Source organism: Netta rufina (assembly GCF_964035555.1).
Source record: "Netta rufina genome assembly, chromosome: 6".
NCBI classification, from domain to species: Eukaryota; Metazoa; Chordata; class Aves; order Anseriformes; family Anatidae; genus Netta; species Netta rufina.
In genome coordinates this window covers 38,325,745-38,396,395 of record NC_140129.1, presented here as the reverse complement: position 1 = coordinate 38,396,395, position 70,651 = coordinate 38,325,745, and the positions used below count along the sequence as shown (strand labels likewise).

At 50.0% G+C, this 70,651-nt stretch overlaps 1 protein-coding gene across 1 annotated transcript; it reads left to right on the top strand.

Annotated features, from left to right (window-relative positions):
- Positions 1-24,174: 24,174 nt before the first annotated feature.
- On the top strand, positions 24,175-37,608 carry RND3 (Rho family GTPase 3). The gene is made up of 5 exons (XM_084289540.1): positions 24,175-24,348; positions 24,454-24,541; positions 31,197-31,306; positions 32,831-32,965; positions 35,521-37,608. Exons 1-5 carry the CDS (start codon positions 24,196-24,198, stop codon positions 35,770-35,772), a joined length of 738 nt encoding a protein of 245 aa, XP_084145666.1. The 5' UTR covers positions 24,175-24,195; the 3' UTR covers positions 35,773-37,608.
- The last annotated feature ends 33,043 nt before the right edge of the window (positions 37,609-70,651 follow it).

Genomic DNA, 70,651 nt, shown 5'->3' with positions numbered 1-70,651 from the left:
ATGCTCCTCCGCCTCAAAACCTTTTCATTTCCCAGCTGCTGCCAGTGGTCTCCAGGCCAGTTGGAGTGGAGTTAAAGGGGAAAAAAAAAAAAAAAAAAACCAACCCACGTCTGCGTCTGGGCCATTTAATGTTTGTTTTACTTCTTTTGAAGGCGGCAGCGCTGGGGTCAGCTCCGTGCAGCCCCGAGCTTGCTGCTGGCTCTGCCTCCCGCAGCATTTAGGGGGCTGGAAGCGCCCTTGTTTGCGGTCACAGCATTGCCTGGTGGCGGCGGGGCTCTGAAGCCAGGATGCTGGAGACAGAGCAGGCCCACTGCCATGGAAGGGGCCCCCTGTCATACTGCTTAATGACTGGCTTTCTTTCCTTTGAGACATATTCCACCCTCCTGCCGCAAGATCACTCACCACATCCCTACCAGTTCACCACCACAGCCGCCCCCGTGCATATTTTCTCCCGGCCAGGTCATTGCCACCATCAAAGAAGCAGCACGGCAGTGTCTGTGGCAGGAGGGGTGCTCATTCAGAACAAAAAAAAATCTGGGAAAATATCGGTTGGGGTAAAACGAAGTGCAAAGATTTGGAGGAGGAGCCCACGTCCTCCTGCTACAAAGCGGTTTCCAGCTGCACACCTCGAGCTGCAATGCTTTTTGCTCCTTTTAACTCCTTCCTGAGTTTTGTAAGAGCAGGAATCAGCATCCAGCGATACACGTGGGAGGCGTTTTGACCGGGAGAGCTTTTCCTTGCTGCCTCCCAAGTGCCAGCAATTGCTGTATCAACAGCAGAAATGCGCTACCCCGGAGCAATCTGAATCACCCCCGGGCATCTCATTGCTCTGCTTTTGGGCTCGGGGCTGTCTCCTACCACCAGCTACTCCTGCAGCTCCTGCCGGGGCTGAAAAGAGCCCCATGCCCTCTGCCACCCGTCTGGGAAGGGGCTGGCAGCACCCCCGGCCACCTCCCCATGGGTGGTCCTGTGCTTGGACTCAGCGCCCGCCTCGCCAGAAGGCTGTTCTCCGCATCAGGCTTTGGCACTGGCTTTTCTCACTCATCTTTTCCCGACCAGCTTTCAAAAAGATCTCTTGAAATAATCCCGGAGAGCCTTCGCAGGGTCCTGAGAAGTTTTCTGCATTATTCATCTGTGTGCCTTTGAGCTACCTAGCTCGGGGAGGCTTCATTTATAAAGCAGCTGGCAAAACAAAGCCGAGGGAGCTACTTCCCTCGTGTGAGCAGCTCGTAACAAACCCGGCGGAGCACAGCTTGCCCTGTAACAATTATCAGCATCGCCTCCCGAAGACAACGCTCGCTGTGTCCTCGGCTCCCCTTCTTTTCAAGCACCCAATATTTAAAGTGTGAAGACTTCGTTTTTGCTCCTTCCTCCTTCGGCTAATGAGGTCTTCACACTTGAAAGAGGGCTGGGAGGAGGGACAGGTCCCGGGCGGGCGGTGCGGGAGGAAGGGCAGCTTGCCCTGACTCATAAATCTGCTTGGCTCGCTGTGCGAGGTCTCCGGGTAATAAGAGCACAGGAAATGGTTGCTTTTACTGTTCTCTTGAAAAATGTAAACTTCTTGTCTGCTGTTGGGCAATAGGGAAAGTAGACGGTGTTTCTTGGGGAGGCGGTTGTAGAAAAAAAGGAGCAAAAGGCAAAGAAAAATGGTGCCGTGGCTCCGCTTCCCAGCCTTGCACGGAGAATAAGGCTGCCTGGGACATTCGCTGCACTTTTATCATCCAGTTTTCCAGCTCTTATATCCACCCAAAGCAGATTTGCAAGACAGGCACCGTAAGGTCTCCCCCATAGAGACTCATAGATCCCCTCTCAATCTTCTCCAGGATGAACAGCCCCAGGTCTCTCAGCCTTTCTTCATAGGGAAGATGCTCCAGGCCCTGTATCATCTTTGTGGCCCTCCGCTGGACTCCTCTCCAGCAGGTCATCCCCCAGCCTGTACTGATACTTCGGGTTGTTCCTTCCCAGGTGCAGGACTCTACACTTGCTCTTATTAAATCTCATTTGGTTTCTTCCTGCCCATCTCTCCAGCCGGTCCAGGTCTCGCTGGATGGCAGCACAGCCTTCTGGCGTCTCAGCCACTCCTCCCAGCTTTGTGTCATCGGCGTACTTGCTGAGGGCAGACACTATTCCCTCATCAAGGTCGTCGATGAAGATGTTTAACAAGACCGGACCATACTTGAAAAAACCCTTCTTATTATCCTTTATCTCTTTCGCAAGCCTCATCTCTAGGTGGGCTTTAGCCTTCCTCGTTGCATCCCTGCAGTCCCTGAAAACTCATCTACATGTATACTCCTCCTAAGAGGACAGGCCCTTTTTCCACATTTCACAAACCATCCTCTTCCTTTTGATCTTATCGATGAGCTCCTTGCTCATCCACGCGGGTTTCCTGCCCCCCTTCCCTGATTCCCTATTCTTCAGGGTGCACCGATCCTGAGCATGGAAGAAGTGCTGCTCTCACAAGCACCCTTGCCTTCTAGCAACCTATCCCAAGAGATACTCCCAAGCAGGTCCTGGAAGAGGTCGAAGTTGGCTCTTCGAAAGTCCAGGGTAGCAATCCTGCTTTTAGCCTTCCTTCCTTCCCCAGCCTGTCTTTCCTAAAGAGGACAGAGCCCTCCATGACAGCGTTCCAGTCATGCGAGCTGTCCCACCGCGTCTCAGTGATCACACCGAGATCATGGCCTCGCTACCGAACACAGATCTTGAGCTCATCCTGTTTGTTTCCCATGCTCCGTGCATTGGTGTACAGGCACTTTAGGGAAGCAGCAGGTGCAGTTACCCCTGGGGGGATGCAAGAAGAAGATACAGTGACAGCAGTGACGACTTCCCCCCGCCCTTCTCTGTCACCTTTAGCTCCCCTCCCTTCCCCTGTCAAACCCAGTTTAAAGCCCTGGTAATCAGCCCAGAGGGCTTGGTCCCCAACACGTTTGCACCCCACTTGCTCAGTTGGTGTCTGTCTGTAGCCCACATACCTGGTCCCCAGTCCTGGTCCCCGTGTCCCTACAGGAGAGGCTGGGCTGACTGCGGAGGGGCACGAGGGACACGTGTCGGACCCAGTGTCCTCACAGACCCTCGCCACTGCCACATCTCAGCAGACAACTTCAGCTTTCCACCTTCTCTTTACTTTCTCTTCTTCAGGTCAAGCAAACCCAGGTCCCCGTGTCTGCTCCAGCTCCCACGAGTGTTAGAGCTGTACAAGTTCTGTCACAACGGCTGGGTTCTCATGTTTTACGTCAGGTGAACTAGGAATCAGGAACAAAAAATAAAATAGAATTAAGCACTGAAACGCACAACAGAAGTGGAGACATCCAGTAGAGTATATCCATGGATGTTCTTGAATCATTCTTGAATAAGAAAGTTATCTCTGGAAGTCCAAGTTTTTTTCTGAGGGTAAGATGGGCAGAAAAATAAGAAGCATTTGTGCATGAAAATTAAACCCAAATAAACACAGCATTTTCTTCTAAAAACTGAGTGGCATACAGGTGCAACAAGGTCTTATCACTGACGCTGAGCTGTGGACAAGGCCATGGAGATAACAACACCTCTGTTCCCCGGAGCACAAACCATAAAAAATGTGCTTGGGAAAATTGCAGGGACTTTGCCGTTTGGCTCCAAGGCTGCAGCTCAGTTGGCCTCAGTAAACTTTGACCGAAACTCAACACTTGACACTGCTCTTTTTATTCTTAATGGGTCTAACTACAACAACTACAGATTAAACACTTTTAATCTGTAAAAGTATTTAATTCGGCCTGCTGATTTCTCCGGCCCATGGCTTCTGGGGGCAGCCTGGCCTCTGGCGGTGTCTTGAGCAGAGCTGAGGCCTATGCCCTGAGCTGGCCATACTGCGGGCAGGCCGGAGCACTGCATGAAGAGGGAGCTGCCATGGGGCTGGGCTGCTTGAGGCTCTGGTAGTCCTGTTGCCAGCCCCGATAGTGGCCTTCAGCTCATGGCTGGCTAAAAACTCATAGTGAGCAGCAAACAAAGCCGCCCTCCCCGCCGACTCCGTGCAGGAGCGGGCGCTGCCTCAGAGCGCGCCCCAGGGACTCCTCTCCCGGCTCCGAAACACAATCCCTCACCAGGGCAACATCTGCAATTCATAACCCTGTCAAGCAAGCCTCCAGCTGTGGGATGTTTGTCCGACCTGCCAGTTGCATGATTATAATGACTTCCTATAAAAAAAAAAAAAAAAAAAAAAATGTTAGTTAAGGTCAACGCCAAGCTTTATTTTCTTCCTTTCAACCTTTATTTTCTGCAGGAGACAAAGCTATGCAGGGACGCAGTGAGCATCCCAAGACAGCAGCCAGGACACCGGTCCTATTTTTACTGAGTGCTGAGCCTCCAGATTGCAACACCAAGAGGAAGAGAGCCGCCTGCGCAATGTTTTCCTTGCAAACTTTGGAAATGCTCTAAATAAGAGCTGGTGTTAAGCTAAAAAAAAATAAATACTGGGAAAAAGGCATGTGGTAACACATGGGGGAAGCAAAGAGAGGATACTACAATGAATGGAATCCAAAATCAGGTAGGAGAGCTAGCCAAGTGAAGGTGTAGAAAAAGCTGATTAAACACCAGGATTTTAGGGAAAAGATGTTACTGCCAGGCCAGTGGAGGGGTCTGGATGCTGTGAGTGACAAGTGCAGGGAAAGGGCATCAGGAACCAGCTCCAGAGGACATGGCCACAGCACCTGGGCAGCTCTGGGTCTCCCACTCACCATCTCCCTAAGTGCCTGGCATACCTAACAGGGGGATGAGCTGTTTCCATTTTATCTTTTGATTCCAGAAATTCAAGCCTGAAGTTGCTCAGGAATGTTTGCTCAGCCGAGACAAACTCGCAGAAGAGCTACATCGATTCGCCCCCCTGGGCATGCAAGACTGCATCCGCAAACCGCTTATGTAAATTAACATTTCATTGGGTTATAAATTGCAAAAAGTTTTCCTAAATATCCCACATCTGCTTTCTGCCATGGCATCCGTTTACATACCACGTTTCCAGTCACCAGGCATCTGCTGTATTCATTGACTGAAAAATGGTCCCCGCTCCTCTTGTAGCTGCTTTCTAACATGTGTTTCGGGCAGCACAGGCAGCACGTCCCATTGCATCGGCATTAAACGTATTGTCTGCTGCAATTCAACACTGTAAAACTAATGGTTGCTATCAGCAAGGTCATTTAGGAACGCGGGAAGATATAAATCATCTCTGGGCCGCCTCCACGCGCGGCCCAGAGCGGCACCTCATGTTTGACTTCCCCACGTGCCCTGCATCTGCCTCCTCGCGCTCTCCTCTCACAGCACATGTACTGCTGTGGAGGGGTGTAAAAATGTACACTGTTATGTGAAAGCATTTAGCACACGCAAACCAGGCATCAGTTTTTCAACACTGTTGGTGATGTGAACAGTTAGAGGCAGAGCTGACAGCACACACAGCCACAGAGAGTTCAAGAGCATAGAACAAGGGGGCAATGAGGGATAATAGGACTTCCTTGAGTAAGACTTGAAGTGTCCCCCCCAGCTCCTTCCTAGAAAATATACTGGTGAGCTTTGCTCACTGTGGAAATAGATTTGGGTTCAGCCTTTGTGGGAATTTTGGTGTGAATTCAACATCACACCGACTGACAATGATGGATTTAATTGAATCCATTGCACGGCCCCTACTGACCCAACCATGGCGGGTAGGATAAAAAGCACGGGGCTCCAGGGCAATGCTCTGTTTTCCATGAAAGGAAAAACCCAAGTAATTCAAGGAATGACCCAAACCTGCCGATTTACGTCATCTTAATAGCACGGTGGGTATGGGATGTTAACTCTCCTGCTTCTCAGCATCCATGCCTATTAAGTACAGGAAAATCTCTCAATGGTCCTGTCCTGACATCACACAGGAATCCTTCTTGGAAAAACCCCAAATACTACACATCCACCCTTATAAAAATACTGCGAAATGAATGAATTAAATCACTCATCATGTTCAGCACTCAATCTAGAGTAACACAGTCTGGAAAGAGAAAAGAACACGTAATTTAGGCTGTGTAGTGGATAATTAAAGAGCAGCTGAAGTTAACGCAGGCTGTATCTGTTTCCCCTGCCTCTCATCAGTACCATCAAGCCGTATATTATCAAACACATCATGCTTTAGGAAAGCTAAGCATCTCCACCTACTACCCAAGCGCTTGCCAGCTCTCTGTAGGCATCCACAGGATCTGATGTCAGCAGTGTCCTTACGGCCTTTAAAAGGTGAATTCTATAAAATATCCTCAGTGATTAACTTCCATTTATGCCTTGGAAGCTGAAATCCAACAGCTGTTGTGTGGTTTCCACTGCTCTGGGAAGCGCACCGATGCACTCCCTGCTGATAAGAGGCCGCAGCCATCAAGCAGGCCCAAGAAGAGGCTAAGCAGCAGCCTTCCCCAAATCATCCAGCGGAGAGCTAAGCCCTGCTTCCACTGAACCGTCATCAGAAACAGCTGATGTCAATTAGACAGATGTTAATTAGATATGTTGGTTGGGGTGGGAGAGACAGGGATAGCATCACCCTGAGGGTGAGGTTATGCATGGATATCCACTGTGATAAGCAGAAGTTATTCTCTGTTATTTCCCTGAGGCTCTATCTTTTTACTCCCTGATCAGTTTGTATTTTTCTTTTTATTATTATTACGATTTTATTATTTAATTTTATTTTTTCCCACCTTCTCACTCCCTTCTCCCACCCCTCAGCCCCTTCTGTTCTGGGAGCAGCACAGAGGACAGCCCATTCTTCCACCCCGTGGAGCAGTCCTCATCCTCATCTGTGGTCTTACAGCTCTGAATTTAACGGGCTGGCTTTAAGCCTTGTAATTATAAACACGCTGCTGAGGCAAAAAGCAAATAGACACCCCAAAATCCTCTTTAGACACACTGGTGGTGGTGTCAATCTGGAGAGCCCTGCCTGCAGGAATGCTTGGTGCTGGGGACCTGTAGATGAAGCTCATGACCATGGTGCTCATCTCTCACCTTCTCAGGGGCATCCTGGAAAATAAGGATGGATTCCATGCATTTCACACCCCTCCTGCTGGTACAAACCCAAGGCATTGCTTACACCCAGTCCTTTGCAGAAGTCCTTTGCTTTCACCGGGGGAGAAGAGGACTTACCCCATCCAGAGCTTTTCCTACCCCTCAGGTGCTGCATGCGAGTTGCCAGGAGGTTTGCAGCGGGTGTTATCCTGGTGAGGTCAGGTTTGCCCCACTTCGGGGGGAAAAATGGAAAAAACAGCACTTCCCTTGGGTTGTGCAACATTCCTGTCCTCACAGCCTGAGGGCATCTTTTACAAGAAATAAAACACATGAGACCATGCAATAAGAAAAAAAAAAGAAGAAGAAGAAGAATTAAAATAAAGCCCAAAGCCCAAGACAACCAAGACAAAGCACGGATTTCTCATGCCAACTGCAGGGAGACATTCAGCCGGGAATAATGTGTATTTCTGACAGCATTATTCACTCACCCTCGAGTAAATACCCCTTAATCCCTATCCTAGCAGAAATTTATGGGAAAGATTAGCCGGGCAGCTTGCTCTGAAGTGTCACAAAGCCCGCGGCTGCCCGGCAGAGAGAGGTGGGAGCGGGACCACCAAGCACCCCCCACATGTGGCTCTGGACCAGCCTGGCACTGCGCCGCTCCCGGCTGCCTTCTTCAGCGACAAAAGCCTGGTGTCTGCCTAAGATCATGCAGACTTTTTTTTTTTTTTTATCCCCCAAACGCCTTTAATGAGCTGTTTCACAACTAGCGAAGGGCAGAAATAAGGCTGAGCAGAGATGGTGGGAGGCGAGAAGCCCCAGCCTGCAGAAAGCCAGGAATTTCCCCTGGGGCTCTGATTCAGACGAGGAAATAGCTTCGGGTTTCTCCAAGCTGAAATTCTCAGAGAACTCTGGCTTTGGCAAAAGTATTACAGGGATTTAATACCCTGTCTATTATTTTATGTATTCTTGTATGCTATTAGAGGGCAGTCATCATGCGATCATTTTCTCAGAGACCTCGCGTGGAAATTTTGAGTCGCTCAACTCTGCGAAAAGGAAGGGGGCATTTTTCAGTTAACAACTTGCAAAGAAAGCCTCCCGACTGACCTAAATCCAGCAGTTTGCAGCACTTCCCAAGGCCAGGCATTAGCAGGAACAGGAGATGGCTACAGCCTGCTGCTGGGGGAGGCGAGGGCTCACCTCCTAGCTCAGGAGCCCGGCGCTGCGCTCATGGCAGAAGAAGTGATGTGCAGAAATGCAAACCTTCCCCAAGGTCCAGCTCCCTCCACTCAAGGGCTTGACCGAAGCCTCATTTAAAGCCATGAAAGCTTTTCCATCGACCTCTGTGGGCTGACCGCTCAGGAAATGAGGCCGGGCCATCTGCTTGAAAGGCCGGTGTCCGTGTCAGAGTGCTTCTGATCAATAGCAGGCAATAAGCACGGCGCGCTCCCGGATGCGCTGGAGCTTCCCTTCGCCTGCTGCACCAGGCACCCAGCCCTGAGATGTCCGGGGCACTCTTTTAGCATTGCTTTGGGAGAAAAAAAAAAGCAGGAGCACCCATCTGTGGCTCCGATGTGCTCAGGCAGAGCACAACCGGGCACGCAATGAGGCCACGTCCCGTGTGGGAGAGCTTTTCCCTCGTACCCAGTTTCCACCAGCCTCAGCACAGAGGATGCTTCTGCTCTGTCCCACCAGCCACACTCCATTTTCCAGGGTTTTTCCCCCAAAAAGGAGTACAAAGTGCAAACACAACCGTTAGTGTGCCGCATTATCTGACCCTTACCTGTGAGCTCCAGGTGGTGGGTGGCACCCTGACACCTCCTGCTGGCACACATCGCCCCACGGCTCTTTCCCCATCCCTGAGCAGCCAGGGATGCCCACCTGGACCTCGGACTCACAGCAAAATGTTTAATTACTCCGGTCTGTCTTTTCCTTCATACCCGAGGCTGTGATGAGAAGCTTGCGTTAATTGGCAAGAAATTAAACCAGCTCTCTGGCTGGAGACTGTTTTGCCACAAAAAGTCATCTTTTGCTCTGCTCTTGTTCCCATTTAATGAAAGGCAAATATTTAACACCATGGCCAAGGGCAGCGCTTCTATATTTGTGCAGAAAAATGTCACAACCGGACCAGTTACGCTCAGCTTTGCCAATACGTAGAGATAATATAACCAGACGCATGACCTGATTACATTACCTCCTTCCTTTCTGCTTTTCCTTCTCTCTTTCTTCTTCTCCATGAAGTCAGCAAAATGTGGGCAAAACCGGCCCAAAGTGAGCTGCCCAAGGGGTGGGATGAAGTCCCTGGCAGGACCAGGGGTCCCTGAGCTTGCCTGCTCCCCAGGCACAGATGTGTTTCCTCCCCACATCCCATCCCTGCGATGCCATCCCCAAGCTCCCAGCTCAGTGTGTCTCTTCTCTCGTCCTTCAATTATTATTTGGATAAAGGATTTCTGATCGGTAAACCCATACTTTCATAATCCCCTGCCTTTTCCCCGGTAACGGGGAGCCTGGGTAACCAGAGGCAATTATTTCCTCCTCTCTGGCACCCTCCTTCATTCGCACGCAGGGTCCCCTCGCCGTCCCTGCTAGCACCCTGGCCCTTTGGGATGGCAATGGGGGCAGGCAGAGGTTTTCCTTCTTTAGTTCCCTTTTTCAGGGCATCCTCCCTGGCTCTGTGGGCTGTAGGGTACCACCAGCTCCAGGCAGCAGAGCTTGGGGATGCCCTGCTTCCCCCACCATTGAGCACGGCTTCTCAAACCTCCACCCCACTCCATGTGTGGTTTCTTATGCTGCAGGGAAGATCTCCAGGCTTCATTCTGCTTGACTCTTCCTCGTTTCCCCAACCTTACAATAAAATGTTTCTCATTATTTACTTCGATCTCCAAGCACACGCGGAGGAGGCAGTGTTGGGTTATCTGCAGCCACGGGGAGGTTCAAGGGGAAAGAGCCAGGAAGGGTAATATTCCTATTTGCTCCGGCCAGGAAAGTATTTGCAGTTTCCTGAAGTAATAAGAAAAGCATTAACAACCTCTCTGGCACGAAGGGGCTCCCTTATTAAAGCCTGCAGAAAAACCACCCCACGCCTCGCTTCTCCCGGCCACGTCCCGTCCTACAGATATCTCGGCTGGGCTGAGGGACACAGGGCGAGGATCACGCACGGAGAGAGGGCTCCAGCCAAATTACCACGGGTTCGTGTGGGCTGCCAGATGTTTTGTGTATCACCTACACCATGGGCACGGGGTGACGAGTGCCTGTGCTCCGGGGTCTGGTGCCTTGGCTCATCGCGAGTGCCTCGCTATTAGCCGACGAGTCCCAGGCGCGCCGCTCGTCACGTTCATCTCACGGCAAGCTGTCAGCCCGAATAGGTCACATAATGCAAAGCTCCTAATATTTTGACTTGGCTCCTCACCACGCTCTCCCAAATGTGTGCGACAGCACGGAGGGGATTTTTTTTTTTTTTTTTTCTTTTTTCGCACTTGCAAGACAGCGTCACTGCAGTCTAACATTGCAAAAAACATTTTCTCACCAAGAGCTGGAGCATCGGGCTGGGACTGCAAGAACTTCCCAGGGATATTTCTTCCAAGGCTCCTGACACAGCCCTGGAGGGAGTTTTTTTCCCAACATTTTTCATCCTTAACCAGAGCGGTTGTGGCTCTGGGCACGGGCAGGACGTCTCCACCCGCCCACCGCGCAGTTAATGCCTTCATTATACCTTTCACTTCCTATGTCAATAATGGAATAATATTTCAATAATAATCCAATCTAATAGCCTCTAATCTAATAGCCTGCATCTCCAAACCTCGTTTAGGGCCGTTTGCCCTGATTACATCAGCTGGAGCGGAGGAGAGCAAACATACAATTGGAGGCTGGACGCCGTCCCGGCTACGTCTGCGGCGCCCATCGGGGTGCGTGGGGCTGGAGGCAGGAGGAACCAGCCGTGGCCATAGCCCTGCAGCCCTGAAGGGTCTGGGGAAATTCCTCCTTGCCTAAAGAAATTTATTCTCCTTTCCATTTGCAGTTCTCAGAGAAACACCCTTTCAGTGGGCTTGAAAGGACCACTTTGAGTCCCGTGGCAAGAAGTGATAATGCAAGAAAAAATGGGATATTGGGAAAATATAAAAAACTTCCCACACCATTCTGCCTCAGACACCTCTGCAAAATAGCAGATCCAGAGGTAAACATGCTGAAAATGCCTGGAAATCACCCAAATAGTGCAGTTAGCCCAGCACGGCCGGGGTCAGCCCCCAGCACCGCCCCGGGAGGCATGAGTGGTGCCGGGATGCTCGTGGTGCTTTGTGCTGGTGACACACGCCTGGTGCATACAGCTGGAGGGGCAGTGCCTGTGGGCACACAGCAGTGCACGTCTGCACTGTTTGCATTATCTGCACGATTTGCATTGTTTGCCAGAGGTGACACCAGGTTTCTTTCGGTGCAGGTGCCTTCCTGGGCACCCCACCTACGGAGCGTGCAATGCCGCGAACCCAAGCTGCGTTCAAGGCGCCGTTTTTAAATGCAACCTACAGACAATACTCAAGGGGGCTTTTAAGAAAGCTCTACAACTTCAGCTTGCTTAGGCATAAAGGAAACAGGCTGATTTCCCTTTGGCACTCTGCAGGTCGTGCCTTCAAAGCCACTCATTACCCAAGGGCTTCCTTTAACGCCTGGCCTTGTGCCCAGGTCCGCAGTTGCGCCCTGAGAGGGAAGCACAGCCTACAGCTGGGCAAATCCAGCTGGGTGCTTGCGCTGGAAGCCTGGCCCAGCGGTGCCTCGTGCATCCCAGAAAATCCCATTTTTGTCCCCATCTGTGATAGCTTCTGGTGGCTGTGCCTGGGTGCGAGCCAACACACGCAGCTACCGACCTGGTTGCAGCGCGGCGCATCGCTTGGCGCTGCAACCAGCATGTCCCTGGTGGGCTGGGCACCTCCAGCACAAAATCCTGGGCAGCTTCTGGCTTTGTGAGCCTTGGGCATTGCTGACTCCCGCTGCAGGATGAGCTCCTGCAGCAGCACACGGCAGTGCAGGCGATTTTTTGCCCAGCACCACGGCTGCTCCTCAGCATCCCTTCCTCACGGAGGCCTGCCGGCAGCCCTGTGCTGGGGTTAGCTCCTTATTCCAAATTAAAGGGCGCTCCCTGCACTCTGTTAATCAAGCGTGACAGTGCATGTATCTTAATTTAAAATCATTGATATGGTTATTATTCCAGGCTGCACTGCGTGAGGAAGATGAATAACGCTTCGGGGAATAGCGAGGACGTTTCTGCTGGGGAGAATCATTGCGTCCAGGTGGTTTTATTCAATTTATTTTAGGTTTAAGATATACGCAGGAATCCACTCCTTGGGCATGTGTGTGTCTGCCTGTGCGGGATCAGACGGTGGTGGTGCAAATGTGACCTTGCAGCCAGGAAGGCTGCAGACCCTGGTGTGTCCCCGTGCTCCCGTCCCCACCTGTGGCCGCAGGAGGACACCCCGGGCACCGCACAGCCAGCGCAAAGTCTCCTCCTGCCTTGGAAAAAAGATTCAAGATTTGTTTTGCTCCTTTAGCAGGAGCATCACAGAGAGCACGGGAGGGATTTTCCCAGCAGCAAAACCTTGTTCTCCCTCCTGCCCTTGGGAATCCGCTCTCCGCGGGAGCCAAAGGCTCGCCTGATGCTCTGCCCACCATTGTCACGGGCTGAATCAAAGGGCTCGCAGCTCCGGGATTATTATTGTGGCTTGAAAGCCACAGACTTAAAAATTGAAAGATGCAATTCAGCTGTTGGTATATAAATATGCAGAAATTATAGCTCATTCCTAAACTTAATTGAGCGCCATATGATCTGCATTCACTGCAGTCAATTTGGAAACATTAAAAGCTGTTTTGATGGCTGTTTTTACAGTTACTGATTTGTTAATGTGTGTTTTGCAAATGCCGTTTTGATTGGCTCATCTTAATTTGCCAAATGGAAGGCGCTCCTAATAGAGCTAGAAGGAGCAGAGGCTTTCATTTGCCTTTGCATTGTACCACGTTGGCTGCTGTTTATTTTTCCACTCCAGCCCGCGCGGGGAGGGAAGGGGGTTGCGGTGAAACACACGCCCAGCCATTAAACACTTTGATGTATTTGAGGGAAGACGTGGTTTTACTGGTGCGGTTGTCTGAAAAAAAAAGATGTCTGATGAAAAAGAGCAAGTGATCGCTAGTTGTTCTGTCACCAATACGTTTTTTTATTCCTTCCCAATCAAAAAAATAAGCGATTTTTGATACCCGCAGCACCTGGCGATGCTGCTGAAGGAGGAGGAGGAAGGCTGAGTCCCCTAGGGGATGCTGAGCAAGACGGGGGTTGGCATTGCCCCGTGGCGACCCCGTCCCCATCCGGCTGCCCGTGGGAACAAAGAAAATCCCCGAGAGCATGGGGGCGGTGCGCGCACTCCCCCTCCTTCTCACGTCCTTTATCGCAGGCACCCATCGGCTCAGCCCTCAGCCGGGAGGGTGGGCGGCAGGATCGCAGGTTTTTCTGGTCGGACCTGAAGGAGCCGCAGGTTTATCGCCCAGTCCTCTGCTCCCAAGGGCACCACATCAAATAGCCGCCTTCTCCACCCCGGAGAGGGGCCCGACGCTGCCTCCTGAGCTTTCACAGCCACAGCCGGCCACCAAGGCGGTGTTTTGGGCTGCCAAACCTTGTGTTGAAATGGCTTTATGCCGGATCTTGCAGGGTTGCTCCAGTTCCCGTCGTGTCCAGGGCTTGAAAAATTACCTGCCTCTGCCTGGTTGGCCCTTAAATGTGTTTGTAGGCAGCAGTCAGAGGGTCTCCTGCCTTGCCGTGCTGAGATTTTGGTGAATTTAATGCACCAAGTTCTTGCAGTTTGGCTTTTCTTGAGCTTTCCCGATCCGAGCTGTGTCCACCATCACATGGTGATGGCTCCTGTGGCTGTCCCCTGCCCTCGCCCAGGTTCTTGCCTCTCTCCCAAATCCTCCCCCGGTCCCACCTCCTCCCTGGGACACCGCTGAAACCCTCTTCCTGAAGTCCAGGCAGATGCAATCTCCTTCGTTCCCTTTGTCTCCGAAATCCATTATCAGAGCTAAGTCAGGCGCAATTAACCTTTGTTTCACCTTTGCTCCAGTTTTATATCATTTTCCATTTACCTCCGTAGCCATAATGGCTCCTTCCTTCATACATTTTTTTAAATAAAGTCAGATTAGTCGGCCTTTAATTACCCAATCACCATTTTTCTCAGGTGTCACCATCACATATGCTGGTCTCCCATAAACCGCAGGAGCCGTCCTTGGGGCAGGGACCCAGCCCCGCAGTTCCTCCCTCCCCAGGGGGATCCCAAATCACTAAGATAAACCACAAAGGACCACGCTCCAGCGTTTCCTTTGCCCTTCAGAATAATGTTTCTTGTGCTTTCTTAAAGCTTTATTGCCGTTAATAGGTCATGAATTAGAGGTAATAACTTCAGGAGCTTCATTAATTTCCTTACTGGGTGAGAATGAAAAAGGTGACCTGGATAAACCCATAATGTTCTGGATATGCTCGTCAATCTTCCCAGATTGAACTTCTTTGTTCCCCTTTACAATGCCGTATTTCTTCCCCGGGGCTGAGGGAAAAATGCTTCATAAACCTCTTCAGGGGAGACGTAAAATACTCAGAAATAAGCATTTTCACCTCTGCAGATCTCAGTTCACATTTTACCTTTTAGCCATAAGTAAAACCAAGCCGTGTTCAGCGCAGCCTCGTGCCCGTGGCTCCGCTTGGTGAGGGAAGGGGGAGCGGGCATGGCCATGGCACCAGCTGATGAAAAAAGCTTTGTGAGTGCCCCGGGAGCATCCCCACACATCGCTGGCAGGAGCACAGCCCCCCCGTCGCGCTCCTCGCTCCTCGTTCCCGCGTGTCACCAACCAGTCTGCATATTTCTGGCTTTGGGCACGTCCCCGGCTGTCTGCGTGTGTGTCTCGAAACCAAAACCAACTGCTGGGTTTCGTGGGGAGCTCCAATTACCACTTGGATCCTTAGAGGGATAAAAAAAGTGTTGTTTGTTTTTATTTTATTTTATTTTATTTTATTTTATTTTATTTTATTTTATTTTATTTTATTTTATTTTATTTTATTTTATTTTATTTTATTTTATTTTATTTTATTTTTTCCACCTGGTGCCCAGCAGATCTCTCAAGGAGCAGGGCTCAGCCACCAGCGTGGACCCTGCTCCTGAAGCTGGGAGCTGATATCTTGGGTAGGAGCTGAGTGAGAGCAGGGTCAGGAACTTCAAAACCTAAAGTAAGATTAGGGTAAAATGCCAAACCCCACTTAGCACCAGGGGAACCGAACGATGCCTCCCAGTTCAATCCGGTAGCATCCTCTTGTTTTGGGGTGGGATTGGCAAGAATTGGGGCTGCTTGTGAGGAGCCTGCCTCCAAGCAGCACCATTTCACTTTGATTTTTTTTGGCCAAACGCTTTGATTTCCGCTAACGCTTTGCTGTGCTAAAAGAGCTTTGTCAGCGTTTTCCCCGGCACTTTTCATGACTCAGCCCTGCCTTCGGTCGCCAGCTCCCGGTTCCTGCTTGCGTTTTCCCCCCAGGCTGTTTCCTGGCCGGGTGATCCCTGGAGCTACCAGGGTTTTGGGGACACACGAGTGGCCCTGGCACGTTCCCATCCCCAGTGTCCCCTTCCCAGCTCTGCAGGAGCCCCAGCTGGTGCCAGGCGAGGTGCCGGCCGGGTGTGCTGACCCCATGCACTGAGCACAGAAACCTGTGTGCTTTATCAGCACGTCATACAGCTGGCGTGGCGAGGATACCTAACGCATGAATAACTCGGCGGTGGCTGCAAAATCCACACCGGGCTGCAAACGGAAGGGACGGGGCAGGATTAGGAAACATCTCCCTTCTCTGCCCCTCGATCCAGCAGCCGGTTAGTTAAAGGAGGAGCGCGGGGCGCCCCGCTCCACTAGGCATTTCGCTCGCATTAGCAGGCATTTTGCTGCCAAAATGAGTGAAGGATACTGCCAGCCTGGTGAAAAACAGCACGTGGAGGAAGGCAGCCCAGGTCCTGTGCCCTGAATTACACCCACAAGCAGATGCAGGAACCCCTTTGGGCAGGGGGAGGCGGAGAACACACGCACGTGTCCGGGTGCGCGCCCAGCCCTGCTCCTCCCCGGCCACACACACCGGACACAAAGTCCTCAGACCAACATGACACATATTTTTTAGTGACCTCATGCTGCAGTGACCAGGAAAAAACACTGAGTGCCGTGTTAGTCACCGCTGAACGTAGATATGAAGGTGCAGGTGCTTTATGTGGAGCTGAAGGGCTGCCTTGTCCTCATACCTCACCTTCACCCAAAGCACCGGGGCGTCACTGCAGGCTCAGCCTCTGACAGCCCTTTCTTCCACGTTATTTTCCCCAAGCTTGTATTTTTTTCCCCTTCCCCCTTCCAGCAGACTCCTTGGGAGAGCCCAGCCCATGGGGGATGGCTGGAGCATGTCCCAGAGACATCCCGAGCCCCAGGGCAGCGATTCCCCTCCGGCAATCCCCAGCCAATATTTAGCTAACAAAGGCACTTGGAGCCTGGCCGTGCTCCCGCGGTTTCTTCAGGCTATTTTTGTAGCGTGCAGGGCAGAGGAGAGGCGATGTTTGTACAGCCGGGAGCACAAAGGTTATCATTTTTTGCTCAACGTTTGTTTTTCTGATGTAATACCGCTGTCCCCGCGCTGCTGCCGGGGGAGTTTCACAACCTGTCTATGAGCCTGTGGATTTCCGCCCCGCGCTAGCGGCTCGCTCCAGGAAAAAGGGCACAGGATGAGTTTCCTGGAAAAGCACGGGAAATTTTCACACCGAGCCTGCTGGGAAGCAGGAGGCTGCGGCTCCGAGCACAGGCATGGGCCACCTGCAAGGGGACACCCAAATGGGGACACCCAAAAGGGGACACCCAAATGGGGACACCCAAAAGGGGACACCCAAATGGGACACTGAGAAGGCAGTGGTCCCCAAAATGCTGCCCCCCAGCTCCGAGAGCATCCTTGGGTGACAGAGATGCTGTCCCGGGGTGGATGGACCCTGTTATTTAGGCTCAGGTGACAGCCAGCTCCAGCCCCGTGGTTTTCAGGGCAAACAGGGGACAAGGTGCCACACGCACGCCTGGTCCCACAGCTGGGGAAGGGACTGGGGGGCTGTGGGGCCGGGCACCTGCAGGGAGACGGGGCCCAGCGAGGGCTCTGGCTGCTTTAATGAAATGCAGCCAGTCCTGCATCATTACCCCGCCGGAGCTCATCAAATTAGCGTTGCAAATGAAAACCACATTGGCCTCATTTTCATAACGCGCTTTCGAGAGGGAAAGCGGCGTGTGCTGGTTTTTTTCCAGAAAAAAAAAAAAAAAAGCAAAACCTCTTCGTGCCCCTCTGGAGATCCGGCTCCGTTCAGTTGTGATCCAAATATTTGCTTTGGCCCCGCTCTGTTTTTAGGGCTACGTGTAGGGAAGGCTCTCGAAGCGAGGTGCATTGCTGTGGGAAAACAACGAGGAACAGGGGACGGCCACGCTGTCACCGCGTGCTACACACCCCAAAACACTCCCCAAACTGACCCGGGGCCATTTTCCCGTTTTAGAAGGACTCTTGGAGGGAGGAGGCGCTGCTAACCCCCCCCCCTGCAACGCAGAACTTGCTTCTTCAGCTCCAAATAAGCCGGCATCTGCGCTATTTGGAGCGCCGCCACTTTCCTCCTTATCGCGCCCGTGTGCCGGAGGGTGACTCAGGGGAAGCAGGCAGCACGCCCTGGGGACGATGCTGATGTCATCGATGGCATCACGCCCGTTTTGGGGCCGATTGGGGGATTCCCAGTGTCCGTGGGGAGCAGCCAGGCCCCCGACCCAGCCGCTGTGCCTGCCTGTGCGGCGCTCGGAGAGGAGGGTCTCCGAAATAAATGGGAGAGCTGCTACTGCTGCTGGCATCCTGCTGGGCTTCCCCGGAGACTTGAAACAGGGGAATGTGGTCCCCAAGGTGTGCGCCTCTGATTTTGGAGAGGGCATCACCATAGGCAGGGACCGAGCCCCTCCTGCCATGGCACCTGGGGGCAGAGGGGGCAGAGGGGGAGCTTGGCCGGAGCCCCGGGGATGGAGCAACCTTTGCAAACACTTCAAGTGGGGTTTCACGAGAATCGGGGCCGGTTCCTCCACCCTGCCGGGCACTGTGGTGGGAAAAATCCCCCCGGTGCTCCTGCAGCAACCATGGCACTGGGTGCCAGGGACCTTCCCCGTCGGAGCCGAAAGTCTGGTGTGGGACGGAGGAAGCTGGTGGTGCCTGGTGCCGAGCAAATGGGGAATTTTCCAGGCTTGGTTCGCAGCCACCAGGAGGAACCCCATCACCCTGCACTGCTGGATGACCCCCGCGGCCCCGCTAGGTGCTGGGCAGGGGGCAGAAGAGGTTTCCATGCTGCGTGCCCACCCGAATTGGGGTCACCCCAATCTGGGGGTCACCCCAATCCCCGTGGCAAACGCATTGGGAGGAAAGCTACGCAGGCACGGAGGGAAGCAGGCCCGGCTCCTGCGATTCTCTCTCCTCCTGTGAGGTTCTTACATCCTCGCAGCTAATTGCGGGCTCCTGCCAGGAGTGCGACTTGCACGGACAAGCCTCGGAGGGAGGAAGACCTGGGCTGGGAAGCAGATCCGTAGGAGGAAGCAGCATTCTTTTCCCACGTCCAGGAGCAGCCAGGCAAGTAAATTCAGCGCTGGAATTTTGCTCCTTACCTTTTATGGCGAAAAAATGAGGCTTTCCTTTGACTTTGCGAGTACATGTCCCAGCGTAAACCCGACCTGTGCTTTAATACCCACGGGAGCGCGTGCGCCCGCTCGGCGAGATGTGCTGAGCACAGGCTTGTGCAGGGGGAAAGCACAGCTCGAGGCTCCTGACGGAGCCTGCTGATGTCATGGTTTTATCCGAGGACAGGATTGGGTTCTTATTGCTCGGTCTTGCCTTCAGTGTGAATTAACAAAGCTAAGTAATTAATTCTTAATGCACCCGATACAGGCAGCGAGAGTTTGGGAGTGATCTGGGCTCGCTCCTGCGGCTGCCGCTGGTTTCCTGCACGGCTGGTGAAGGGGAATCGTGCAACGCCTTCCACTGAGATTTGCTTTATTTAGTGAACAGCAGTGCAGGAAGAAGATTTGTAAATGTGAACTGTTCCTTCGGAAGCACCCTACTACAACACCAAGCACGAAATGCGTTAGGAGACCAGTTACTCCTTGCTGAGTCACTTAATTACAGCCACTCACTTTCCCTGCCTATGGAAATCTCGGGATGGGAAGCACACGAAGCCACCCCAGCTCGACCAGCCTGGCGTTTGCCTTTTTCCGAAGGGATTGCAGCCTGTGCCTACCCCTCGGCTGTGCCCATTTTGGGGCTGCAGCGTGGGACGGGTGCTGGGGAATGCCAAAGGAGCCGTGGCTGTGCACGCCTGAGGCTCGGTGCGGCTTGGGAGCACCTGGAGGCGAGGAGAAGCGGTTTTGGCTTCCTCAGGACAATTAAACCGACTTGGTGGAGCTGCAGCCAAAAATGCATTTACTCGTGTCGAGTCCTTTCTGCTCCCCGGCAGTAATTCAAGGCTGCTTTCCCTTTCCCAGCCTGGGAAAGCTGCACCCGCAGCGTGCTTGCCTCTTCCTCTCCAAAACGCCATGAAAAGGCGATTTCAGAATTCCCTGAGAGGTGAAATCCGTCCTTTCACTTACATCAAAAAGGTCATATTTTAAAAAAAGAAAGTCAGAAAGAAAACCTTGGAATTGAACGCCTCGGGAAGAAAGGTTAAACCAGAGCAAGGCGACCTTATCAGGGAGCTCCAGATCGGAAACTTCCCAACACAAAATTTTGGTGAAATCGAAGCAGTTTCGCAAAACATTTTGCTTTCGGCATATCAATATTTCTGATGGAAAACCATTCTGTCAGAAAATTTCTCTCCAGCTCCGGGCTAGAATTTCATACCAAACAGTTTTACCGTCTCCCCAGCAACTGGGACTGCTGATCCACTATAACGAATTTCCATAATTAACCTCCAGGAACTGAAAACGAAAACTTTCAGTCCGCAGGGGATTCTCAAACAACAGCTAGGAAGCGTTTCGCTCTGAGCCAAAGCTCAGCAAATTCAATAGGATTTTCCCCACACGTTCCAAAGGATCTTTGGATCGGCGTGGTTCGGATCAGAGTTCGGACCCAAATAAATTTAATGCAACTTTGGATTTGGATTTTTTTTTAAATTTGGAAACCGACAATCTCAAGACAATTATTCCTTCCTGTTAAAGTGGAACCCTATATCGTCACCCCAAATAAGCACTCGCACTCTCTGATGATGGTGGATATGAAGAGCTTTTTACCCCCCTACCCCGGGAAGCATCCTGGTGGGATGGGAAGACAGCAAACCTGGGAGAGAGGTGACGGCCTCCCACGTGTTCCCTGCAAACGGGAGGGAGCAGCACCCCTGGCATCCTGCCGTGCTCCGCGAACAAATGCCCTAAAACAGCCCCCGAGGTGCACCAGGCTGAGCCAGCCTGCCTGAGATGCGAGATTCCCACGTGCATCTTCCTAATTACAGCATGGTCAGCGCTGCAAAATGCCTTGTCTTAACATCTTCCCTTCAGTTATTAAGGGTTTTTTAAAAAATTAAAAATAAATTTATGAATTTATCTAATTCTTTCTCTCTATCTATATTTTCACAGTTGCCATTGTTCCCACATAGCTGTTACACTCACGACCCAGGACTGAGGTGCTCATCCTCTCCCTACCACCTTCAATTTTAACCCCCCACTGGACGAGAAGGAAATGTGGCCCTGGTTTAGGCAGCCACAACCCCAGTCCCTCTGTGGTGACTGAACCCAACCCTTTTTTTCCCCGGGTTTTGGGAACCCCAGCCAGCAAACACTCCCGCTCTTGCTGGCAGTCAAGCTGCTCGGACCACATTTTTTCACAGATCATCACCAAGTGAGAATTTTTTGATTTCCTACGCACGCAACGTGGCTCGAGGCTTCCTGATTTTAAGTCTGAACCACTGCTCACAGTAAGTACCAAAACATCTGAGGTGCAGTAATGTGAGGTGTCCTGAGTGAATCAAGCCCTGTGTGTTCAGCCAAAATTAGCGGGTATTTGGGACCTCACTGCCTCTCTTTTGTCGAACAGCCGTGCTCTGATCACGTCATCTCACGAGGTACCCGTGAAAAATAATTAATTTTCAGCTGCTAAGAACTCAGATATGACAGTGATAAGTACCAGAGAAGAGGAAAGAGGTGATAAATCGGTATTGAGAAGGGTTTGAGTAGGGTCCCTAAATGAAACACGGATTGCAGAGGGAGCCATAAGGGGTAGGGGTGTTTCTGAACAGCTCATTAAGGTGACATTGCTCTGTGGGGTGAAGAAGTCCTCTGGAAAACATAATTTGTGCTGGTGAAATTAATGGCTATCACTGCAGGCTTGCACGGGAGCCCACGCTTCCGACACACAGGAACTGCGCATTTCCTAATACATGAGTGCTTGACCTTAAACCTTAATAATGCTCTTTTAATGCACGCCCCTTTGAGTTACACACACAGAAAGGAGGGAACGGGACTGGTAAGGTTCATGTTTTATGCATGTTGTTTAATACTTTCCACGGATGCTTTGGGGGCTGGCGTTGCAGATAGGTATTCCGCTGGCAATTTTGGATTTAAATCATCAAGCAATCATTCCGGTACTAAAAGCATTCTCCTTAACTGTTTTATTATAGGCACAGAAAGCGTTCAAGCTGATTACTTGTGAGAGGAGAAAAATGCATCTTGATATCCCCATAAAATCCTACACTCGATCAGCAGTCATTACCGCAGATAACACCGGGTTATTTATATGGTGTTACGATACAGATAATACTGTCCTGGATGGAAAGCAGAGAAACTGAGAAAGTCTAGGAAGGAATCAGACCTGGAGAAAAAATGGGGAATTTGAACTAAGCAAAGCAAGACACTCTGCCTTATAAATCAAAATCAGACTGCGTGCGAAAAATACCAATGGAAACGTTAACCCCGCTGCGTTATCCCCCTGGTTATCAAGAGATGCGAAAAGGCATTAAACTTAATAGTACGACATGAATAATAGTTTTACAGGGATTAACATATCTGGAACAGTTTCCCCAAGGAATGACAACAAACAAGCTGTTCCAGAGCAGGCAGGCACGTCTCGGAGCCCCCTGGTTTATTGATTGTCACAAGTGCACGGAGCTGCGAGGTCCCACGCTTCCCTTTGCAGCAATCCCATGCCCGTGCAGGCGGCTCCCTGCACAGCCACACATCGCCCTTTTCCTCCTCCCCAGAGCCTGTGTGGCAGCGAATGCTCTGCTAATATTAGCTCAGGCTGTCGGCTCGAAGCTCCTCGGCTTGGTGCACAGCCCTGCAGGGATTCCTTCGACGGCCTGAAAGCCGGGGTTTTCAGCTGGGTGGCCCTGGCAGCGGCCGTAGCAGCAAACAAAGCACGTAAACAGCCGCCCCTCCTCGTGTTAGCACCAGGCGTGCTGCTGGAAGTCGGGATGAGTAAGTGGCAGCGTGTTGAAGTTTCCACATTCCTAGCATAGCTAGGTACAGGCGAATTTTCCGTGTGAGCCATGTGCAGGAGCAGCCCCCAGGCCCCGTGTGCTGTGCCCAGGATGTGTCCTCGTGTCCAGAGGGATGATCACCGAGGATGATGACCACCGAGGACTGGTGATCAGCACCAGGTTCGGTGCATCTTGCCTCCATCTGCACGGAGGTGACTGATGAGCTGACAGGGAGCAGATGTTTCCATCCAGCTCCCACTCGAGAGCAACAAAGAGCTCGTTCAGCCCCCTCTTCTCCCCTTAGGCACACCAGATACACCTCAGCTGGGCTATTGGGCTCGCAGAGAGTTCGGGACAACAGAGCCAGGCTGGACCTCCGTGGTTTTGTCCCACCTGCCTCTGCCTGTGTGGCTGCTGGGTCTCGGTGTGGACATGAAAATGCAATAAGAGAGTGGAGAGGAATGAAGAAACGGGGCTTGCTGCACTCTGAAGGCATGAAAACACAGCTGAATTTCTCCATACTCTTAAAATTTCCTGTTTGAATACCCATGTTGGAATAAAAGAGGTGAACCCAACAAGAAATCTCGAATGTTAGTGCTCCGTCTTGGAAACGCCACGCTTGGGAGCCGGCCTTGCCCGTGTCAGGAGCACTGTCCTGCGGGTGAACACACCAGGTAGCAGAGCAATTCCACCTCAGGGTGTCACAAGACTTTATTAACAACGGTGTTTGGGCTCAGAAATGGCACGGGGAGAGTTTATGGCCTGGGTGACCCACTGAGGAGCCATGGGCATGACCCCACCTTCAGGATGGCCGCGTGCACCCCCGGGCTCCCCTCAGCCCCTCAACCTCATCCTCAGACCCACAACTTCTTCCTCAGCCTCCTCCTCATCCCTTCCTCAGCCTGTCCTCAGCCTTTCCTCAGCCTCCTCCTCATCCCTTCCTCAGCCTCCTCCTCATACCTTCCTCACCCCTTCCTCAGCCTCCTCCTCAGTCCCCTCCTCATCCTTTCCTCATCCCTTCCTCACCCCTTCCTCAGCCTCCTCCTCATCCCTTCCTCATCCCTTCCTCAGCCTTTCCTCAGCCTCCTCCTCCTTTCCTCACCCCTTCCTCAGCCTCCTCCTCACCCCTTCTTCAGCCTCCTCCTCATCCCTTCCTCATCCTTTCCTCAGCCTCCTCCTCCTCCTCTTCTCACCCCTTCCTCACCCTTTCCTCAGCCTCCTCCTCATCCCTTCCTCAGTCTCCTCCTCACCCTTTACTCGACTCTTCCTCACCCCCTCCTCATCCTTTCCTCCCCTCCTCCTCAATCCCCCCTCACCCCCCCCAGCCCCCCCTCCCCTCAGGGCCCCTCCCTCTCCCCTAGGGGGCGCCCCGCCCCGCCAGCGCGCGCGCGGCCGGGGAGGCGGAGCCTCGCCGGCGGTGGGCGGGGCTTGCCGGCGGCGAGCCTATAAATAGGGGCGGGCGGCGGGGGGACAAAGCAGTCTGCGCGGGACCGGCGGGCAGGCGGCGGGGCGCCCGCGGCTCTGCCACCTCCACCTGGGCTTCCTCGGGCTACTTTGATTTTTTTTATCATTATCATCCTTTTTTTAATATTTTTGGGGGTGGGCGAGGAGAGGCAGCCGGGTGTGTTGTTTTTTTTTTTTTTTTTTCCTTTTTTTTTTTTTTTTTTTTTCTCGTCGTGGCCGGCCGAGGGGACTTAAGCGGAGATCAATGAAGGAAAGAAGAGCGAGCCAGAAGTTATCGAGCAAGGCGGCGGTGATGGATCCCAACCAGAACGTCAAGTGCAAGATCGTGGTGGTGGGGGACAGCCAGTGCGGCAAGACCGCGCTGCTCCACGTCTTCGCCAAGGACTGCTTCCCCGAGGTACGGGGGGACGGGATTTTGGGGGTTTTGGGGGGTTTTGTGGGTTTGGGGAGGTCCAGGGGGTAAGGTTTGGGCTGACTGCCTTGTGCTGCCTGCCCCTCGCAGAGCTACGTGCCCACCGTCTTCGAGAACTACACGGCCAGCTTCGAGATCGACACGCAGCGCATCGAGCTCAGCCTCTGGGACACCTCCGGTGAGAGCCCCGGGACGGGCAGGTTGGGGACCGAGGGACCCCCGGGGACCCCCAGCTGCTGGGGGGTACCCCTGGGGTGCTGGGGGATGCGTCTGAGGCTGGGGGGAGAGGGACAAAGCTCTGCTCATAGGGGCTTGCAGAAGGGGCAGGTGGGGTAGTGGTGTGTGTCTTCCCTATAATGAGTGGGGAGAGCTCCCTAAAAAGGGGCAGAGCTGCCATCTGCACCTCCGCTGCCACGACACCCTGCCTTACCCAGCAGGAGAGGGGAGAGGTGTTGATGGGTGTTCGTGATAAATTGAGTCAGGGGGTGTTTGAGCCCCTTGCAGGCTCCTTCGGGTCTCGTTGTTACAAAACGCGGTAATTTTCCCACGTTTTAGAGGTCCTCTAAAGTCAAGAAAGACTAGGAGGTTGGGCATCATGCCCCCCTGAAGATGCAGGGGGCACCATCCTTTTTTTAGGAACCATCCCTTTTTACCCGCCAGCATCAGCAGCTGCGTGCCGCGGCTCTTCCAGGCGTGCCTTCAGTGGCCATTTCAAAACCACCAGCTCCGAGGCTGAGGTTCTTGTGCCTGTCTCAGGTTAGAGATGAGGCCAGAAAGCCCTTTGGGTCCTGCTGTAGGTCATCCCCACGGACACGGGTTCGGCATGGTTAGGGTGCAGCCCTCAGCTTGCTGGCGCTGGAGGGGAGCGGGGCAGCCAGCGAGGCTCTGCTGGATAAGTGAGGGCGCTGGGAGAAATGGTCGGGGTGAATGACACGGTAAAAACATCAACACAGATGTGGATCAGCATTAATTCTGCAGAAGGGGTTGAGAAGAAAGAGCTGGAAAAACTTGACAGAGTATGCAAGCAATTCCTTCATGAGGCAGGCTTTGTGTGTGCTGTGCTTGGACCCATCGGATCTGTCTCCATGTGAAATTGCTCCACTTACCAGAAACTAAAATTTTAATCCCTTTTCAACAAAAGGAATTGGGGCTTTGAGTTGGTTTTCCTCTTGCTGCTCAGGAAATGATTCCAAACTCTTGCAACACAGTTACTGGGAAAAGGCAGTCTCCGTGCCCACAGTCGGTATCAGCATAGTTCTAAACTGATTTATTTTTTTTTTTCATCTCATGCCAAATAAGACTTGGAGGCTTCTTGAGTGTGTCTGGTTTGAGCTTTCATCCTGATTACTAAGCTGGCTGCAACAAACTCGGTGGAGTAAGGCCTTATTAAAAATTAATGGTTAGCAAAGGTATTCTGGAAAATTTTATCTTTAGCTATTAAAATGCGCCGCGCGGGTTGTTTGACGTGTGAAGGCCTGGAATCTGTATGTCAAAGGCTGACGACACCCTGGTAATGAAATATCCTGTAGCACTTCAAAAGATGGCAGCAGCGGAACAAACACCTGCCAGCCTTTGCTGGTGCACGCCAGGCTTCCAGGCCCATCCTGGAGCTAACAGGCAGTCTGGCAGAGTCGGGAGCTTCAGGACAAGTGGTTAATTTGTCTGCAATCTGCACCTAACGAGGAAGCCTTTGAAAGGTGGGATGCTCGGTGTAATAGCAGACCGAACAGCACATCCTCTGGAGGTGGGATTCTGCAGCTGAAGGCTCTCTGCAAACGGCTCTTCCAGGAGGAAAACTGCCCAGAGCCCATTCACCCAGTGCAAAATCACATCGCCAGATAAGAGACATCAGGAGATAAGATAAGGTTCTAGCATTATCTCAAATTCCTGGTAATTTAGTCCTTTACAAGTCTTTGTCCTAGTCCTCTGCCGAATTACAATAAATGCCTTAATGACTTCAAAGCAGGACAAGATCTAGTTAGCTTCCAAATATGATTTGTAGCTGCCAAATGCTAATGGAGGATAATGTCCATCGCAGCATGGGCTGGGGGAGGTAATGGCCCAAGTCCTGGGGATTTTCTGCATTTCTTGAGGGGGGAGGGTGAAAACGGATGCTCTTTAGCAGGACTTGATTGCAGTATACTGTATGTATTTCAGGATGACTTTATCTGTATTTAATATCCGTTTTTTACTCTCCAGCTGTGTCCTAGCTGGGAGCATGCCTCAGGCTACCTCTCAAATTAGTCCATACCTTAACTTAAACGCTGGTTTTCCCACTGACTGCGTTGAAAGGAAGGTACAGCCACTCTGAGGGGTTTTTCTTTGCTCATTGAGAAAATGCAAAGAAAACCAAAACTGTAGGCATTGGTTAAAAGCCTTATGTTAGACTGAAAACAGGCCCAACTATAATGGTTTGGGTTTACCTTGTGAAATAGTCCCTTATAAAATAAGATTCCTAGAGTAATAAGCATGTTAAGTGCAAAATACAGAGCATCTCCTAGCTGAACCTTCAAAGCCAGCTGTATACATATTGGGAAGTTTGTTGTATCTTGGGCATGCCCATAGAAATTTGGGGCAAAACATGCTTACAAGTAAGAGTGGAATGGGAAGGTTCATTATTCAAATATTTTCTGGTACTGTCTAGTTCTGCAAGTCATTATAAGGATTTAAATTAGCCACAGCATTAAGGAAAACACTTGCCAACTTGAATTTCAATCGGTTTTTGGACTACCAAACCCCCTTTTTTTTTTTTTCAAAGCAGGAATGTCTGGTTGCAATATAACTACATCGTAAATTATTCTGTTCTGTGGTAATACAGTGTGGCAGTCTCGCGCTCCTTGGCAGCTGTTTGCACATTTTGCTAGGTACAGTACTTGAGAGAAGTTTCTTCGGGCTAAAGCTTCATGGTGTAATCTTGTGGACACCATGAAGAATGCTTGTGTATGAGACAGCTTTGTTCAGCGTGCACGTGGTTCGTTTACTGAGGTTTTGCCTTCTTCCATTAAAAGTGACTACTTTGACGGGCATTTTTCTTGTTCAGGTATCACATGCTGTTCATTAGGTACACATATCTGCCTCCCCAACAACTCCCGAGTTTCTTTTGTATTGCTGGAACAGGGGAAACTGTACTGGACACTCTGGTAGTTCTCAGCAGGGCCAGAAATACTTGTGCACTGCTGGGGACTAGCATATAATTAAATCCAGAAGGGCCTTAGAGCCTTAAATCAAATTAGCTTTACTGTGATTTGAATGTGCACAGTGTATTCAGCGTCTACATAAAAAAAAATATATATATTAATCGTAAAGGGTGTTTTTTTTGCTGAGGTATCTTTCAGAAGGTATCTGAAACATACAGGAGTTCAAGTTCCTATTTCCCTGAGCTCTCTGGCAGTACGCAGTATAAAGGAAATGTCTAATTTCTGCCTTCCAGTTCACTTAACAAGTTGGCTGTGTTGAGCCATGTGATTTTCTTCTTTCGTGACTGCGTAGCAGTAACTAGTCCCGATAGTTTATTTTTCCTTCTATAGGGGAAAAAATAGAACTGGTAAGTGGACCAGAAGTCCCACTTTCTGTTTGAGGTACAGCAATGTAAACGCCCGCTGCTGTGAGCTGTGTGCTTTCCCCGAAATGCTGAGGTGTGCTGGGAAGGAAGAAGGCCATAGCAAGGAGCCAGCTGCTCAGAGCTGCCCCTGTGGTGTTTGCTGGGCTTTTTATCTAGCTGATAATCAGCAAGCCTGAGGAACTGGGAGTGAGGAGGCTGCTGTTTGGCTGTCGTTCTTCCAGCTGACCGGAGTCCGAAGGGCAGCGCCCGGTGGCGATGTGCAAGTAGCCCGGTGGTGCTCAGCCTCCTCCGGGCTCTAGCAGCTTAGGGCAGCACTAAGTCATCCAAAAAATAAAAAAAAGCATGCTTTAACTTTCAATGATGTGAATAATTTTGGCGTTTATTAAGCCTGAGCTTTGGCATCTTCTGTAGACTGAAGCCAAGCAGGCTGCTTGGGAGGGGTTTACAGCTGAACTTGTGCTGTGCTTTGCATGGAGCATAGGAGCTGAAATTGTGTAAATTACTTTGGCTTAGATTATTTAAGCTGCCAAACAGATAAAATCGGGGATTGCAGCTGGAATATACTTTCACCACAAAACAAGATGAACTGCAGCATTATCAGCGATCCCTTGATAAAGCTGATAAATCATTCAAGTTGTCCCCGACAAAAATGTTTTACTTTGTAAGAGCAGAATCGCAAACACAGGCAGGCTTATTTTTTTCCCCGAATACCATGGCTGTAGCCTTGCATTCTCCTTCTGTTTTCCAGGGTTGGCATGGTTTCAGCTCTGCAGACTAACTTGAAAAAGGCTGAACAGCCTTGCTGGGCTGCGTTCAAGTTGTCTGCTCAGACTTGAGCCTCATTCCTGAGATTCCTCGGTTCTGAGGGTTTCTGGGTGAAATGATGAAAAGCCAGATCGAATAGCCTCGCCTCGCTGAGGACCGGGGCTGCTCTTTATTTGTGAAATAATAATAAACGTTCGGTTATTGCTGTCGAACGAGACCAGGAAACTTCTTTTGTCGGTGCTGCCGGTGCGAGGACTTAAAACAATTCCAGTTTGTTCTGCCGCACGCCGCCCTGAGGAGAAAAATGTGTCAAACACTCCCCGCTTGCATCTGCACGGAAGGATTGCCTATAAAAGTCCATCTTCTAGTTCCTCAGCGTTAATACGAGAGGGAAAACCTGAAAAGAAAAACCCTCTGAACAAACCCAGCTGCAGCTGACACCGTACGAGGGATCTCTGGGCTGAAGGTGGTGGCTGTGTGTGTGTGTACATAAACACACGCCGATGGACTTATATGGTGCCTGGTGTCCCGGGAGGCTGCTGAGTGAGAAGTTAGGTATGTGTCTACGGGATTAGTTTCTGGGTGAGGCTTTTGGAGCCTCCTTTCCAGCCGGCAGCCCTGTGGCCGAGCGCTGAGGCTCCCAAAATCTCGCCCTGCCCCGACTTGCCCGTACTCAGAGGCGTGCAGGCCGCTGCCTCCGCGGCCTGTTTGAAGGTGCTGGGCCACAGGGGTGGCTACTGAGGGTGCTGCCTGCTTGCCCAGGGCTAGCAGCTCGGCCCTGGGGCTAGCAGCCTGGTCTGGGGGTGCTCAGGTGGTGCTGAGCTGCGTAGCGGTGCTGCAGGCAGCAGGGAAGGCCGTAGTGCTGCAACCGGGGTAACTCGGAGCTCAGGGCTTAGCTTTTCTGGTCAGCTCAGCTTAAATTTCCTCCTGACGTCTCGTTTTCTGCCGAAGACAGCGAGCTGGTTTGGTTTTTTTTAAGGAGCAGGTTTTTGACAGCTGCCTCTCCGTGAGATTGACATGGTTTATGAAGATGAGCGCTTGAATAAAATAAAGTCTTGTTCAACAAATTACCTTCTGCTACCTAGTTTGGTAATGCTTCGTTCCCCATGTGTTCCTCTTCATTTCAAAAACAACATTCCTGGGATTCTTGACTCCTTCCTTCTCGTGTAAGCTGTCCAACTGAAGTCATCTGCGATCCGTTCACACCATTCCCCGCTCTGCTCTGTGCAACAGCATGAGCTGTCTGTCAGTTAAAAACTCGAGGAATTTCTCTAATCCAGTTAATAGTCTCTGTTCAGCCTCCGAGACCTTGCAATTAGTTCTAGGTAGTTTGAAAATTGGAGCTGTAATTGACCGATAACCCCAGAAGTCACGCCTGCTAGCTCTTGAAAGCTGTGTTCTTGTTGTGTATGCTCCATGCTGGAGTTTAGGTTTGTGAAAGACAAATACCTGAGTAAGAATATATGCTGAAGTGCATTTTAAGTCACGGGCATGTATTTTAAAGCCCAAGCCCAGATCCTGGTGGGCAGCTTAACTGTTTAAGAACCCTTCTGAATCAGAAATGCATTGGTAAATGAAGCTTCAGCAGAGTTAAAGGCCAAACCGAGTGGTGGCCGAGTGAATGGAAAAGGGGAGATTTCCCCCAAATGTTCTTGCAGGTTCAACAGGTGCTAAAAATGAGATTTCTGACGGCAGGTGAAGTTGTAACTGTGTGTTAGAAGTCTTAAAGAAACTCGTCGTATCCCTTAATTGCTCTCGAAGTAGAACAGTTGTAACATGCAACATTGGACCTCTTTATGTTCCTTCAGCATTAGCTTTTGATCTCATTGATCAGAATTTGTTTTATGGGCTAGACATAAATGTTTACTACAGGCGTGTATTGGCTTACAAGTCGGTGCCTCTTTGTGACAGATAACTCGTGTCTGTCTGCAGGGCTGGAATTCTTTCCTGGTCAAGTACTGGAACAACTGCTTTAACTCTAAGCAAGAAGGTTTTTTTCTAAAAATTACCAATATCCATGACAACTAAAGATGCTTTTTGCACTTGGAACTTTGTTCTAAATTAAAAATCCAAAGCTGATTTCAAAATTACTGCATTTTTTTTACATGAAAATGCAACTATGGAGAATCTCCTTTGAAGACGTGCTTTAACTCCTTTTTCCCCCCTCAAAGTCACATTCCTGCAGATTATGGCTGGAACTTAAACTTGGGCTGACCCTATTTCCTTTTTCTGGTTACTGGGGCATCACAAGCTTTCAGTGGGAGATGAATCACTGGGGTGCCGTCCCTTTTAACTTGGGAAAGCTGTCGCTTTTGTAGGTGAGAAGCAAAAGGAAGGGGGAATTGAAAATCCCATCTTCTGGGAGTACGGAGTGGTTTTGAGGAAAAGCTGGTAGCTAGGTGATATTTAAGAGCTTTTTTGAAAAGCGTTCAAAACTTTCTGGATATGTTTGATTGTTTAAAGTGAAAAATACATGCTGATAATAATGTGTTTTCTTTCCCTGCAGGCTCTCCTTATTATGACAATGTCCGTCCGCTTTCTTATCCTGACTCTGATGCTGTCTTGATCTGCTTTGACATTAGTCGGCCAGAAACTCTTGACAGTGTGCTAAAAAAGGCAAGTGTTTAAGAAACGTTTGAGGAGAGAACTGTTTATAAGTAGCTTGTCTTTAAATCTCTGAAGAGTGGTGCTGTTTCCTATGTTAGAAACTTCAGTTTTGTGTTTTTTTTTTTTTCTTTTAATGGAAAAAAGACCAGACTGTGCTCTGCACTGCTAGGATTTGAAATCATTGATTTGGAAGTGATTAATGTTAACTGAAGGGAAAAAAAACAACAAAACACACCATGTAATGGAACCTCAGGGGTGAAGTAAATTCTCATTCCTCAGCCCTTAGACACCAATGAATTGTTTAGGGTGGCATTGGGTGCAGCACGAAGCTGTCTCTAATGCCACATTCATATAAAAAACAGGACTGAGAAACTTTGCTGTGTTGCAGAGACAGTTAAAAGTGTCTGTAGAGCGTTTGGACTTATGCCATGGCTTTACATAATTCCTCAGTCTTGAGCTAGAATGAGCCAGTAACAAATGCCTCTGGGAGACACCAGAAAACCTAGCAATAGCATAGAAACGTAATTCTGCACCAAACTTCAGGATTTTTCAGAAACTCGGTGACCCAAGATTCGGAGCCTGATTTCCCCGAGTCAAAACTCTTTTGTTTAAGAGTTGAGCTCTGTGTTCACAAGGTGGTCCCGGCCCTCCCCTCCGTCACTGGGCATGACTCAAGCTTTGTGGTGTCATCTTTAAGGCGTAACCATGTGAAGTTCCTTTCGCTCTGTAGCTGGGGCCAGTGGTTCTTGTTTCACTGGGGCATAAAGCAGCATGTGGTGCTCTGAATAATGTGCAGAAAGTACTTCAGACTATTCTCTGCCTCCTATGCCAACAAGCATCTAGAACTGGCCATGTTTTGTGTTCCTGTTGGTTACGGTACTGCTGCTTGGTGGGGAAGAGATTTTTATTAATATATTTTTAAGCCTGAATTATATTCTTGAATTTTAGGGGTTGTATGATCTGGTCAGATGGGCTGCGGAATTTATGGGCTTTCTTTTATTCTCAAAGTTAACTGTGTATGGCTTATGGGCAAGAAAACAAAATAACATGATAGATGTCCTGTTTGAAGGCCTTCCTCACGGGACCCTTGACAGACTTGTATGGTTTTCAGATATAGCAAATATATAGCAACACGTACTCTGTGGTCAGAGAGTCTGGGCCTATAGCTCAGTCTTGAGGAACTACTGGATGTGGTAACACCGGCTTGCTTTGGTTCCTCTCTGTTCGTGGCTGTGGCTAGGTGCTTGCTGCCTGTGAGGAGTCACGGGTCTGCAAAGCTTTATTCATGCAGGCAAACAGTCTCGATTACTAAGTCAGTGGACTTAGTGAGTGTAGGAGATTGTCAGTTTTTATCCTTGACCAGATAATGCTGGAACTAACGCCTTCAGAAATCAGCCTGAAGGTAAATACAACTATTATGTAAGGGTATTTCTACATAAAATGTCATGATGCATTAAGCTCTATCTTCTATAGATTTTTTTGGGATTTAAGCATTCAACTATGCCAATATAACAACAACCTAATATTTTACAGTGGAAAGGTGAAATCCAGGAGTTCTGTCCCAACACCAAAATGCTTCTGGTTGGCTGCAAGTCGGACCTGCGCACGGATGTAAGCACACTAGTAGAACTTTCCAATCACAGGCAGACGCCCGTGTCCTATGACCAGGTATGTGCCATGTCATTTTTTGTCCTTTGGGGTGGAGGATAAGACTTTCTGTCACCGTAACCGTCTTTATGAACAAATTCTCCCTCCTTGGTGGTGGGTACACATGGTTAAGTAGTGGAGGTGAATTTGGAAACTTCCTGAAGGAAAAGCCTACCTATACAATGGATGCAGCAGAAAATCCTGCAGTGCCACAAAGCACGCTTTAAGCATCATAAGAATTTGGCCCTATTGGTTGTGAGGAGCCTTTTAAGCAAATTGAAAAATAAACTTACTGCTTTTCTGTGCCTGCAGAGGCCGGAGCAGTAACTGCGAGGTGTGGCTTGTCCTGTTCATTTACTGGCAATAAAATCATTGTCCTCACACTTGAGTTGAATGTCGTACATCTGACTCAAGCATCAGGACAATTATTTCGTGTAATCTGACCCCTTTAAAGTCCCCCTGCTTGGAAACACCTTGTAGCTCCCTGTGAAGGTTGGCAGCAAACCCAGAAGGCATCTTAGTCCTGGGCAGTGGTTCTCTTGTTGAGAAGCGAGAAGGTTGGAGCCAGACATCGTGAGATAGAGACACTGAGGTGAAAAAGGGGAAAGGAACCAGGCTGTGGGAGAACAGGAGGCAGAGAAGGGGGGGAAAACTAAGATCTAAGATAAACTTCCCCTTACTACTTGTGCGTTGCAGCTGAGTCACAGTGGTGGTTTCAGATATACACCCCGCAGGGTGCAAGAGTGCAAGTGTTACCTGCACGGGTAGTTCTAGCTGGCCCATGTATCCTGCACTCTGAAACCGTTTTTGATGTCTTATCCAAAACCTCAGGTCTTCCAAACCAACAGCTCCTAATATGCAATTACTAATAATGCAGCCTCCTACAGCATGTTTAAATTTGAAAATGAGGAGCTGCCATGAACTGAGTATCTTAATTAAAATACAACATGGGTTGTTTTCTTGTGATGCCTTTTGCTGGTTATGGTATTTTTTTTCTGTTTGGTTCAGTGAATCTCTCTCCATTTCAGACAGTTTTAAGGGAAACTAAATGCCAGCTCTTCTGCCTTTCTAGAAGGGGAATAGTCTGCCACTTATGGCATGCCCAAGGTCATATGTTTTACGTTTTGTTGCGGTTCTTCAATAAAACTATCAAGTTTGACCCTTTTTTTGGAGTTAGAGATTGGAAAAACTACTGACAAATGGGTTTGTCACCTAGATTTGAAGATTCCCATCTCTCCTGGTGTCACAACTCCTTAGGAAGGGCAAAGTCGTAAGCTTTTACTTACCAGCCAAAGAGAAAATTGTACATAACTCAGTGAAGCCCCTACTTGAACAAACTTGCACGATTTTGTCTGCACTTTATGCAGAAGGAAATCTAGCCTGAGCTGTGGCTGTGTGTCTTGTGGTTGCCAAAGCACAGCGGTGGCCTGAAGCGACCCAGGGCTCTTCTGTGCTATTTTCAGGGAAGGATCCAGTCCTCTGGAAGATACGCAGCTTCTTTTTAGATTCCCTGCCTTGCTAAGTCAAGTTGGGATCAGAGCTCAGTGGGGTTTTCCTCGTTCCTCTTAGCTGCATAAGGAAGTGTTTGGAGGATAAATTCAGCCGATGCTGACACCCTGTCCCCAGTATCCTAGATAATTTCGAGTTGGCTACACCTGAGCAAACAGCTTTGAGGAACTGAGATAGGTTGAGCTGAGTAGGAGTTGCGGTGTTTAACAGAGGGGAGGGTTTGGGCCGAAGCAAGTCTTTTATCAGCCAATCCCACTTAAACTGATAAGAAAGCAGCTGCATCAGTGCAAGGCAAATAGTGTGTAATGATGTGGGTCCAGATGGATGGGTGCCATCAGGCTGGGAGCAGGGAGGAGGGGTTGGGCTGGCTCCTGTCCTGCTTGCCTCTACCTCAGGCCCGTGGATGCATGAGGATCATCAAGGATGTGCTTGGATGTAGTAACTTACTAGGAGGATTGTCCCTCCGAAGTAAAATTCCATTAAACCAGCTCTGCTTTTTCACACGGTATTGTATTGTCTTCCTGTAGGACCCCAGGGTATTGTCATCTGCTGGCTTTGCTGCTTGTTTTTCTTGTGCTGCTAGAACAAATATCTCAGCTTTGACTTCTAACACACTTTAACATTGCAAAAGAAAGGCTTGTGTAGCCCCTGAAGTCCTTCTATTTTCATCCCTTCCCTAGCTACGAGCCCAGAAACGTCCAGCTCTGCTCCCCATAAGCACAAGAAGGGTTTTTCCCCTGTGTGCTGTGCCCTAGGACAGGGACGTGTGGAGCAGCCTGAATAGGTGCTGGTGGTACTTTCCTGTGTCGCTGTGGTTATTTGCAGGTCACTGGGCTTATCGTCTCTATTTCAGATGGTATTTATCTGCATGTGAGAGAATGCGTGAATGCAGCTTGGAACCAGAGCTCTGTTTATTTTGCAAAATTAGCTGCTGGCTGTCATAGTCGAGCTTTAGCTTTGGTTTTCACAGAACATTGTGTATGGAAAACAGTGCTGAAAAGTAATTGTATGGTTTGCTTTGGCTCACTGGGAACTTGGTATTGATTGCATGTTCTTTTTTCCCTTAGGGTGCAAATATGGCCAAACAGATTGGAGCAGCTACGTATATTGAATGCTCAGCCTTACAGTCAGAAAACAGCGTCAGAGACATTTTTCATGTTGCCACCTTGGCGTGTGTGAATAAAACAAATAAAAATGTTAAACGAAACAAATCGCAGAGGGCAACAAAGCGAATTTCACACATGCCCGGCAGGCCAGAACTTTCTACAGTGGCTACAGACTTGCGAAAGGACAAAGCAAAGAGTTGCACGGTGATGTGAAGGACCTCGATTTCCTTGAGCGGGAGGAAGAGAGCGTTTGGGAGAGGTGGAGGCTCGATGAAGTATACAGCCACATGGTATTTAATGGGTGCTTATGCCAGTGCTTTACAGGAGACTCTTCACCTGTCGTGTGAGACTGTACTTAGGAACTGAGCGAGTAGACCAAGCAGGGAGAAGAAATAGCTCTAAATGAGGTGGCATCAGGAAATGATACGTGGAAGAAAATGCCAAAAATAAAAAAAAAATAAAAAAGGAACATGTGAATGTGCTGAGAGGGTGAATGGGAAAAAAAAAAAACAACACTGAGAAGAAGAGAGATGTCATTGACAGTGCTTGTTTCTTTTATTGATGCTCTGCTCCTGGATGCTACCACTTTGATTTCTTTAAAATAATACTTTAATGTTTTTTTTAAAGATGACATTATTAATGTGCCCTCTTTAAGGAACTATCCCTGTGACCTTGTAGTTGGTTTTCCAAAGGATATGATCTAATTTTTCAGTAGCTCGTCGTTGAGATGGAGAGTATGCCAAGGCCTATACGTCACCTAGAGGAAAATACTATGTGAAAAGTTTGGAGTTTTGCCTTCCTGAGATGGCAACGCAAGCTAAATTTTATCACTTTGGTCATGAAGACGAATGCTTGAGGTTTCCCAGTATTTTAGGTGCCCAGAATTAAAATGGATCGCATCGGGGCGTGGGGGCAAACTGCCTGCCTGTTACAGGACTCTGACTTTCCATTCCTCTTTGTGATTGTAATTTGAAGTGGAAATGAGCTCAAGTTCTGGTGTACTGTATGGGTATTTCACTGTAGGTTCAGCTATCAAATTGACTGAAAGGTGCTAAGAGCTATGATGACAAATGATCCTGAGTTTATAAAAAATAATAAATACTAGTTTGTTCAGCCTTACTGCCCATCTGGGGAAGCCCTGGGACTCCTCTGCTCCTGGCAGGAGTTAAGAGCCCGGTGGTTCCCAAGATCTAGCCCTCTGTAAACGCTATGGAGAAGTGCTACTCCGTGACATGGTTCCCTGCAACTGTGTTTGTAAAAACCCAAGAATCTGCAAATGAGCCAGCAGAGCCAGATTACCTTCTGTTAGACACTCCCGTACAGTTACTTGGGGCAGCCGTGTCTCGCGGCAGACTTCATTTGCTCGTGGTGAGTGCTGTGAGGAAATGGAGTCTGAAGAACTGTGATGCCTTAAGGGGTCCCCAGTGGAAACTGGATGCTATGTTTAGTCTTTAGGACTAATATACACATATCCAGACAGCAATCATTAACCATTACATCAGTGAACTGGTTAAGTTCTTTTTTTGCTTGCTGATTCCTATCGTTACGTTGAATATATCGGCCTTTAAAATTGTTTGCAACTGTTTACTGACCGACTAAACTTCATAGCTTCTCTCGAAAGGAAGATACTGTAAGCTCTAACCAGTGTGGCTATAGCTTGTTGAGAACAAGCATTTTGTTTCCAAGGATGATGCTTCATTTTTGAAGTGTTAAAGCTGTGTTCACGTTGACTTCTGCAAAGGTAAAGGATTACCATAATTAAAACTCAACTCTGTGTGTTCCTGGCACTTTTTTTCATCTGATAAAAGGAGAAAAAAATCCATTCCAATTATTTCCCACACAAAATGACATTCTTACCACCATAATAAGCTTTTGACTGATGCAACAGTGCGCTTAGGGCAGTATTACAAAATAGCTGGTAAGTGCTTTCTGTATTTAAATATTGTGGAAAAAAAATAAGTTATAACTGTTATAAAACAGGACATTCATTACTTTTTTTAATTGTTGAAGTCACTTTGTATGTTTGGTTAATGTTTCTGCAGTATTTATTAAATTACCATTCTTTTCTTTGAATTAAAAACAAGTAATTGACTTGTAGCAGAAACGGCCTTGGTTTGTTGGTTCTTTAATACTTGTGCATGCGTTGTGGACGTAATCATACTGAGCTGCAGGCCAGCCATAGCTTGGAATTGGAATGTGATTTGAGTAGAAATCAGCCTTACTGGTACTTGGAACAGCCCTTTGTTTTTTTCTGGAGCGTTTCTGTTTTGTTTGAGGAGGTGGTGTGGATTATTGGAGTTGCTTTTCCCCAAAAATCAGGCAGGCAGGGGAAAGTAGAGCAAGCAAACAAGTTAAGTGCGGTTTGCTTTGGCCTCCAAAGTGTTAAAGGTTCATTTTAAAAGGTTTTGTACCTCGAAATTGTTCAAGGAACCGTTCCCGAGTGCTGTCTGTGAGTTAGCAGCAGGCACAGCCTGGTTTCTAGCTGAGCAGATGATTTACTGGGCGAGAAGACATCCCTGGCTGGTAGGACACTGCAGGGTTGTCACTCCCTGGGGAGGTGGCCTTTCGGCAGCTTGTGAATGCCTGGACACGGCTGTCAGTCCCTCAGCGGCTGGGCAGCCCTCGTGGCAGCACAGAACTGGGCTGGGGCTCGCCTTGGCAGGCTGAAACCCTCGCCTAAAAAGCCACATCTCCCTCGAGGTCTGCGTTTGTCTCACTCAGCCTCTCGTCTTTCCATCCGGGTGCATGCGTGGCAGTGATATATTCTTCATGATGGGATTTAAGGATGCTTTGTAGGTGATGGCGGTCATGCATTAAGTTCTCTCTTGATGCCTCTGCCCCACATTGCAGCCGGAGCCTAAACCAGACCTCCAGAAGAGATCCATTTCCAGTTAAACCACTTGGATCAGCAGTTGACCACCAGTTGCCTGTTACCCTTTGCAAATTCCCCTTACTCAGTCATTTTGCTCTAGATGGCTGGAAGATGGAGGTGTCCTGATTTATCTACGTTTTCCTTTTAGCATTACAAAAATAAACAAGCCTGTTGGCAGCTCTCTCGCAGCCGCTAGCCTTGCCTGTGTTCCAGCACATCTGGGAAGTGAGCGTTCGTAAATCCCAGAGCTGCTCAGCCAGTGCTTGGGCATAAACCCAGTGTCTTTGGAACAGAAAGTGTTTCTTCATCATGTGATTAGAAATAATCTTTTTTTTTTTCCCAGCTGCGGAGCAGGAGTTCTCACCAAAGAGTCCAACTCTCTTTTTTTTCTGTGATTGCTGTGGGTTTTACCATTTCCTTTAGGTCGGATTTGCTGCTGTGTTGTTTGTGAGATGTCCCTGACTGGCTTTGGCTGGTGGCGTTTGGAACCTGGGAGCCAGAGGAGACGGCTTTACCTCTCCAAAACCATGAGGCTGTGCCTGAAGCCGACACAGAGGTGACATCTTCAGCTGAAACAGCACAGCTAGGTTTGTTTTTGGAGGAGCTGGTGTCTGGGGGATCGTCACCCCCTCAGCATGACCCCTGCCCAGTGAGGTGCTGGATCGGAAGCGCTTTTGTGTGTAGGCTGCGGTTCGGTCAGCTGTTTCTCTCAAGCACCATCTGATCCCTGGAAAAGAACTCTGGCAGGTTGCCATCACTCAGCCCACTTCCAAAAAAAAAAAAAAAAGCAACAACCATTTAACTTCAGTGTGTTTTTTTTTTAATTGCACAATGAGGTTTTGCAACCGCTTACGGTAACTGAGGTGCCTCGCAACAACCCAGCCCCTGCAGACAACCCCGAGCACCACCAGGAGAGCAACGCTGAGCTCGGTGGGGTGAGCTGAGATGCAGAAGGGAAGGGGGACAGGGCTCTGACAGAGCTGAAACTCCTCACCTCGCTGAAATGTGCTGCTGGAGCCCTCGGGGCGAGCAAAGCTTCAGAGCACGGCCCTTCCCAGTGGGAAGGAGGGGAGCAACAGCAGCAAAACCGCCCCAAATTCTTCCCCGAGATGTTTAAGATGCCTCAGTGATGCTGATGGAGGTGTGCAGGTGCCTCTGCCTGCCCTGACCCTTGCAGTGCTGTGTCCCAGGCATGGGGGTGCAGTTTGGGGGCCCCCATGTGGGAAGGAGGAGAGCCCCGGGCACAGCCTCAGCTCCTTCCTCACCTCCTGGAATGCTCCTTGCAGCTGCTCTGCGGTGAGGAAGGAGCAAAGCCCGGCTAATTAAGGAGTTTGATGCTGGCAGTGTGGCATTTTGTTGTCTAATCCTCCCGCACCACTGCCGGCCCTCCTAAGGGAGAGATTAGTTGCATGAAAGCGAATAATTACGAATTCCCAGCTCATGGGGCTTCTCCCCACCAAACTCCTTCCTTACAGAACAAGCCACTAACCTTTCCCCCTGTCTTTCCATCATCCGAATCTCTCCTGACCACCAGCCTTTCCCCAAAAGCCACCGAGGTGCTGGCGCTGAAGAAGAGCCAAGACAGCCCTGGAGCTGCAGCCCCTGAGTGCCAAAGGGGCTGGCGATGTGATGGAGGCTGAAACATCTCCTGTACCTCCCCACGGCCGGACCAGCTCCTGCAGTTCCCCCGAGACCCTCACAACCCTCAAGGGGCAGCTGAAGGCCCCGATGCCATCCCCGTGGGCTTGCACAAGAGCCAGCGAAGGCGGGAGCTGCTCAGCGTCGAGGAGAAATGTTCTGCCAAGCAGCTCTTCTCTCTCCTCCCTAGATTAGCTGGGAGGCTTAGGGATGAGAAGCAACCTGAGAAAAGATTTCATCTGATTCTAAAAGGGATCTGTGAAAAGGGAAGTGTTCCCACAGCCGTCGAAGAGGAAATCATTTTGGGGCCCACGGATCGGCGTGCTGCACCACCACTGAGCCAGCCCCTCACCCCTACACACAGCACGAGTTCTGCAGAGCTCTCTCAAGGCCCAAAATCGCTTTCCCCTGCTGATTGCTGATGGATTTGGCGTGAATTTCCTGCAGAAACCATTGACTTGTGCCTGCTGGGTGCTGCCGGCCCTGCCTGCCCAAACCCCTGCTGCTGGGCCGTGGCCTGGAAACCTTCCCCTGGTGGCCTGGGTGAGGGAAAACATCCATTTCTACACCTTGTCTGAATGACCCTAAGCCCTGCCAGGCTGCTCTCCTACTTGCTTTGAGGGACAATTTAATATATTGAAGTGGGGGCTGAAATCAGACCCCCCCCCCAGCCGCAGGAGGGGACCTGGAAGTGCAGGGCCCTCTGCTGCTCGCCAGCTCCTCGGAGCAGAACCGCTGACTGCATCCTGGTTATAATTGCTCCAAATTAGATTTAGGGCTTTCCCTGGACCAGGCAGTGAGGCAGTTAGCCCAGAACATGGCCAGAACTTAGGGAAGTGTCCTTCATCAGCTGCTCAGGTGGCAGCGGGCACAAGCACAGCGCTGGGGCCTGTGGCTGGCCCCTTTGTGGGTTTTTTTGCTGCTCCTATTTATGTCCAGGGTGTCAGCTATCAGAAACTCTCCTTTGGAAATCCTTGAAGATTTAACCACCCCCATGGGCTTGAGCTCATCACCTCCTTGAGCTCATTCCCTCCCAGGGGTGCGTGAGCACATGGGGACACGCGTTTCCATCTAGATTTGGGGTGACACTGCTGAAATGCATCCTCCTCTGCACACAGCTGAAAGCGTGGGGGTCCTGGCCAGGACTGGTGCTCTTTGTCCCTCCCTCGTGTGCTCGTATCCATCATTCCGGTGGCTTTGGCACGTGTGGGGACAAAGAGCCGGGCTGCTCCTTTCCCGCTGAACACGAGGCCTGGCCGGAGGGGGCTTCGGGGTGTGCTGAGCGTGGGAGCACTGAGTGTGTGTGTGTGTGAGTGTGTGTGTTTGTGCAGGGGCTGGGGGCTGCAGGGAGCCAGGAGGCTCATCTGGTGTCAGCAGCATTCATGTGCAAAGCAGGGACCCAGGGCAGCGCATTATCTCCGGGCTGGAATCGCTCTTTCAGGCGATCCCAGACTTTTAAGGGATGCTGCACACTTGAAGGCTGGTTATTAGTTCCAAATGCTGCGGGAGCATCTGCTCTCAACTAGCTCGAAATCATGTTTAATAACAAGAAAATCTACTTCAGCCAAATCCCTGTTGGGAGGGCTTTAGCCTGAACAAAAGGCCCCACTACCACTGATTTCCATAACAGATGTAGCATGCGATGCATGACAGCCCAGCGCAGTGGAGCTCCTTTATTCCCCACATATCCATCTGCAAGAAAGGGGGCTTTCATTTTATTAATTACTCTGGTGTGCTACACACAGCTTTGTGTTGCTCGGGGACGAAGGTTTTGTGTTTCATGCTACAATGGTCCTGGTAATGGTTTGGGTTGGTTTCTTTATTTCTCCGTGGGCTCGGCGCTAAAGGTCGGCAGTGCTGCCCACGGCTGCTTCCCCGCGTGCGGCTCCCCAGGGACTGCTGGCGCTGCTCCTCCTGCAAGCTGGGGCAGGTGGGGACGTGGCCACGGTCACTGGGGGCTTTGCTGCCCAATATCCAGCGGGGAGGAGACGAGGAGCATCCCTGCAGATGGACACCGCTCACCTCGATGCATCTCCTGCGCTGGTCACATCATCCCGTCCCCATGTCACGCAGTATCTCCATCCTCCTCCATGCCACCCACCCATCCCCAATCACTGCAGTGTTCCCCAGCATCCCCCTACCAAGCCCTCAGCATCCAAACCTCTCCTCGAGTCCGGCAGCAGGCCCCAGGGATGGGGGTGAGCCAAAAGGCTTTCATTATCTGCCTTCTCCCACCTGTTTTTTTTCACCCAAGCATGCTCCGGTTTCTCAGGCTGTTCACCATGGCTACAGCCCCCAGCAGTTGCTTTCGGGAATCCTTGCCGTGGGTTGCATCGGGAAGTTTTGTGCTCCGTTGCTGGATCGCTTCCAGTCTTCTCAAGGAGTTTTCAAGGCGTTCGCACCTCCAGCACGTGGGGGTATTACAAGCCGCCTCACTACATTTTACCTAAATATATTTAATCACAGAAATGGAAGAGAAAAAAAAAATGAATAAATTTGTTGCTGCTTTTCAGCAGCAACACCTCCTTGGTTTTAGGGGCGGTACATATTTTATCTCTATGTATAGGAGATGATATCTATCATGGTTGCACTTCATTCACATTTTTTTTTACATTTATATTTTCAGCCCTGCAGGGAGCTGAAATTATTTATGGCCACAGATCACAGGCACCTGCTGAGCTATAGTGAGACGAATGGGGCTGGTACTGGAAAATAGGTGGGCTAACAGTGAAGAAAAAAGCCTCCCCTTGCTGCTCAGGCCCAGATGGGAAAGGTTGCATGATGGGTTTTATGATTTTAGTCATCATTTTGCCCAGAGTAGCTCTGAGGTAGAGCAGAGCTGTCCTTAGGCACCTGGCAGGGTGAACGCAAAGGAGCCAGGCCATGTAGCTGAAGTTTCTGGAGGGACTTTGGCCACAGAAGTTCCTGGTTTTCTGAGAAAAAAAAAAAAAAAAAAAAAAAAAAAAAGTGAACCTCCCCACCCTAAAGAAAAGAGCAGCTTTACAAATTGAAATCAGGATTTTTTTTTTCTAATCCTCTTTGCTAGGAGCAGAAGCACTGGATTTCCATGACAATGGTCAGGGGCTCAAAGCAGAGCAATGCTGCAGAAAGTGCAGCTGCATCCAGCGGGGAGCTTGGCTGCCCCAGGGACAGAGAGGGGAAGCCGGACGCATTTCCAAGTGGTGAATACATCGAAAGCAGAGACCAGAGGGGAAGAAAGACAGGCTGGTGATTGGGAAAGAACAATACTACAGGCTTGGGTTGGAAAGGTCTCTAGAAAGGCTCCACTTGGCACCTCGACAAGCAGAAGGGCAGCGTTGAACATCCATGCCACTTGGCTGTGCATCCCAGCACACACACATGTACACACACACACACAAATGTGCAAACAATTCATTTTTAGGGAATCCCATGGTACAGAAAATTGTCCTTTTTAACTGGATCTGGGGAGCACTACTGCAGGACGTAACACACGCGGGCTCCTCCTCCTCTCCGTGAGCCAGCTGAGAGCAAATCACCAATAGTTGGGGTTTCTAGTCAAAAATATTAAGCTATATTAAGCTATTTAATATACTAAGCTATTTATTTTACATTAAGCTATAAACCCTCCCTGGGCTGCGCTCTGCCCATCCTGCAGCCCCTGGGTGTCAGCTCTCAGCACCCAGGAGCCTCCCCACGCCCTGCACTGCCAAAGGATTTTCATCCAAGGATTGCAAAAAGTGCCCGGAGAGCTATTTTTGCTCAGCCAAACCGATATTTAAGCATTTTTAAAAGGAGAGGCTCTTTGCAGGGATTGCTCCCCCTCGGCGGGGCTCAGTTGCTGCTCCTTTGTCACCGTGTTTCCATCAGCATTATTTTCTCCGGTAATTTCCTTGTCAGAGAGCTCAGAGGGAGCTGATAATTTCTGTAGCACCAAAGGCATCGTGCTGCCACCGTCACCCTACTGTCCACCCAGTTTATGGGCTGGGCATCTCAGTGCTCCTTGGGGAAGGGGTTTCTCTGCTCCCACCAGCTCCTGTGTCCCCTAGAAGTAGCCCCTGCCCTTCTCCAACCCAAAGGTTTTCACCCAGGGTCAGGCACGAGGTTAAGGGGGGGTTATTTCCCCCTAGCACCAGATGGAAAAGGAACGGAGCAGCACATTTCCCTGCAGGCAGAGCGTTGAATTCCTGAATCCTGTTCTAAGGAAGGCTCTGTTTAAAATTCCCCGCAGCCGAGGATGGCATTTCCCCACGAGCCATCCTCCAACAGATTAACCACCGGCCGCTGCGACGTGCGGCGCAAACCTGAGGAGATGCAGGGACTGCAGCTTACGGGTAGGAAACTGCTGCTGCATGTATGGTCCTCGGGAAAACAACACCGAGCGATTCTGGATTTCCTGGAGTAGAGGAGATAAGGGGGATTTATAAGGGGGATTTATGGAGCTGCACCTGAGTTCGGAGGCAGCTCCGCAGGGCTGGTGGCTCTGCTGGGACGTGTCTGCATTGGAAGCATTTCCAAAAAAAAAAAAAGAAGAAAAAGCAGTGAAAATGAAGGGAGGGTGGTGGGAACAGCCCACTCGTTGTCATGAGAAAGTGGAAAAGCAGAGACAAATGGGGTCAGGGGAAACCCCGCTGCTGTCAGTGCGGCCAGAAGCAGCAGGAGCCGGTGCCTCGTGGCCAGCCCGACCCCTGCGCACCACATCCCTGACCCGATGCAGCCCAGCAAAAGACCCGAAAGAAAATTGTCCGTGGACGTTTGGAGCATGTACTGCTTTGAACCGGTGACCCCAAGGTGTGGGTTTCTGCACAGCCTCCCCTCTTTGCTCCCCTTGGCGCTCCCAAGGATGGGATGTGTGGGGTTTACGGGGTGCTACAAACAGCTGCACCTTCCTGCCCTGCTGTCGGAGGGGGTTTTCCTTCAGCTGCTCCCCTGCTTCTCCTAATTTCAGGGTCAACATGCAAGGTGGCCCTAGCACGTGCCTATGCACCGCATCCACACCGTTGGCATCTTCTTTCCCCAAAGTATTTTTGTCTCATGATTGCAAAGAGGAAAGCGGGATCACTTCTAATCCTTACACTCAGGTTCAGCCCTTGTGCCCCTGGGTTGTTTCCAGCTCCTCCTCTTCTGCCCGGCTTCTCACCCCAGGCTCACCTCACACATTCCTACATCTCTTGTGTGCCTGCACTGCAGCTCGTGGCCACATTTTACAGCTCCTATGCGTCCACCTTATTGCTTCAGTGCAAAATTGCACTGCACTGAGTCACTGCCATCTCCCGAAGGCAGGGCGATGGGGTTTGTGTGTTCACAAGGCCTGACATTGCATGACTTTAATTCTCTGATTCTCTCATTTACCACGACTCCACGTCCCTGCACGGGGAAGGTGATGATCCCACCAAGATTTACATTCGGGACAGCAGCGTCACCTCCGGAGACGCCCTGGTGAATGCCATTACCCATCGCTGCCTCATCAGCCACGCCGCACACGTGGGCAAAGGTTAACTGGGCACGGAGCCGCCTGGTGCTGCCCTCTGCACGAGGCAATTTGTAGCCTAATAGAGCCACTCTGCTTGCACTTAGCACCTGCCTTCACGCCCAGCCTCATTAATACTGCGCTAATGACACTGAAATCTTCCAGCAAGGGCAGAGTCAAAGGCAAGCAATTTGCCTCCGACCAGACGACCTGAGTGGCATTTCCCGGTGAGGCAAGAGGCTTGCAAAGCTTCCTCAGAGAAAACGGCCAAGGATAAGGGTTTACGACACTTTAATTTGATTTTAAAAGCAAACAAACACGCGCATCGTGGTCCGGAGAGACCGCGGGGAATAAATAATGGGGTGCAGCAAATAGGTGCGGGGCAGCAGGACCTACACCCATCCCACGGGGCGCTTTTGGGGACACCTTGCAGGAAGGGGATGAATTCGGGTTTCCCCTGCAGAAATTTCTCACCGGGGGCAGCGGGGGGCCGTGCGCGGCGTGGTGGGGCTGCATTATCCCCGCGGGAAGGCTGGCATTACTCTCGTCAGCTTGTTTCAACCTGCTCATTACCTCCAGTGAGTTTGGGGGAATATCGGTGAGGCTGCTGAGCTGAGCCGTGGCAGCTCCTGGTTCACGAGTGCCTGTTGTTCCCAGAATAGCACAAGCCGCAATCAAGGCAATTGCAAGCTAACGCTGCTTTTGTTAACCAGGCTTGCGTTGAATCGTGAGATGTTTTTATTTTATTTCGGCCTTCAGAATGTTTGCAAATGCAGGTGTTTATTTTCCATTTCCCGTTGATCTTCTGCACCGCTGCTTTCTCCGCGCTGTCCCGCTGCACGTGCACGGTGCGCCCTCCCCGTGGAGGAGCATCCCATCGGGCTCCTGCCCCCGCGCGGTGTTAAATCCAGAGGCTTGGAAGTGCTCAGAAAACAGCCTGAACCAGTTAGTCACAAGACTTCCCAAAGCGAGGGATTATTTCCATTATTTCAGCGCAGCCTCTGGTTCGGACGTGACCTCTGGCTGAAGAGAACAGCTCTCCGGGGATGCCTTGTTTTGGGACGGAGGCTGAGGAATGCAGAAATGGTGTGAGGATAGCAGAGCCCGAACGGCGGCGGCGTAGATGCTGATGCTGCCCAGGCCACGAGAGCCTTGGAGAAGAGCTTTGTTTTCCCTCATTTCAGTGCTCGTGATCCCTACACGTCTTCTCAAGGACAAATGCAAGCAGAGGACGGCAGTCGTCTTCCTGTTAAAAACCAGCTGCTCCTGAAAACACGCAAGAAAAAGGATTTTAAGGGTAAAAATTAAAATTGAAACAGGTTATGCAAGAGCTGCTGATAACACCACGCTGTTTCATCCCACTCAAGGCATCCCCGCAGTGTCTCCCTTTATCGGTTTTGCATGAAGAGAGAAATGTTTCTGAGCAAACGCAGAATTAAACGACTGCTGTAGCCGGCTGCGAGTTCAAGAAACTCTCTGACCGTACTCGTAAGGAAGAGTTTCGCAAGGAACATTTTCTTGGATTGTTTCCTCGAAACTCTCTGAATTGAAGGCTTTGTGCTGTTGAGCAAGTCTCGGTGAGATCACGTTCGTATTTTGGGCTGCAGAGCTCCGCTGAGGACAGCAAAGCAAACGAGAGCCGCTCAGCACCCAGCGCCCGGCCACAACCTCCTGCCAGCGGTGGCACAGGCGTCTCTATTTGCACTTGGTCCGGCGGGGGCAGGCACCCCGATTCCTGGTAAATTAAAACCAAACAGAGGTGGATTCCCTCTCGAAGGCTTTATCTCTGCCGAGAGGTGAGCGGGTCAAAAGCCGTGCGCGGAGGGTTCCTCCAGAACATATGGTTTCTTGAATAGCAAGGGCGTCTCCGGGGAAAATATCACTCCCAGCCTAATCCTTATATATTTTTTTCCTGCAGGAGATGTCATCGCGGCCATTCGTGCTTGGCTTTTATCTACAGCAGCGTGCTGTGCTGGTGGCTCAAAGCAGGGGGTGTGCAAACCGTCACTCGTGGTCATCGAGGAGGAAAGCCACGAGCTGCGAGGCCACCAGGATGCTGTGCGCACCCACTGCCCAAATTTTTTAATGTTTGGGCTCTCCTGCCCTCTCGGGCATGGTGTGTGAGTGGTTTGTGGTGCTCTGTGAATCTCCAGATGAAAAGCATTGGTGATATTTGCTGTTAAAAGCTTTCGGTATTAAACTGCACAAAATTGGCATTTCGCAAGAGCCTTTTTGTTACATTTCCATGCCATTTCTCTCCTGTAAGTATTAAAGTGGAAATTGCTGTGCTGGAAACCAAATAAATCGCTATTTAAAGTAGCATTTTTTTGGGAGGCTTTCACAGGCACACCAAGACACCTTTATTGTGGTTGCACCTTGCACGCTTCTTGGTGTGTATTTTTCCATCACCAAATCCAACTTACCCGGGCAGCAGCACCCGGGTGCCACTGGCATCATGGATAAAACTCCCCAAAATAACACCACCTGGCATCACAGTGCCTCGTTAGTTCTTCACCAATGGTATATTTATTAAAATTTTCGCTTGGGCCGATGACACCCCTTTTACGGCCAGCCGAGCATCGTGAGGCAGCGTAAAAGCACCGCTACGACACCCAGGGTGGATAATTATAATGCGCTGGGGTCCTGCGGGGGCCAAGCTGTGCAAGGAGGGCACTGGAAAATCGAAAGGCGAGATGAAAGCCCGTGTTTGGCACGTGCAGAAACTCTTATCAGCCCTCCCCAGCCGAGCGCGGCACAGATTAAAAATGGTCGGGGAGAAAAAGGGGCGACCACGCTCCCGGGCCTCCCCCCCTCCGGCTAATTACAGAGCGCATATTAAACACCAGGCCGGCGACGGTGGAGCAGCTGCAAAGGTCTTTATCTGTATTAAGAGACTGTCCACCTACATAATAGGAATAATTATTAAGAAAGGAAACCTGAAAAGGAAATTGCACATAATGGCACATTGCACCTCGGTCGCGCACGTGTTTCGGCAGCTTTGGCCCCCCGGGGCGGTGCTGTGCTTCTCGATCCTGCTTGCTCCAGAGGGGCTGCAACTTCTCTGCCCGGTGTTGTCTTCTTATTTATTTTTTTAATGTGGGATATCCCTTACAAAAATCTGAATTTGAGGCTCAAGTGCTTTTTTTTGCTTGTTTTTCTGATACGGGTCTGAAAGGTGATGCTGCCCAGCTCCTTTCTGCCCCCAGACCCTGCAATTCAGTGCTGCAAGTCCCTCCAAAGAGACACTAAAAACTGAAATAAATTACTTTATTACCCTCGCAATCCTAGAAGACTTTACCAGCCCAGCACAATCAGCAGAAGCAGAAACACAGCGAAAACAAAGCCTGCAAGGGGAGAGAGGCCAACCTCCCTGCCTTCCTGCCCTCTTCCAGCTGGCCCCAGCCCTGCCTTTCCCCCCAGCAGTGTTTCAGGACCAACACGATGGTGCAAGAAGCTGGAGGTGGTCACAGGCTGCTGCTCCCAGGGGAACGACGGAAACATTTCATCTAACTTCAGCCCGTCCTTCCCCGAGGGTTCACATTCCCAAGTGGAGCAGCCCTGCACCAAATATCCCCAATTCCCACCGAAAACCCACCCGGCGCCGGTGAAAAGGGAGCATCCCGGGGAGCCGGATTGCAGCTGCTCTGCACGTTTCCCAGAGCAGGTGTTTCTCCAGGAAGGCTGCAGCAAAAAAAAATGGCCAATTTCCTGAAATTCAAGGGGAAAAAAATAGGTTTTGTTCCTGTCCCAGGGGCTGGTGGGGGGTAGCGGCTCCCACAGGCTCCCCACCTGTGCTGAGCCTTGTGGAGTGTTACGCAGAGCTCAGCTCCGAGCCTGCTGGTTATTTCCCTTATTTCTGCCTCTGTTACGTGGTAAATGGGTGTTTGGGGCTTTATTTGACAGGAGTCCTCCATCCCTGAGTGTTGGGTATCCCCAGGGTGATGTGGCATTGATGGATGGATGGATGGATGGATGAACAGATGGATGGATGGATGGATGCTCCCTCTCTGAGAGCAAAACTGCAAAACCACCAAGACAAGAACCTCTTTTTCCTGCTCCTGTGTGTGGCATGGATGCACCGTGGCTTCCAGCAGCCTATATACCTGTATATATACAATATATTATATATACAATAGCACGTTTAGCTCTGTATTTATATGATTTTGAGTTATCTCCGGATCACCAAGATAAATCTTGCTACTGGGGGGAAAGCCAGAATTTCCCCAGCTTTCCCCCAAAACCAAATCACTTGCACTGTTACATACAAAGATAGGAGGGAGTTTGCTGTGCCCTGCATCCCAGCGAGGCTCCGACCCATGCCCGAGCTGCAGCCACTTGTAGCACAAGTGTGCGGTGCCACGGGGTGTGCATAAAGTGCATGGGGTGTGCAATAACTGCAATAACTCCCCCAAATCCACAGCCAGGGCACGACCAAGCAGCATTAAGGGGCCGTGCTGTGGGTCTTGGCCACCGTGGGTGTGTTTGTAATAGGGTTGGGGGTCCGCAGGAGCTACGAGGCGGTGCTGTGCCATCCTCCCTGCTCCCCATCTCCCAGCGGTGCCTGGAAAGCAACGAGGCACCAGCACGGACACCTGGAACGTGGGCTGCACGGACAAACAGCACCCACCGCCCGTGCCTGGTGTAAAGAGTGCCTGGAGGAAACTTGCTGGAGTTTGCAAAAGCTGCGAGAGAAGGAGCGGGCTAAAGCTGCGCTATTTATACAGTCTCTTTCATATATCCTCTGCTGAAACCAGACCAGGCCCACGGGGATTTTCTTGGCAGACCCCGTGCTGCAAATGGCAGATTTATTGGCACGGCGCGAAGCAGGGCGCAGCTATCAGTGCCTGCACAGTATCTCCAGCGTGAACTGGAAACAAAGATTTGATTGTGTCTATTTATCCGAAATGATTTATAAAACACTTCTTCGCTCAGAGCCGGGGGAAGAAAAACATTTGTGTTCTTATCTGAGATCTTTCTCCCTTTTTTTTTGTGTGTGTGCGTGTTGGAGTTAGGGAACAAAATGTTGCCTGGCTTGAATCGGGTACCGAAGGCGGTGCGGGCTCTCGTGCCTGTGCCCTTGGGGAGGGTTTTGGGGGCTCCCTGTGCCAGCCCTGCAGTCCTCAGCCCCAGCAGCTGCTCTGTGGGGTTTCAGCACACCTGGGGGGCTCTGGCAGACAATAGGCAATGGGCAAAGCCAGCGTGGAGGTAAAGGAAATTACAGCACGCACAGCAGCGGGGGTTAAAATAACCTGCGAGCGGCAAACATCCTGCAGTCCCTGTGGGTGAACGAAGCTGTAAGTGTAATTGTCTTCAGGGGGAATTGTTCCTGGATTTGTGCAGAGCGAAGGTGACACGGGCACAGGACGCCTGGCATCCCCCAGGCTTGCAAACCTGCTGGACACACGGTGCCCCAGCAACCTCACCACGGGGCAGCGAGAAGGGGAGCAGCTTCCCCGTCCTGATGCCTCGTGTGTACCTGCAGAAACGGCAAGTGCCGGAGGTAAATTATTAAAATCCGGCCCACTGCTTCTCAAGAAAGTGGCTGTTTGCTTATTTTCCCCAAGGGAGTTCGCTGCAGACTTCATCAAACTGCTTCTTGTTGCTCGGGCTGAGCTAAAAAAGCAAATCGCAGGGTTTGGACACAAATATTGGTGACGTGCAGCCGGGTCCCCACAGCAGGGTGTACGGGGCACCCCATGTCCCATGGCATTTGGGGGCTGCCGTGGCCATAAGCATCCCTGGCATGAGGATCCGAGCTTTCCTTCCTTCCTTCCTTCCTGCCTTCCTTTTTTATTTTATTTTCTTTTATTTTTTCCTTTTGATGGAAATGGCTTTGAAGGCTAACAGTAACGCAGGGAAGTTTCTGACCCGGGAGAGGAGGAATTTATTCTTTTATTACAAAAAAACACCACCACACAGCATCTCAGTCAGCTGCTTGGGTTTCTCGCAGAGCTGTTTTCACCCCAGCAGGATTTATCTAATAGAAGTTTGGAGCCCAATTCCGGGGGGGGTTTGGGTAGCAAAGCAGTGTGAGATGTGTTGGCGGATGCAGGTTTATTTGCGTTTAAGGTGGTACCGTGTTTGTGCTTGTCATTCTTTCCCAGCTAATGAAAGGTGAGAGATATCATGTGGTTCGTCGTAAAAACACGGCATTTGCCAGAAATTTAATAAATCCCTTAAAAACACAGATATGAATAGGGCACGTAGATCTCCTTGTGCTGGGCTCACTCACACTCTTATTTTCATACTTTTTGCACCCTGTGTTACTCCTACCTTTAAAACACACCCAAAAAAGCCTCCTGCCCACCTCACATGGACACTCGCTGTGAATTCCTGAGTGCTGTATCCCTTTTGGGAAGGGATCTCCAGCTGAAAGGAGATCCCCGATCTCCCCTGACCCACTGCAGCTATGCCCAGTGATGCTCCAGCATCTTTTGGTTGACTTAGAAGCAAATTCTGCTTTCCTGATGGATGCTGAGCAATAAAATCCTCCTGGGATGCATTTCCCCAGCCCTCTCGTGTGGCTTTGAGCTGGGGACAAGAGCTGAAGCCCATCGTCACCCTGCACAGCCCTGGGTGAAGCTCTGAAAATAATACCCGAAGCTGAGAGCTGAAAAACACAGGCAGAGAGTGCCAGGAAGAGCTCCAACAACAACAGCACCGAGAGCAGGAGGTGCTTAAACACCACGCTTTCCTCCAGCCTCCTCCCACTGCCTCTTTCGGGGTAGATAGTCCCCAAAATCTGCACAGGGTGACCACAGCCATCCTCGCTGCCATGCCCCCGACCTGAATTTTCTGCATTTTGGTGATTTAAGATGTGCTTGGCCACCCGGGGAGCACTTTTGGTTGCCTCCTGCGGGCCCCAGGATGCTCCAGGCAGGGAGTTAGCCCAGCGCAGCCTTCCCAGCCCGTGCTGAAGTCAGCTGTTACAATTAATTAGCTGCATTGCTTAATTCTGCTTTAGTCCCTCATGACTCGGTGCTCGGCTGGCAACCCAGCACCGTCCCTCTCGCTGCAGATACGAGCCCAGACGTGGTGCAGGAGCGGCACAGCTGACGACGGCTGTGAGCTGCTCGTCAGAGCTCATTGCCCAGCATTGCACCAGGCAGATATAAAAATAATAATAATAAATGAATTATATAATAATAATAATAATAAGAATAAGAATAAGAATAAGAATATGAATAAATAAATAATAATAATAATAAAAAGCAGTACTAGGAGCAGGCATTGCCTCATGGAAATACATTTCCCATTCCACCCAAAAAGATCCTTTCCCAGCACTTCTGTTTTATAGGTATCGGTTTGTGTTGCTAGATTTTAACTTTAGTTTTCTTCTTCGCTTCCTTGCCTGGCTATTGTGGTGTTTTATTGTGGTGTGTTTATTTTTTATTTATTTTTTATTTTTTTATTTTTTTTTCCCAATGAACCAAATCCTCACACAGCTCCCCTGGGCGTTGCTCGTGTAGGTATTTCTGTTACCATTTGGGGATCTGCCCTGAGGAAAGTTTCCCTGTATAAACACGGATTTACGAGCTCTCAGACCACCAAACCCTCCCGAATTTGGCATCTCCTGGTATTTATACCCCTGGCTTTTCAAAGGACCCGAGGCTGGGCCGTTCCCTGGGCTGTGCTCACAGACAGCAGCGCTCAGGCAGCAGCTGCCTGTCAGACCCCATTTGGCAGAGCTCCTCGGGTCCGAATTTACCACCTTGCTGCATTGCCAGGGCGAGATTCAGAGCCTGGCTGGTTGAAACACCCTCAGAGCCCTTTTGGGAAGGGGCTGGGTTTCACGCAGGAGGCAATTTTGCACTCCCCAGCTCTTGGGGAGCGTTTTTGGCAGGGGGCTGGCTGGGCACCCAGTGCTCAGAGCATCCCCACAGCCCCGCTTCGCCCCACCTGCTGCATCGGGTCACACAGGACCAGGCTTCAATATCAGGGTGGTCCCCAAGTCAATTTAACGTGAGGTTGAGAGGTGAGAGGAGATTTTTCCTTTTTTTTTGAGCTGGTTTTTGCACAGCCACAATCGCAGTGCAGCAGAAAGCGCAGTTACTGCAGGGATTTGGGGCTTGATAATGGCCAAGACGCCTCCCCCCAAAGCCCTGCAGCTTGTATAAAAGTGTCACGGGAGCACAAATAAGTGAGAAAACTCAAAGCTGGGGCCCAGCACCCCCATGCACCATGTGCTGTAACCTATGACACGCTCACATGTGTTTCAGAGCATCTTTAGGCAGAAAATCGCATCCCCCGTAGGTGTTTGGGGTGGTTTCTCATGGGCACCCTTTTGCTGCGTGGCTTTGCAGCCTCAGCATCCCGTTGTGCTGCTAAAAATTGGCACAGGCTGCGTGCTCCTAGCGTGGGGTGCCTCCTCTGGGTGGATTTATTCACACAAACATCCCCTCTGCTGGAAACCCAGCCCCGTCAGCACTGTGTGCCCGGGCTGGTGGTACCGCGGCTCGCGTTTGGTCTCGGCATGGCTTTATTAACTGCCCTGCCTAATTACTCCCGTGCCAGGGCCATTTGCTGAGCTCCCCAGGGGAAAGCAAAACAGGGCTCGTGGCTAAAAGCTCTTCCCAGCTGTGCGCTGTTACTGGTTCCAGATGTGCAAATAAAAGGAGCGCTGACAGCCATGCGCTGTCCCAGCGAAAAGGAAATGAAGTGCACGGGCTGCTCCCCAAACCCTGCCCGGGCCCTTAAATCACCCAGCACCAAAACCAATATTTGCCTTCGAATCCTTGCTTAATTTTTAAGATTACGGCTTGGGCAGAAGATGGAAAACTTGGCGGTGTCCTTTGAAGTTTTGTTTGTTTTCGTTTCTTCTGGTTACTTTGGGTTTTTTTTTGAGCAACTAGGTTGGAAGCGATGTTGTGCAAGGATCCCGTTCCCCGTGGTGCTGCCTGGAGCAGCAAAGCCCCCGCGCCTCCGAGCCTGCTCACACAGCCCAGGGGTGCACGGGGCACATCCAAACCCTTGCTGTGGCTGCCTCCGGTCCCACAAAAATCTTCAGATGAATTCAGGTTTGGGCACGTTGCTTTATTTTGGCGAGACGCCTCCCAGCTCTCAGTGTCACATAAAGCTTTGGGGTCAGCGCACTCGTGGGGCGAAATCTTCTTGCAGAAATGTGTGCAGATGAGCCAACCACTGTGTATTTACTTTGTCCGACGGGTAAAATCCTCCTAAAAGCAGGCAAGAACCAGCACCTCCTCTACGCAGGCTCTGGGGCTCCTCCTCCTTTAAATCTTTGCCCCTTGCTGGGAGCAAAAAATGATGCTCCTTGCCCCGTGCCGGGTATCCGCAGGGCTAGCACAGCACGAAAATGCTTTTCGGGTGCTGGTGGGGAGGTGTTTGAAGGGGACAATGTGCCCAGCACTCGCCTTGCCACCGTTTCACATTGAAAAAAAAAAAAGAAAAGAGCAGCTTTTCTTACAGCCTCGTTTCGGTGTAATTTTAATGAGCAGTTCAGGTCAATTCTTTCCCTGCCTTTGAGCAGTCTCTTGCTATGCAGTTGTTAGGTTAGAAAATGTTCAAGTCAGCTAATTTGAAATGAATTTCTGGATTTTTACATATCTCTATAAGGACTTTCATGATCAGAGCGCAGCAGCCGTTCCAGACGCACGTGACTCCTGCCACTTAGGGCTAATTTCCCTCTTTGCACAAAACCGCCCGATTTCACCCCGTTACGTTAAAAGAGCTCGCGACGCCACATAAAATACTACCAAAGGCATTCGCTCCGCTTGTAAGTATATTGAAAATGAAATGATTTCAGCAGCGTTTAACTCAGAAGCCCCTGACCTGCTAGCAGACCTCTGCCACGTCCCCTGCCTGCCTTTGTGGGGTGGGGGCAGAGGTGGCAGCGTGAGCCCCCAAATCCTGTGGGTGCAGCCGCGGGCACTGCTGGAGGCTGAAGGGCTGTGTGCCCTGGAGCACTCATGGTAATGGAAAAATTAATGAAAACGCTTGATTTGAGGCCAATCTAGGGTCAAGAAAGGAGGTTTTGGGGTGCGTTGGTTTGGAGGAAGGGTCCTCCTGGCCAGCAGCGCTGCTGCGTTGTGCAGGAAGGAGAGCTCCCAATCCCGGCGGCTGATTTCACCTGACTGCTTCCCCCGGGCTCTGAAGAGCCTGAACATGGATAATACCAACCCGAACGGTGTCACAGAGCCATGTTGGCTTTGTGGCTTAGCAGGACTTTGGGGGAAAAAAATCCCCCACGCTCCCTAATCCCTCGCTTGGCTGGAGACGCTCGCCGTACTCGGGCTTGTCCGGCTTTCACGCTGGAAAAGCAGCATTAAAACCTCCTTGCTCCTGAATGGGAAGGGATTTGCTGTGATTCCTGGACCGACATCTTATCGTGGAGGAGCTCCTGCGCCCGTAGGAGTGACGAACGTTAATAAAACCCAGGTCTGGCAGCACACAAACGCAATGCAGGGGACGGAGACGGGGATGGGGACAGGGTGGGGGCAGCAGCCCCAGGCTGGGACCTTTGCTGCGAGCTGGGTTTGTGCTGCGCTTATGCACAGAAGGGGCTTGTTGGTAACACCTGGGGAATGCCAATAAAATAATAATAATAATAATAATTCATTATTTTCCTTCCTGACATTTCCTTCGTGGAAATGGGAAGGAGCAGCACTCTGCTTTGTCCTCTGCTGCAGCACAGCCTGGGTTTCCTCTCCATCGGGGATATGTGCGACCTGCAGAGCATTTAAACCACCCGTTCTCCACCGAAATTAGCAGTGGCCCCGAGTCCTCATCCCGACCCCCCCGGGGCCTGGGGAAAGCCCCACGCGCAGGCGCATTTCGGAGCCTCACCTGGCACCTCCGCGCGGCTCTGTAATTAAAAGGAATCTGCAAGCGATCCGCTTCCCAGGCCGAAAACCTGTTTCTAATTAGAGGTGAACGTGTATCCTGGTAACGCTGAATTTTAAGCGCTGTTTTCAAATGTTTATTGATTAATCATTGCTATGGGAAAACACGAGCTTCCCTATATAAATCTTTTGACAGAGGCTGTCCGTCAGAAATAATGATCCTTTTAAAACTCATGAATAAATAATAACGCAAATCTATTTTACATAAAGCACATCCTGCTTTCCATCCCAGCCACCGAGATGAAACACGGTTATTTAAAATAATGATTTTACAATGCTTAGATAATGAGTTATTATGCATTTAATACACATGACACTTCTTCTGGCCTCTGGATTATTGCTTTTTCAAATTAAAACATCGCACTACTTTGTATTCTCCTACTCTACATGCCTGGCACATGACATTTTCCCTGCATGTCAAGGGGAAGCCGTACTCCCTTTCTTGCTGGAGCCAAACCAGGAGGGGCACGGTAATGCTGGGGCTCCTTTATGTGCCCTTGGGCTTCCCACATGCTGGACCAGAGGTGGTGTCTCTGCCAGTTGGGGTGTGCGCCCGTCCCCCCTGTCCCCAAAATAGCAAAAACCTGCTGGGAAAGGTTCAGTTTAGGCTGCTGAAACTTATATTTTGCTGCAAGGGCTGGGGCAGGGGTTTCGCTGGGTGTGAGGGGCTGCCCCAGCTGGAATCTCAGCTGTATGAGTAATTAGCAGGCCCCCAAACGAAGTAGATTTTATTAGTGAGGAAGGAAATTGTCTGAGGACGGCAGGTTGTTCTTGGGGAGTGAGTTAGGGGGGTGCTGAGGAACGTGGCCAGCAGCTCAGGAGAGCAGTGAGTACGCTTTGAGGATGCTCTTTCAGCTCTCATTTAATTATTCAATAAAAATACCTCTGACGGGGAGCTGTGGCGGTTCTTCAGCCAGTTTCAACTCAATGTTGAAGGCCAAATTTATCAGCCTCAGTGCCACCGGAGCAGCAGAACGAGATGAGTGGGGCTGGTAACCCTCCTGGTCCAGGGGCTCCTCCTGGGCATCCTTCTCATGCCCTCTGCATCCTCCCCTGCTCCCCAAAGCTGGTTTCTGTTCTGGGGGCAAATTTGGGAGCATTTTTCCTCTGGGCTGGTGGTAGGAGAGGAGAGCACATGGTTTTCTCCATCCCATCACACACACCAGCATGCGCATCCAGGCTGCTAGATGCACACGCTGAGACAGGGAAGGGAAAAGCTTTAATAAAGGTGGGCTCGGTATCTATTTCCCCTGTATTTTCAGAGGGCCTCTCTGATGTTCCTGCAGCTCTCCTATTAGGGGTAATGTTCTCAGGTTTCTCTTGCACCGGAGTAATTGGGAATAATTTGAAATATATTCTCAGAGATGGCTATTAACATCTGCAATTCTTCTCCTCGTTTTCAAGTGAGCTGTAAGTGTACCTAATGTCAGGAAAAGAAATCACTTCTGAAATAGCAGCAGCAAGGCCATTTGGAAAATAGCTCAGGAGAACCATTTGTTTAGATTATTTCTTTCTCTTTTTATTTTTTTTTTCCCCCCTCAATTTTTCTTTAAGACGAGCCCATTGTACAATGTTATTATGTGGGGATTCAAACAACGGCTTCACCCGTAAGAAACTCTCCCAGCGAAGAAGTGGGAACAAATGAAGAATTTCCTTGCAGCTTGGGAAAGAGGGGGCTGAGTCACAGCCACCTTGGGTGTTTTGCACTGTCTGGTGACGGGTGGCAGCTCCTGGTGAGCCACATCCCAGGGCACCTTAGGGAAGCTGTGTCCCACCTTGAGCCCTGCTCCCATCCCCAAACAACTACAAGAAGGACTCCATCTGAGATACAAGATGATGGAAGGTGGCACGGAATTGCTTGAGGGCTCAGGACCGGGGAGATTTGCAATTAAAAAGTGGGGGAGGAAAAATATGCTGCGACTAGACTCTGGCTTCGTTCTCGTGTATTAAGGAGTGGCTCAGGAAGGAGCTGGCTGCACACAGGCAGGGCCTGGAGCCATTGGGAATGCATGGAGCCATCCTTTTCCCTATTTCCCTTTCCCTTTCCCTTTTCTTATTTCCCTTTTCCTATTTTCCTTTCCCTTTCCCTTTTCTTATTTCCCTTTTCCTATTTCCCTTTCCCTTTCCCTTTTCTTATTTCCCTTTCCCTTTCCCTTTTCCCCTATTTCCCTTTCCCTTTCCCTATTTCCCTTTCCTTATTTTCCCTTTCCCTATTTCCCTTTCCCCTTTCCCCTATTTCCCTTTCCCTTTTCCCCTATTTCCCTTTCCCCTTTCCCCTATTTCCCTTTCCCTTTTCCCCTATTTCCCTTTCCCTTTCCCATTTCCCTTTCCCTTTTCTTATTTCCCTTTCCCTTTTCTTATTTCCCTTTCCCTTTCTTTATTTTCCCTTTCCCTTTCCCTTTTCTTATTTCCCTTTCCCTTTCCCTCTCCCTTTTCTTATTTCCCTTTCCCTATTTCCATTTCCCTTTTTCCCTTTTTCCCTTTTTCCCTATTTCCCTTTCCCCTTTCCCGTTTCCCCTTTCCCCTTTCCCCTTTCCCCTTTCCCCTTTCCCCTTTGCCCTTTCCCCTTTCCCCTTTCCCTTTCCCGTTCCCCTTTTCCCTTTTTCCCCTTTCCCTTTTCCCTTTTCCTTTTTCTTATTCCCTTTTCCCTTTTCCCTTCCCCCCTTTCCCCCCCCCCCACATGGGCTGGGGACTGTGCTCACATCTCTGCCACCCCTTACTGCTCTCAACGTGTTCCTGCAGTACTGGGGCTGGGGTTTTTGGACCCATCCGTTCAAGCACCCAGCAGCCTGCAGCCACTTCGTGTCACCATGTGGGATTTTGGCGATGCCCTACAGGTGGCATTGCCCAGCCATGCGCTGTTAATCTCTTTCTGGAAGGATCTATTTGGGTACATGTGCTCCTTCATTTTGGGATGTCCTTGTGCACTGTGATGGTCATGGTATTTTTGCACCACAAAAGGCAGAATTTAGTTAAATTTCAAAACATCACTTTTTTTTTTTTACTTTCAAAGGCTCGTAGATTGAGAAAGCAAACCTTTCCCTGGGTTTTACAGAATGGGAAGGGAGGTGAGAGGAGGGAAGGGATGGAAAATAATTGGGAAATGGATCGCTTTGGGCAAAGAAAGGTTTTGGTTTGGTAAATGCTCTCTAATGCATTCAAACAAACAGACAAAATATTTGGTTGAAGTATGAAGGGGAGTTTCTTAAAGGTCCATAAAAATTGTCTCATTACCTTCCATTTTTTGGTGATCTCTGCTCGTAAATCTGAACTTTTATTTGCGGCTTGGGTTTCTCCGTGGGTTCCCCAGCAGAGGAGGGGGGAAAGGAGGAGGAGGAGAAGGAGGGGGAGGTGGAGAAGGAGAAGAAGGAGGAAAAGGAGGAGGGGAACCCTGCCTGGGGAGGCATCTGCTGAGGTCCCGGGGGCCTCCCCAGGGTCGTTGGGCTGCCCTGAGCCTGAAAGCCCATGTTCCCTTCTCCTTTGTATGTTTTAACCCCCTGCATGCTGCCAGATGCCCAGGGGCGTGCTGTCACTGTGAGGGGACGGGGCAGGGATCACCCCCCGAATTTACCCCAACCTGCCCTAAATGTCCTGGCTATTTTCTGCAGTGCTGACAGCACACGAACAGGCCGTGGCTGCCAGCAAAGCCTGGCAGGATGCAGCATTGGAGTGAAAAATGGAGATTTTTAAGGCATGCACTATCTGGTCTGAGGTATGCTGAAGCTCAGCAACCCAAAGGAAAGCAGCCGGATTTAGGGGCTGCTACCAGGAGGTGTTCCCAACCTTATCCTATTTCCTTTCTACCAAAAGTGTGTGGATAGATACACCAGATGAGGTTGGCTACAACATCCCCATGAGTTTATTTCCAGCCCGTTGGAAGGAGGAGAGGCAGAATGAAGGTGCATGGTGGAGGAACCAGGCACAGATTTTCTTTATGGCTGTAAATCCAGGGCTGCTACATCGCTTGTCACTCTTATGTCGGCTTTGCATGTGCCCTTGCAATATGCTCGAGCTACAGCTGACTGAAAATCTGCTTTCTGCGAGAAAAATGTGCCAGGAGCACCGGCTGCGGGGCTGTCCCCATGCAGACCTGGCCACCAGGAGCCGGGGATGCTGCAGAGCATCGCACGGTAAATCCCCACCCGGCAGCAGCAGCCTGTTGATGCACATCTTCACTCACTCCTTTCCCAGCCAGAAGCTCTTCTTTATGCCATTTCTCGAGGCTATTTTTCCACTTTTAGTCCCAGAAATGGCTCGAAGGGACACCCAATTTACAAGGCAGCATGGTATTCATATCACTGAGTGTAAATAAGTCTGTCAGATGGATTTGCTCTTTCTCCCTCTCCCTGACTGGGCACTTTCTGCTGCTCCTTCGTTGTCAGACATCAGCCAGGGATTAATTACTCCTCCTCATTCCCCTGCTATGTGCAAGCCCTTGGGATGCTCAGTCCCACGATATCCCTCCTGGCTCTGGGTGCACCCCGGCTCCCTGGGGGCTTCCCAAATCGGTGGCCGCAGCTTTGGTTCCCCAGCCCAGCCCGGAGACTTCCCTCCCTTGCCAATCACCCCCAAAAATGCTGCCAAAGCAAACAGTTCCCGCTGCAGGCTTCCCAAAGCATTCCTCTGCTTATTGGTTGCATATTGATGCCGTTGAAGGGCTTCCTCCCAGGCTTCGCGGCTGCCCTGGGGAACGAGCCCGTTACAGCAAATACCGAGCCCCGCGCATTGATAACCACAGCACAAAGTCCTCCGTCAGCATTAGGAACCGTTTAATGAGTCTGGCAGGGATCGCCCACTTCAACAGCTCCGTACCCAGCCAACCAAAATAAATCAGCTCTTATGACAAAGGGAATTTCTCTACTAGCAGTGTCTCAGGCTGGGACAATGCGGCGTTTCGGTGATGGCAAACTTTTAATTTCCACCCCCCTCCAGAAGGATGAAGCATTACAAAGGGCTGGCCAAGCTCTTCTAGCCCCAAACCGATGCGTAAGTGAGGCCGGGCATTCATCTCCTCCTCCCCTGCAGCACAGCAGTGGGACACTTAACAAGCAGTGAAAAACTGGGGGGAGAATTTTGTGGAGAGAAAAAGGAAAAAAATAAAAGCCAAACGAGCCCAAATCCTGTTACAGAGGGGAGAGTTGGCATCAGAGGAAGGTCACAAAACACATCGCTAGTTGTCAGGCTGTGGCTTTGCAACCAAGGGCTGGGGCGAGGTGTTCAGTGAGTCCTCCAGGACCCTGCCTAAGGGCTGTGAGTTTAACTTCTCCTTTTGCCTGTGAACCTTCCCGGGGCTGCAAATCACCTTGCCGAGCCTGCAGTGCTTTCTGCATTCATTTTCCAGAGCACTTTGCACAACCCTCTTCAGCTGCTGCATTTGGCACCTTGGTTTGCTGCAGTGAGCGCCGGGCTCTGCTCACCCATCCAGGCACCACAGCAAGGCTGGGCACAAGAAAACAGCTCCTGGTGTGCTCAGGGGAAAACTGGGGCAATGACATGGTGTGACACGGGGCTGGGCATTTATCAGTTTGCCTACACCACGCAACCCTCCTGCTAGCTGTGCTCAAGGGCTGTCTGGGGCGGCTGTGCTTGCAGAGCCGTGCGTCTGGGACAAAGTCCATTAGGAGTGATGATACGGATAAAAGCACCGTGATGATTTACAGATGGAGGAATGGGACCAGGATTTAAAGCTCAGATCCTGCTCTCAGAAAATCCATTATCAGCAGTTGTGATGTTTGTCGCAGGCAGCCTCTGGTGGCCGCCCGGCGCTGTGTGCTGGGCTGCCTTTTCTGCTCGGGTCACAGACCTGGAGCCAGACCTTATCACTCAGATTTCACTCAGTCCTACTGGGGGCACCTGCATTAATCAAGTCCCTTCTGAAAACCACAGTGGGCAGAAACATAATGAAGGTCAGCTTTGTGTCCATGGAGACCCGGAGAGGAGCCAGGGCTGCTGAGGCAAGTGGCGAGGGGGTCCTGCAGTAGGGACACACGGGGAGGCAAATAGGGCACGGGGCAGAGAAGGAGCTGGAAATCCAGTGCTGGGGTTTTGTGTTTTGGTCCCACCTCTGCAAACATCTGCCTGTCATCCACACATTTTCTTCCAGAGGCAGAGCTGTTGTGGTAGTAGCAGTCACAAGTACACGGTGCAGCCATGCCATGCACCAGGGCTGTTTTGACACACCGGGACACTTTTGTTGGATGTAAATAAGTTCTTGTAGGATGTAAACATGTTCATACACACATACACACAGATGCTAGCACCTAACAGAGTTGCTGCAACACAAGGAAACATAAAATGGTTGCTCCTCCAGTAGGCTGCACTGCGGTCCCAGACAGTCAGTCCCATGGCAATATTCACCGAAATCATCCAGTTTCATCATTTCCATTGTGATGAATATACAAGGAAAATACGAAAAAAAAAAAAAAAAAAACAAACCACACACCACCACATGATCATTTCAGGCTCCATTAGGAATAACTAATAAAACCCAGTGTTTGCCAAGTGGAAAATAACCATCTTGATAACGAAAAAAAAATAGTTTTCAACATCACAAAGTGAATTTGGCAGAAAAACAGCCCTGCAAAGTTTAGCAAAATACTGGAGGAAGGACCTCTGTTCATAAATGACTTCATATGGGCTTATCTGGATTATTTTCATCCCGGCTGTTTGTTGTTATGGCTAAACTCATGTGTATTATATCCCACGTGAGCATGGGCATATTTCAGAAGTACAAAAGGTAGGAGCTGGCTCCCTGGCTAAGAGCAACCCCAAAGCCAGATACGACTTCTTCTCTCTGGTCTGCTCAGGGCAGTGATGTTCGGGGGATCTTTTATTATAATTAGATTGCAGCAAAGGACTCTGGTGCTTGGCAGAATTATTCCTAATAAGACAGGAACAAATGTGCCCAGCTTGTGGTAAAAGAACACATCCACTGCGAGGGGCTGGTTGGCTGAAGTCTGTAGATGTGTGGGCAGTCGCCATTTAATTCCACATCTCAGCTATTTTTCAATTACCTTTGACTAACCTCTAATTGAGATCTGAAATTAAAATCAAACAGTATGGAGGAGCTCTATTTGTGAAGGCTCAGTCATGCTGTTTACCTCTTTGTTTCATCCAAAAGCCTTTTCAGGCCCTTATGCTGCATTTTTCCTGATTTGCTTCTCCGAAGTGAGTTATTTATTAGCAAAAGGTATTTTCTGAGCTTTAATCTCACACATAAGACCGCACTTTCCATTGGTCTGAGGAATAAATATAAATTGATCTGGCTTCCATTCTGGAGAAGAGATGCCTTTACCACATTTATATGCTGCACGGCAGATTTGTTTCTGGAAATTGCTCTTCTTTTGGTCCTCACCATTGCTGCATAATTAGACATTTTGCATTTCCACTGGGAAATCTGTACGGGTTACAAATCAGTCCTGGCTGGAGAACTTTGTGGTGCTAATGAAAACCATTTGACACAGTCTCCTATTTCTATTTTCTTTTCTTTTCTTTCCTTTTTTTTTTTTTTTTTTTTTTTTTTTTTCCCCTTTTTTCATTAAATTCACAGCTGGCTATATACTGAGATATCAGGGACTGGCTCTGCCTTCTCTGACCCCAGAAACCCTCTTCCTGGGAAACTCATCAGCCTACTTTGTGTAGGAAACACCACAGTTGGAGCCCGCCAGCCACTTGAGTGCCACCTTCTGCTTGTAGCTCCAGGATACAGAGGGCATGGAGCGGAAAAAATGAGTTGATCAAGTCTAGATCACACATAGTCCTTGGAAAAAATAGGGAAGAACACAACTATTTTACACCCCAAGTAGAGGATTTGATATTGGCACCCACAGGTCAGCGCTATTTGCCAGCACTCTGTGTGTCTTTCTGGGCTATGCGACCACAAGGGTTGCTGGATGTCTGTGCTGAGAAAGCATGGGGTTCATTGCACCAGCAGCCAGAAAGGGCTTTCACTATTTATCCCTGTTGGGGTTGAGCAACAGAAAGGTCTGCTCCTAACATCATAGCCCTCCTGCAGGTCCTTGAGAGCTTGGGCTAAGAAGCAGGAGGGAGGAGATGTCCTCAGATGATGCCTTCACGGAGCAAGCTCCCTGTGCAGAGTGAGGGAGATCCATGCCCCATAAATAATGTGTTTCTAATGAATCTCCATGGTTTTACCATTCCCCTGTTGCTGTTTCCAGCTCACGGCACGTCTTGGTTCACCATGCCCTCCTGGCCAGCAGGGAGGTCTTCTGGGCAGGTTTTCCTGAAGGACATCCCTGGATGTGGTGGTGATGGTGGCCAGGGCTGTCACAAAGTTCCTGTGGGCACCGAATGTGGGCAGCTGAGGAGAGGGGAGCCCAGCCCAAAGGGAGGAGATGGTGCTGGAGCAGAAGGGTCTCCTATTTGGAAGGAGGGGAGCTGGAAGGAGACCTGAGGACGGGTCACTGAAACCACTGGAAAAGCAATCTGGAGAGCATTAGACCAGCTTTACATCACAGGATCCTGTTCCGCACATATCCCCCGGCTACAGTGAGGCAAGAAACATCGCTCACTCATTATCAAAACCATCTCTGCTCGGGTGTTGCAAAACAAAAGGAAAGCGCTTGCACAATGCGGCCCCGGTCGCTCGCGCTGAGCACTGCTGGGACTGCTCCTTCCTTCCTCTGCAGGCCCGTGAGGCCAGACAATGCTCCCGGCTGCCTCCAGGCTCCAGTGCTGGATGTCTAACTCAGCTTGTGCCCCTGCTTTGGTTTGAAGGCCCAGCATGTAACCCTGTGCCCACCAAAACCCGTGGGCTTTTGGCTGTGAAGCTGGGCAATGCCTCCCCCAGGCCTGCTTCGTGGGAGGGTTCATGGAGAACAGCAGGAGCTGTGGGTTTTCCTGCCCCAGTTCCTGTTTCTCTCTCCGTTTGGATGCGATTCCTGGTCAGTTTCTCTGGTTTCAGACAAATTGCACCACACTTTGAAGACCAGGCCCGGCTCGGCGCCAAGCGAGCGGTGCCCAAGCTCGTTAGCCCAGGCACGGCGTGGCACGGCACCGCTCTGCTGCATCGCTCGCCAGCTTGGACCCAGGACAAATTCAGCCACTTTTGGGTGGCAGGGAGCCCACGCTGACAACCCCAGCTGGGTGAGTGCAGCTGGCTGCAACGGCAGCACCATCTTGCCCACGCTCCCTGGCATAACGGGGAGCCACAACTGCAGCCTGCCCGGGTGGTGAGGACCATTTGCACGTGTGTGTGTTTGGCCAGGTGCTATGAGACTGGGTGAAGTGGAAAAGGACTGGTGTAAGGGGATGAAAATTAACCACAGAGCCCATCCTGAGATGCTCACCCCTTGATACCACCATGGTGACCATCCCCGTGCTGACACCGTCAGTGGAGAGCGCTTCAAAATCAAAATAAATTAATCAGATATTAAGAGAAAATAGCTTCCCGTATCTCCAGGGAAAGGAATGCTTTTATAATAATAGATGCCCTGCTAAAAATATTCCATAGCACCAATAGTGCCTTGTCAGTGTTTATGTCACAGCAACAGGAACGAGACCTGAAGGCAAATGCTCGCGTTGGTGTAAAATTGATGTGTGCGCAGCAGTTACCACGTTAATTTTCTAATTAAGTACCTGCTCTTAGAAGAACCTTTGGAAAATATGTGTGTTTTTCTCCGTGAAAATCTCGGGGTGGGGGCTTCGGCTCCGAGCCAAGAAGCTGGATACCTGGCTGCTCCCTCCTGCCTCCAGGCGGGATCACCACGGGTGCCTTGGGATGCGCTCAGCAAACCGGCAGCACCCAGCGATGTGGTGAGGAAGAGGCTGGCCTTCCTCCCCTGCCTGCAAAACACCGCTGGCCGAGCCCCACCGCTGAATTTTGGGCAGATCCTCGGGGACCCTTCCCGGGGAGCTAAATGGCTAAACACCCAGGGAACCAGAAGCTCATTACAAAAAGTTGTTTTGATATTCCTGCTGGAAATCCTCGCCCAGCAGCACATTTGATGATCGTACATGGTCTCATCGCTAGATACACTCCTGCCCATCTGCTGGGATGGCAGCTTGCCCGCTCACCAGATGGTATGCTTGATTCACAGGGGCAGAGGTGCCAAAAAAAAAGATGGATTTAGATGACACCGTTAGTGCCACCTCTTCTGCCTCCCCTCTGCAGTGACAGCTCAGACAAATTAGTGCCACGGCAACAAAGAATTCCTCCTAATAAAACGCAGGAATTACTGATGGAAGAGACCTATTAGGTCATCTACTCCATCTCCTTGCCAGTGCCTGATCATCACATTAATCTTCCCAAATGTGAATATCGCCATAGAAGAAAAAAAGACAGACTGCTTCCAGATACCAGCAGTTGCCAAAAACACAAGCAAGATTTCAGCTCGTGCCTGAGAGAACTGTGGGGACCATATGGGGTGTCAAAATGTATTACACAAAAGTTCAGCCTGAAGGCAATCTACGTGAGAGGAGGCCCGTGACAGACATAGAAAATGTTCGTGTTTATGGGAAGATCTACTCACAACGGTGGAGCACAAGGCGTGAGGTGTCGTCCTGGCTACTCGGGCACAGACGCAAGCAGCAAATACCCCGTGTGTGCTTTGGGAGGCTCGGAAAAGAGGAGCTTCCCCAGCAAGCTGAGTAGCAATCACGAACGGGAAATAATGGCTTTGAAAGGACAGGTCAGCTCCATTGTCTTCTTGGCTTAGGGTTTTTGTCTTCTTCTTTTTTTTTTTTTTTTTTTCTCTTTTTTTTTTTTTTTCTCTTTTTTTTTTTCTCTCTTTTTTTTTTTTTTCAGCAACTCAACGCTTCACCATTAGGCTTCAGAAAAAAAATGTATCAGGGTTTCAAAGTGGCAAACACCAAGCCACACTATGTTGTGCTTCACAAACCATACTTGCTTTCTTTCCACTAGGGCTGGAACAGCTGGAACAGCAATGGAGATAGTGCAACATCCGTCTTAAAAACACAAAAGTTTTCATAACCTTACAAATCCAATCCAAATCCAATTTTAGGTCTCTTTGCCTGGTGGGAAGAGCAAAGAGAAGCATAGATAAATTTCAGAGTTAATATTCAAAGTGCTGCCAAACATTTAGCTAAAAAATAAATAAAAAAAATAGCTTTACAAAATGAGTTCTCCTTAACTGTAGCACTCAGCTTGAGATACAGGTAGTTAACTTCTCGTTGTATAACCAAAGACAGGGGCAAGTCCTCTACCAGCTCTCTCCTTTTTTTTTTTCCAAGAGTCGGCTGGTTTTTCAATTTCCTTCTCATTTCTCTCTCTCTCTTTGATTCCACTATTAACTCCTAAGGTCAAGTAAACAACAAAGAAGAGACAGTGATTCAGACAGTGTTTTTTCCATGATTTTCAGGTCCTATCTTTCCTTCATGGTTTGCAGAAACAGTAATTGCTCAATTAACCTCATGAGGTGGATCTTGGAGGTTTCCAAGTGCTCAGCAGCTCAGCTCTCGAAATCGCACAAATACCTCCATCATTTACGTCCATATCACACCTGTGATGGAAACCAGTACTAAACAAGCAAATACTTGGGGAGGAAGAGGAGGGAGCATCCCTGGCTTGCCGGGGGAAAGCAGAGAAAGTTCCCAAAAGCTGCAGGAGGCAGCAGCATGGTGTGACCAACACAGCCTGTGCAAGCACCAGCGAGGGCCATTGACACCCAGGGCAGCAACCAAAGGTCAATGTTTTAGGAGCTGGAAAGAAACAGGAATGCAGAGCTATTTTCCTTGCTCAAAAATGTGAGATTTTGCTGTGGTGACCCCACTCGCAAGGCTTCCTGTTGACCTCATTCCTCCCTCTGCAGCAGTAACTAGCCCAAAGCAAGCGAAAGGACCTCGCTCCCCCTATAAAAAGGCTAAATGCCTGCGAACAGCTGGGTTGTATCATGTTCTCCATGTTCTGGTGGAAAGTTAAAAACAATCCTTGCTGAATCTTACTCTTTTCCATGTGACTTTGTGGTAATAGTACCCTGTGATAATGAAAAGGTGAGGCTCTCTCGGCTTTTTACACTATGTGCAGAATTTATTCCAGGCGTAGAGGTAAAACAGCTTTGATTTTTTTTAGAGAACATCTTCAGGGAAGGCTGCAGAAAGGCTTTAGAGAGAGGCACTCAGTCATTCGTAACGTAATTAGCCAACAATACCGAAAACTGCAGAAAAACACCCGCAAAGGAGGACACTGGTAGGGAAGCAGTACCCTTTAGCTGCTGTATAATCGGGTTGTTATTTTCTTTTCTCTTTGCTTAAGGGAAGAGGAGAAATCCCTTGGTTTCCTCAGCTTACAGATAGATCTCCATTAAGAAGAGCAGCTCGGCAGGACCCCGCAGCACCCCGCTGAGCCCCGAGCATCCCAACATCACCCAGACCCCCTCCAGGCGGCCCCGGGGTGGGTACCACTTAGCGTGGATGGAGGGGGCAGCATCTGGCCCGTAAGGAATTTGCTATTCCAGGCCAAGCTGAGAGGGTCCCGGCAATGACCCCGAGGTGAGACAGACCCCCCCAGCAAGAGATTAGGACACTCTGCTGCCTCCATGCACAATGCAAGGCCATTAAGGACGGAGAGAAATTGCCCTGCAATTGTACTCTTTGGCCCATGTCTTGTACAACCACCATCAGCGGGGCTGTTGGGAATACACTCAATTATCGTCCCACAACTGCTAAAATGAGCAGCAGATTGAAAGTGGCCAGTTTCTTTCTCTTTCTTTGTTTTGTTTTGTTGTGCTTTTTTGTTTTTTTCCCCATGAGGAAAGCTACCTCTCAGCCAGCCACGCATGGGTGCTGAGTGCTGGGCGGCTGGCTGCCGCAGCCGCGCTGAATGGGATGCTCTTCTCCTGGTCCTTTCTTATTTTTTACGCTATGTCACTCCTGGAGGCACGTTGATAGGACATGTCAGTCGGTGATCATTTACAAAAGCGGGTAAGAAGGCTGCTCATTTAGTGCCTTGGAGAGGAGACAAGGGAAAGGAGAAGTCTTTTTTTTGTTTTCATGAGCAATAAGCAGGAATATCCAAACTGAAACCACTTTAAAGAATAGTAGGTTTCTGAAACAATAGCTAAGAAAGAGATTTTAAAATGCAGTAAAGCACTGGAGGCATCGGGTTTGGAAGTGGAAAGAGTCCATCTAGTTTAGCAGCATGCCCTGTGGTAATCAGGGTTTATAGGAACAATTAGTGTCTTGCCAAGACAAATAAGATAGAAAAGGGAAAACGCATCCATATTCCAGCCTGCAAAGTGAGGTTTGCCCAGGAGAAAAAGAGCCAGACTCTAATCTACAGACAAGCCAAATAGAAGCTTTCTATCAGAAGAATTGAGATGCTTACCTCCAAAATGCAATATTAGCAAGAAGCCCCTACGTCTGGGTGCTACACCCCGCCCCAGACTTGGGGTTTCATTCCTAGCCCATAAAGGATGCCCAAAGGATGCCTTGGCATTAGCACCTTGCCAGCTGAACCTTGCTTTTCCCGTGCAGATATAAATCTGGATGAAAAAGAAATTCTTTAGAAAGAAGTTTATTTTTTTTCCCCTTTAGACCAAAGATCTGGTTTCACCATGGACAAGCACATCTGTAAGCATGGGGAAAAAACAGACAAACAGAGGAAAAAACAAACGACAGAGGAAAAAACAAAGAAACAAACAAACAAAAACCTTTAAGAGATGGGGCATAGCTTCCAAGGGCTTCAGCGGGGTCGGTGCCAAGGGGTGAACGTGGACTGACCTTGGGTGTCTGCCAGCAGCCACCAGTGCGGAGGCAGCACGGGCACAGCCACCTCGCAGGGAGCACTTTGCTAAGGCAGATAGACCAATTTTATTAGCCAGATCCCACAAGTTATGCTTTTGAAGCTTATTTTTATAATTCTTCCTGAAACCTTGAGTGAGCTTCATCTTCTGCAGGTGCCTCTGTTGTCCCCACAGGACACCTGGAGTGGCATTTCAGTCGGGCACCTGGACCAGGATGCTCTTGATTTCCTCGCTCTCCTGCCTATTTCTCACAAACAAGGCAGAACAAAGCGAGGCATTCACTTTAAACCTTGAATTTCTGCAATGTTTTTCTGCAAAAGTTATTTTTGCAAAACAGGCTTCGTTTTATTTCTGTGCTTTGCCATTGCTGCTGAACACAGAGTACCGAAATCAAGGAGAAAAGCGTGAAATGAGCTTGCATTGCTTAAAAGAGCTTGATTGATATGAAGCAAAGCATTTCCCCTTGAATTCACAAAGTGGAGCTAGCATTTCTAAATCAACACTCGTCTTTATGAAAACGAGTAATTATTCTTTCATTGAAGCCAGAGCC

Excerpts from the sequence above, each read along its gene's own strand:
- RND3 (XM_084289540.1), top strand. The coding sequence starts at position 24,196 with ATGAAGGAAAGAAGAGCGAGCCAGAAGTTATCGAGCAAGGCGGCGGTG. Across the intron at positions 24,349-24,453 it reads CCAAGGACTGCTTCCCCGAG|AGCTACGTGCCCACCGTCTT; the intron begins GTACGGGGGGAC and ends TGCCCCTCGCAG. Across the intron at positions 24,542-31,196 it reads CAGCCTCTGGGACACCTCCG|GCTCTCCTTATTATGACAAT; the intron begins GTGAGAGCCCCG and ends CTTTCCCTGCAG.